The sequence below is a fragment of the Labrus bergylta genome, chromosome 16 (genome assembly GCF_963930695.1).
Source record: "Labrus bergylta chromosome 16, fLabBer1.1, whole genome shotgun sequence".
In the NCBI taxonomy this organism is placed as follows: domain Eukaryota; kingdom Metazoa; phylum Chordata; class Actinopteri; order Labriformes; family Labridae; genus Labrus; species Labrus bergylta.
This window is the reverse complement of record NC_089210.1, coordinates 8184476-8254061: the sequence shown is the minus strand read 5'-3', so window position 1 is coordinate 8254061 and position 69586 is coordinate 8184476. Positions and strand designations below refer to the sequence as shown.

The following is a 69586-nucleotide window of genomic DNA, read 5'->3' as shown; positions in this document are numbered from 1 at the left end:
TGCTCGGTTCCTAGAAAAGACAAACAAAGGCACGATGTTTTAGAAAGGATTTTTGATCGAGAAAATAAAGAAGTAAAAGCATGCGCAGTATATAGCAAACGCCTCCGCATTAAAAAAAAAAACACACAGAGGGAACCTCAAAACAAAATGCACACTGTAGAAAGGTTTTGCTTGGTTTGCCTAGATATTGCAAAAGTTCAATTCATTGTTACTCCTTCACGCCTGCTGGCTTCAGGCCAAACATGCGGGAAAACTTTACACACACCCCATTGACCATACTTCACAAGCAGCCATATTCTCTGTCAATAAACTGAAGGTGGGAAGTTCAAATGTCATGTTGTGTTTCAGTTACAAGTAATACAAGTGACAGGAATGTTAGGATCGTCACCATTTCCCTGTTTCCTGATTGATCAGTATCCAAAAAGCAATGGACTTTGAAAATCCAGTAGACATCAGGCCATATTTGATTTAGCCCACTACCATTAGTGCCTCCTAGCTAATTTGATTGGCAGCTGGGAAGGGGCGAAATCCTAACTTTACCATTTGTAGTGTTATCAAAGCGACAGGAAAAGCTAGAATTATGTTAGATGGTGTTTGACTGAAAACATTGGCAAAACAAAACAACTACTAACCTTACCATTTAATAGAGTTATACCACACAACGGCAAAAGCCAAAATATGGCATTCAGTCATCTCCTAGTAAACACTGTGGTTAGCTAGGAGGTGGCTGAATCCTACCATTAGCTCCTATCTAATGGTAGCTAGTAAGTCATCAAATCTACTGTTCAAATTTAGCCTGACGTTCAGATTTTCCCACCATTAGCATGACCTCAGGGAAAAATGGCCACTATGTGACTATGGTTAAATGTTGTACCTGTCACCACAGGCAAGCCTTGTACCACAGGCGCGACAGGGAGTGAGGGGCCAACTGGCATACTGGGGACATTGGTGACATGGGAAGCAATGCTAGCATCTCTATCAGTAGCACGGGCATGTATGGGTAATGGAGTTACAGCCACAGCAGGTGTGCTTGAAGAATTCTGTTGCTGGTAGGGTTGTTGGGGGAGGTTGTATTGGTGGTATTGTTGTTGTTGTTGTTGTTGAGGTTGCTGCTGTTGCTGTTGCTGTTCATGGTGATGGTGATGGGATGGGATTGGCATGGTTGGAATCGGTGGCATCATTCCCCCTGCTACAGGAAGCACTGGCACAGCTTTAAGGACCAACACGTAGGGAACATGATAACAGTTAGGGACAAGGAAGCTAACCGGACTTACCGGAAATTGGTATAGTCATACTTGGTGGGCAAAACAATTAATCACATTGAAGGTTAGAAAATCTTCAACAATCATGAAGAATTACAACTATTGTCACGATTGCCATCAGAAAGCACTTTTTAAATTATTCCTTTGCAGCCATGCTTGCAACAGGGCTCTACAGACGGCACTGTCAGTCTGTCTGTTGGTCCATCGTCAACCACTTTGGTCCAGACCAATATTGAGAAGTTCAATACAATGCACTGCATGATATCCAGATACAGGATAGAGAAAGACATTGAAAAGGCTAGACAAATTCAATTGCAAAACGACTTTTAGAATCTCACAGATATGGGAAACATATACAAAAGTAGCATACAGGGAGTATAGCAATGACTAAACAGACAGAAATGCTAGCATGAGTGGGTTTGTTGTGTGTGTAGCAGGCGGGAGAATGAGAGTGACAGCTCCCTATAGAGAGTAAAAGAGTCATCTGTGGTTACAGTGACTGACCCTCTTTGCATTATAGATGAGCTTTGACTGCTCATTACAGCCTCTAAGCGACACATTAACGTAGGTGAACTGTACACCTGAACCTTTACACTGTTCAGTGTTATCGAGACACTTTAGTCTTTCCTCTTGGACTAAAGGCATCAATTATTTGTGTTTTTCTACGTCTGTATTTTGACTTTTTTGCCTGTTTTTGCTTATTCCCAAAAATATTTATTTTACTATGGACCAAATATCAAAAGTGGTAAAGGATGGTTTGAAACAGAGTATCCTAAAACTTTTGGCAAAGCTTCGAGGACTTGAAAAAGCTTTTAAGGAAGAAAAGAGGTCAAACATATTCATTCACCTTGGTCTACAGCTGAGGATTTAGAACCAAACTTGAATTATTTATGTCTATCAAAGTTGTGAGAGAGAGGTTAAGAATAGCCCAAAAATGGAGAAAAGATGATAGTCTGTAATAATCTTGAGCGGATCACAGAGGACAGACACAAAAACAACAACGGAAAATCAGAAAAGATACGCACATCTGTCAGTGGATGATGGATCCAAAAACACAAATAGGTAAAGAAAAGCAAACAAGATATGCACGTTAAGAAGCTCCCGTTTGAAGGTTTTTTTTGATAAGTGACATTTCGAGCCAACATTCTTTTCCTCAGAAATCCTTCAAATGGGAGCTAATTGGAGTGCGGATCTTGTTTGCTTTTCTTTACAAAAACAACAACTAAAATATGTTTCTTATGAAAAAACAATGAAATAAAAACTGCTAACTCTAACGTATTACCTCCGGGATGTATTCCAGGTGGATAAGGCCGGCTGTGAGTTGTCTGACTCCCGCCCTCTCCTCCTCCTCCTGTAATGCCTACACCTCCTCCTCCCTTCATCCTCGCTGACAGGCTTCCAGTTTTTTCCATGTCCTAGCAGCCACGGGGAAGCAGGGCACAGAGATTCAATGGATGGAAAAGGCCGATTGTAGATGAGTTTGAGAAACATGAAGAGTCGGATAAGAAGTTTGGATGTAATGGCTGATTCAGACCCTCTGTGAGTGAGTCAGAGGAGGTGTAGGAACTGAATACTCTGCAGGGAGTACCATAAAGACTGGAGAGTAAGCTACAGCGCACACTTCATATACACTGTAATGAACACTGAAAATAGTTTGCAACAAACAAAAGTTTGACATACATGAACTTTAACATCAAGATAAAATCCAAATTAGATGGTTTGTTGATACTGCTACTGGCTCTTTCTCCCGATGAATTTTTGACTTTTGCCGTGAATACACATAATGTGAAGTTGTTAACAGGATGATCCAGTGCATCTAAGCAAGTGAGCTGCCTGCTGCTACTGTCAAATACGGTAGGCCGCTCAGTAACCTAATCATGCCTCCTGTCGACTCCATTCATACTCTTAACACAAGCAGAGGATCACATGTTCCACCCGTCCATCAACACTCCCTTCCCTTTACCGTCACACTGCAGATCAGTAGTATGAAGCATGATGAGGTGAGTTTTAGATGCATTTTTCTATCTATTGAGCAACTTCTAAAGTAAAACGAAATTGATTTAAAAAAAAAAAAAGAAGGTACTTCAACTATTTCCAGAGCAAAACAATGTCTCCTATCTGCTTGGGTATTAGTTACACCGCTGCCCTGAAACAATATCTCATGTCAACAGTAAGTTAAAGACCTTTGTTTTTCACTTAATGATTTTTCAGCTTATCCAACGAGGGCTTTGAATTTCTCTTTTAGCTAAGACGCCCTTTGAGAAGCTTTCATGTATTGCTGATTTTGGCGCCCCCTGTGGACAAAGTTGTACGCTTTGTACGGCTTTGTATGTAATGTCTTTTTTGTTTTTCTTGTTTTGTTTTGGTTTTTTTTTACAAAAAAATACTCTGTTTTCTTTTATCAGGAGAAAGGTTTCCTATATCAAGTACCTTTGCTACCAGAGCTTGTGAATTTGACTAATGTACAGAGGAGGAAGAAGAAGTGAAATTATACAGTATAAATGATAGAGCTGGTGTTTCTTGTAGATCAGTGTGAGTACTCACTATGCTGCTGTCTGACAACACAGGGTCAAACAGACTGTCCAGGTAGCGGTCCATCCCTCGCTGAGTCTGACTGTCACTGAATGCATCTGACTCGACTGGACAAACGAGAGGCAGAACAGATTTAAACATGGCTGTTTAACTTTATGTATTTTTTTAAAATCACAATACAGAACTATGTGACTTAAACAAGCAGATGTGGTGGAAAATGGATGGATGGATAAACAAGTTTTTTTTTCCTTTCTGAAGCAGAATAAATCTAGCAAAGGGTGCACCAAAACCAGACTTGCACCTTACAATTAACACTATGCATGGTTTAAAATGGGCCAACAAACGTGTTACTTATATTTTCTTGTTAAGATGTGTATGTAGTAAAGTTAAGGACATATTTGTGCATTTGTACCGTGACTGAAGTAACCGTCTGAATCGGGCAGACTGTAGGCTGGTCTGCTGCTGAGAGGAAGCTCCTCATCAGAGTCAAAGCCACTGCCAAACAGAGCACTGAGAGGGAGGAGAGAGAAAAACAGACATTTAATCGGACCTAAACTTCATTAATTTTGTGCATTATCATCATTTCAAATGTTGGCTTTACTAACAGGCTGGCGTTGGCTCGGACTCTAGCAGGGTCGTCGGAGCTGATGATGAAGTAGCTCTTCTGCTTTGGGAAGTCAGGAGGAAGCTCCAAGTCTGCGATCAGGTCCATCACATAGTCGTGACCAGCTAACTCCACCCACTGGCCGTGCTCCTTCATCAGAACTGAACTACCCCTCCACCAGTCCGACACTCCCCTAGAAACAAGAACCCACCTGTACCTGTCAGTGCTGCACTCAAAGCATCACTGTACACTGTAAGGAGTATATGTTTCATTTAATATGAGTTACAAATGCTAAACACAATGAGCTAAACTTTTGCATCTTGCACTTAAATCTTAGATAAGAGCACCTGTGGCGCAGTATGTTGCCTGCTAAATCCTCTCCACTGGTCCAGGAGTGAACAGGACACAGAAATGATCCGCCTACATAGACAGAGATGGGTGGATGAAAAAAACAAATCAATACTTTATATCATCAGCTGTCTCTTCTAATCAGGGTTTATGAATCACATTACTCATTTTACAGATAATAATAATGATACCCTGATCCTTATTGTCAATAAATAATCAGTAATCAAGGCCTGGATGTAGAGCCAGTGACATCACCCATTGGTTTCTTAACAGGCGTTATAAAGCCCAACGATTGCAGATGCCATGTTGGAAATGCTGACTCAGGCACAGAGGTAGAGTTAAGGCGAACAACATGCCTATCTAGTTAGTCAGCTAGCTGGCATATTCTGATGTTAAAAAAAACACGCACACAAAGCTGATAGTTAAAGGTCTGTAACAGGATTATGCTAAAATGAATGCCAGCCTCCTGGCTAACTACAACAAGCTCTTCTACTAGACAAATCATCCATGGCCCTAATTCAGCCTAACTATGCATAATTCTTAGCTTTCAATATGGTTGAAATCAAAAATTGCTGAAATTTTGAGCAATCAAAATGGTTAAATTGTAAAAAAACAACAACCCCATTGAGTCTTTACCAATAAATAAATGAACTATAGGGGATCAAAGCAGTTTTGTACCATCCAACATGTTTTTTTTCTGCTGTAAAAATGGACATTTTAATAGTGGCTCTATTGAGGATTGCTTGGTTTTCGGCCAACCCCAAGTGGTCACTCGAAGAACTGCAGATTTTGGCTTGGTCTAACACCGTTGGTAATTAAATCTCACCATCAAAACAGTGCACCTGCAACACCATGTTAGCCTTCTTTCTATTGGCCGTCCACTCCAGCAATGACAGAGGGTAGGTCCGAGCAGACTCTGGGGCGGCGCTTGAGCTGAGCTGTATCTTCTGATTGGCTTGGATGAGTCTATGTTGCAGCAGTGCCTGGCAACCAGCAGGGGCGTGGTCCGACACAAACCTAGACAGCAAAAGACGACTGTGGTTATGGAATTGGAATTTTTACACAAATGTATTTTTGAAGTAATGAAGCCATAAATAAGATGCAATTTTTTTTTAATTGCAAGGCTTCATTTAGGCCACCTGCCATTTTTAAAAGCCATTTTAAGACAGGTTTTCCACAAATTAAAAGTGATTAGTTTATTTATGTTGGCTGAAACCAGATGTCATATTAAACCCAAGCTCTATATCATTTTTTAAATTGTTTTTCATGTAAAAGGTTTGTTTTCCCATCAGTAGGATTCTAATATGTATCGAACACAATGTCTTACTTCAGCAGATATTTGTCCATCTTGGGAGACGGGGAGAAGCTGCAGACGCACGCCAGCAACAGCAGCCAGCCTCTCTCAGCATTTTCAGAGTTCATGTTCCTCCACACCTGGTTGACCACCTGAGCCAGGATCTCGTCCCGTAACCCTGGCGACGACAGGCCCCTTTGGATGATGTAATTCCCAAACATGTTCTCCTGTGCCCCGTTCAGGTGAGGGTCCCCCATGAAGCGCAAAACCTGTAATAAAATAAAGGCAAAAATAAAACCTCAGACAACATCTGAGAGACTCTAAACATGTTTCATATTGTTGAAACATCCTCGAAGTTAAGCTGGATTTGTTTTTTCTGGAAATAATTTGAATGCTTAACACTCATCTTGTCTTGAAAAAAAATATTTCTAATACATCAGGAGAAAAAAAGACAATATGAAAGGAGATGCCCCATGATCAGAATAAGAAACACTGTGACTCAAATACAGAGACTGGATAATTAATGTGAGCGGCGTTAGAATTCCAGATCAATGACTAAATGTAGTTTCTTTTATTTTAAAGTCTTCCTGCCATGTTGAAGAGCTCCAGAGCTTCCCCCCTCAGGTCCTCTTCTACACGGGTCAGAGGCGTTTCTAAAGGTGCCATCAACATTCCCAACTTTGGCTCCTACACAAACAAACAAACAAACAAACAAAAGAATTACAGCGATGAAGGAACTTGGGAAGCACATGTTGTGTTTTCAGTACATTTTTAAAAAGATAAAATGACAAGGGCTTGTTGTCATCACTTTTGGCCTGACATCCTCACCACTACTTCTTCTGCAGCTTTTTTTTTTACTTTCACCCGATATAACAGCCTTGAACCCTGACTGGTTAATTTATGAAATACTGTAGTCAGTGTATTAATTGAGCAATAATAGATTAATTCCTTGTCTTGACTGCTAATGTTTTTATTTATGTCCTCACTCTGGTACATGTCACTTTTTCACTAATACTTAATTGAACTGAACATATCAGACAAATTGGTATACTTCAATAAAACGGAAGGTGACAGATACATTTTACATGTTAAAGAATAAATAGTTAGGATATGTTTCCAAAATAACATATATTAAATCCTTATTGTGTAGTTAAAAAATCATAAATCTGTGATTAGGGGCATCATCAGGTTTAAACTGCAGTTTTAAAGAATATTTACTCCAATAGACGATTCAGATGATCTGAGCTGACAGCGAAACTGTAAACAAAAGTGATGCCCATCTCACCCTGAAGTGGATCTGAACGTAGCGGTAGAAAAGGTAGTTGTTGATGTCCAGAGGCAGAGTGAGCTGAGCCTCCTCTTGGATGTGAGGAGCTTGGAGCAGAGCCAAACAGTCTGAGTGTAACTCCCTCCTGACTAAAGAAGGAGACGAGGGAGAAGTCAGGCAGCAAACATATTCTCCTTAAAAGTTTGTTTGTGTTAATGGTTTATTAATGTGCTGATGATTTCACTCCCTGTCCTGGAGCTGACACGGTCATTGCTGATAAGGTGAGACACTGAGACAAAGTTCCACTGTTTGGTTCATCGATAATATGTGTAGACTTAAGATTGTTATTTACAGACCTCCTGCTGTCTGCAGTAATGCTCCCAGCTCAGCGGGAATCACCAAGTGTGTGACGTTCACAACCTCCCGCCTGGTCAGCTCCTGAAACAGTTATTTCTTTCTTGTCATTATCAGATTGACAGTGCCCTGGGAGGACTTTCAAAGGACAAAGCTTAGGTATGCAGATTTGGATGCAGAAGCTAAACGGAGAGGATGGAAAGTTAGGGTTTGTCCAGTAGAGGTGGGCTGTAGGAGGTTCATAGAAAATCCACTCTCAGTACTGGGAGCCCTGGGAGTGCGTGGACAGAGTTTGAGCAACAACAAAGAGCAACAACAATTCAAATGTGCAAATTGGTTCGCAGATGAAGTGCAGAGTCGAGATCACAGATTACAATTCAGAAACACAGGCCCTGTCCAATTGTCTCGCTTTCTTTTGTCTTTTAAGATCGAGCCCAAAGGCTTCAAGCTGCTAAGTGACAACAAGTTGATTGGTACGTTTTTTGTTGTTGTTGTAGAAAGCCCGCCCAAACCACAATCTTACCATTTCTCTCCTCTTCCTCTCCTCTTCAGCTTTCCTCTGGGCCTCAAACTTCATCTGCAGACAGACCAAAGAAATCAAACACTGAACAGATTTAACTTCAGCTCACAGCTGAAAGATGACAAAGAACTAAACTGGACAACAAGTGTGTCATTTCTTTACAGTCATGTACTGTATGTGAGCAAGAAAGGTTCCAATATCTAGATGTAAGGAAGGATGTTTTTGTCCTTCTCATTTATGGGCAGCAGACATCAGGTAGGCCCTACCTTGATGTATCGCCTGCGGTTGACATACATGTGGACCAGAGAGCGGAATCGAACCAGACTCTCCCTCATTTTTACATAGCGCCTCCTGGAGGGTAAAAGGAGAAATCAGAAAAACATGAAATAAAACAAAAACAAACAAAAAATGCTCTGTACCAAATGTCTTGATGCAACATTCTTTTGTAACATTGTAGGTTTTTTTTTTATAAGCGACATATGGTGCAGTAGATTCCTAAATGTTTTCCAATGAACTGTTTAATAGGTAACAGGCATCAAACGTTACAATGAAAAAGTTTCCCTCAAACTCTATGTATAGTTCTTAGTTGCTTTAAAATAACAACCTTAACATGCACAGTATAGTTGAATGGAAATGCAACCTGAGCCATATCTGGATTAGGTTGACTTCCATTGTGACCAAACTGAAGGTATGTTTTTTAAGGGAGTTTATAATTTTGCATTCTATTCTTTTTAAACTCAACTTCGAGATCAGTCTGTCTGTCAGTATTTATCTGTTTTTACTGCCATATGATGGGAAAACTATCAAAGTGTGCAGACTTTTTTTTAACTTTAAGAAGCTCAATTTATTCAAAACCAATCTCTTTAGTGACAGTTATGAAACCAGCAGCAGCAGCAGAGACCTTGCGAGGAAGCCTCGGCACTGCGCCTGCAGACGGATGATCCTGTTGCGGAAGGCCGTAAAGCGTCTTCGGACGAAGAACATGCGAATGTACCGCTGCAGGGTGAGGGCAGCGAGCTGACGGGTGCGCTCACGTTTGCACTCCAACAACTGGTAGATGTCCTCCTTTAGAAACAGCTGCCGTTCACACATGAATACGTCATTTTAAAAAAGGGAACTCCTTTAAAACTGTACAACACATTTGTAAAAGGGTACGCATCAAAAAATACATTTAAAAAAAAAAAGAAGAGGAGGAGGAGCGCACCTTTGTGACTCCAACATGGAAGGCTCCTGGTCTCAGAGGACACAGCTTACTGAGCATTATCACACAGTTCTCTCCATTCGCCGCTGGAGGCTCTCGTAACCCCACCAGGGATTTATACCTGGGATGACACAAATTCACATGCATGTTTACAAGCTCACAACGGACTCTGATAGTTTTGCATATTCACCTTTTGAATAATACCCAAAATCGGTTTTGGTCTCAAGATTGGTCTCGAGACTTATTTTTTAAGATCTCCGTCTCGTCTGGATTTTAAATCAAGACCACCACTGACAGGCTATTTTTCCCACCTCATTACTTTCATTCAAAGAAAAATGCCCCTTTGTAAAAGAACAATTCACTTTAATATACAGAGCAACCTTCCTGGTGTTATGGTATGTGAAATGCCCGATGCACACAGGATGATGATTTTTCAGTGATATTTATGGTCTCAGTCTCAGAGCACTCTGGCCTCGGGTATGTCTTGGTCTCAATTAGTGTGGTCTTGACTAAAACACTAGGATGAACATTTATTCTCCAAGGATAATCCCAGAGCTGCTGTATGTATGCTGGCTGCTGGTAAATGAACCCTACAGTAAACACTGTTGGTGTTACCTGAACAGGAAAACGTAGAATGGCATTCTGACAGGGTATCCCTCCCTACGGATCCTGATGGTCTCTAGGATCCCTGAGTGTCTCAGCTGGTTGCTGACCAGCTCGCCCTCAAACACTCCTGGTAGCTGAATGCAGATGGACATGTACGTGTCATAACCAACTGTAAAACCAGACTTAATTGCCAAAATGCAGAACGTTTAATAATTCACCTTCATGTTATTTGGCTTAATACAGCGCACAAAAAAGGGGTTGCACCTGAAATGGAAAGATCGAAGCAGTGATGTCAATAACAAGCTGTTTTTAATCTCTAACACAGGAAATGTTTTATCAGTAATAAATGCATAATACTACACTTCCCTCAGTTTTACCTCTCCATCTTCTCCACCAGCTCCAGCAGAGACTGTTGGAACTTGTTGCTGACGGTGGGCGCTTGGTATTTTCTTGTGACCGTGCTGCTCTTTCTCATGTGACCACCTCTCTGCTGACCTATGACCTCTGCTTGGACCAGGAATAGATTTGACACCATCTAGAGACATTCAAACACACACGTACATTCACATCACTTACTAATTTTATTATTATGATTATTTTTAATAATCACATATATTTTCTGATTGTGTAATTGTGTGAAGATATTCCTCTTTTCTCACGAGAGGTGCGCTGATCGACAGGTGAACAGTATTTGGTGCCGGTTCTATTAAAATGTATCAGATTCTGTGCTGGTCACACACACCAACCATTCACAGCCACACACCTAATCTAACATGTTGGCTTTGTGGACGGTTTCCTTGCACATGCGGGAAAGTACCTCTACCAGCTTTTGATTTGCATCTGCGCTGATCAAACTTATATGTGCACACACTCTCATGCTCCCCAAGGCTGGGGGAGCGCAGTATGTTATTCCTTCCGCTGTTATATTCCTTGGTTATGGTGGGACACATTATAGTAAAACCGCACCATGTTTGACCGCCTGTGAAGCATATTATTTTGCAGCTGCAGCTTTGAGGATGTATTTTAATAAACAGTAAGTTCAATTAACAGTCAGTGTTTTGTTATGAACATGAAATTGAGTTTCCATTAAAGAAGAAAAGTTACAAAAATGTTTGTTTGTGCAGTCAATTATTGTTCTTTAAAGAAAGAAAATCAGCAAAAACCAGAATTGACAGGTCCGAGTTTGAAAAGGAATAAATCAAGAGTTGGACAAAGAATATGTAATCTGTGTATCTCTACCCCTCACCTTGTTCTTGCTCTGCACAAACAGGTCCAGGACATCCTGGCGCACTTGGTCATAGTTCTTGTCCAGGAACTTGTAAACCTGCATTAGAGACATTGCAAATCTGCATTTTCTCAATTCATTGGCTCAGTTCAGGGATCACATGCCGTTTCCTGTGGTGCTACAATGAAGTTGAAACTGGTGTTTTTGATTTGAGAAAAGTACCAGAAACATTTTGTATGCATTGACAATAAATGTAGCTTTCCACTTAAAATACTGTTGTGCAAATTCTAGATGATGGAAGAATATCAAATACATTATCTTACAAACTAACAGACTAATAGTAAAATGTGTGTTTCTTCATTGTGTACCTGGTAGGTTACTCGGCCAGCAAAGTGCTTGATGGCGAACTCTGGAATGGGCATCTTTGGCTTCTGATACAGGGGGTTGTTGCCATGGTGATAGTGACACTTTTGGAGGAAAGTGTGGTCTGTCGCCTGGCAACAAAGCAGAAAACTCAAGTTGTCACGTACAAATATTTGCTCTGTGGGTTTGGGCTTATCTTACTCCTGCCTCACCTGTGGGAAACAGCTCTGATCATCCAGAATCCTCAGTATCCCATGAGGCTTTGCAGCAATGAGGTCAATGCAGGGCTGGTTGTCACTGAATGGGATGTCCTGCCAGGGGATCTGTTCCCTGCTGTACTCCTCCTGAATGGGGATCACACGCAATACAATTTCTTATAAATATACAAAGTTCACATGTCTTTCCGTCAATGAACTGTCGATTAGTTAAAGGAGCAATATGTGACTCTGACACCTAGCCTCATGAGGTGTAACATACCTGTTCCTCCCTGAAAACGATCTTGTTGAAGAAGAACTGAAGATACTCGTTGGCATAATTAATGCAAAGCTGCTCAAAGCTGTTGAAGGCCAGATCCTAACATACACACACACACACACATGTATAAAAATAATGTATATATACACACAGTTGGTGATTTTTTAAGTCTCATCTACATGTCTAAAGTGTAATTAACCTTTGACAAGCTGGTGAAAAGATGCTCTGTTGTTGTCATCATCTGTGGAGGTGGATTAACACACAGAGAAAAAAAACATGTTTACCTCAAATCCATAAATGTCCAGGATGGAGATGGAGACGGTGTGTTGGCGGGGGTACACCTGAGCGTTGATCCTCTCTGTTAACCAGTGGAAGAGCAGCGAATAAAGGATCTTGGCAACAGCATCTCTTAGGCACATTAGGAAAAGTGAAGAAACAATGGAAGAAAAAAATGAGCACACACTTGAACATCTACAGCAGTAAAAAAAAAAAAAATGCTCCATGCACAATAAAGAAGTTGGAACATAAATGTAACAACAGCAGAAACAATAAGGGCTGTTCTGCAAAAAAAATAATCTAAGGAGTTAAAAGCTTTATGATCAATATTTTTGTGTGAAGCATGAGGTTGGATTAATAAGTAATACTTATAATTTAGTCGTCCAATAATACACAAACTTCAGTGAAGTATCTGATTACTTGGTCCACAGTTGCAACATAATCAGTACTTTAATGGTATTCCATTTCAAACTTGCATGTTGGGTACGCCTTCCCTCACCTGGCATCAACTGCACTTTCCACAGTCAGTGGTGTGTAGATTTTGTCCCTCATCGTCTCCTGTAGAGAACACAGAACAGTTTAAATGCACAGTTATAGAGGGGAGCCCCTAACTCTGACCCACTTTGATACTGACTGTGACTTTGTAGGTGATGGCTTTCTGCAGTCCTTCTGGGGAGATCTGCAGCAGCTCTGCCACCACCCTGATCTCCTGAGCGCTCACCACTGACGCCACCTCCTGGCCATCAGCCTGTGGTGCAACACAGAGACATGAGGAGCGAAACATCTGAATGAGCTTCCAAATCTGCACAGCGTCTCATATCACAGTGCCCTGTTCTGTTTGCTCTCTTAATGTTGTGTGTCATTATGCTAAAAATTCATTGATTTAAAAAAAAATGTAATCAGGCAAAAAATGTCGATAAATACGTTACTGTGACATCCAAAGAATACAGGACTGTCTCCAAATAAGTAGCATGATAAACACATTTTTTTTTTATATAAGCTTAAAGTCACTACCTCATATCTCTGAAAGTAGACATTGCCCAGGTGTAGTATGGAAGAAAGAACTCTAAAGATGGCTGACTGGTCTTCAGGGGTGAAGTGAAGGATCTCCATGGCAGCACGCAGACGCAGGAAATCCTCTGCATCGTTTTTCCCTGTTATCCCACAATCTCCTCCCTGAGTGGAGGGAAAAAGACAAAGCATGATACCTCAGAGTGATCCACATGTAGACATGAGAATGATGATTGTGCTGCTCTTTGTCTCCTACCTGGTTGAGGTAATAGTAGGTCTCAGCTTCCTGCAGGTAGAAAGCCTGCCTCTGCTGTGCGGGAAGACCCGCCAACATCTCGTAGAAGATGTGATAGTTCCTCTCGTCTTTGGCCTGAATGGGCAGCCAAAAATGAAATCACTTTCAGATACAGAGGAGGATACGATGAAAGAGTTATCTCGTGTGTGTGTGTTTGCATGAGCGTCACCTGGAAGACAATCCGTGACTTTTCCAGCAGATACTGAGAGGTTATGGCACCACTGATCACACCACTGGACAAAGACAGAAGCAGCTGTGAGTGGAATTATACACAAAGACTATAATTATATGTATAAAGCACATTTTATTACATAATGAGAAATGACTAAACAATAAAGTATGAACACAGCAAACAGAAGAGGTGAAATATAAATAAAAAAAGCCTTGAATTGATACAAAATTACTAAAAATCCCTTCTGGGGAGTGTTAATGGGGCGATGAGGTCACAGTTTATGGAAGTTTTGTGCATTTATTATTCATACTTACTCCTCCAGATAGACCTCTATGTATTTCCCAAAGCGACTGGAATTGTCATTCCGAACTGTTTTGGCATTTCCAAAAGATTCCAGCAGGGGAGCTGCCTCAAGTATCTATTGAGCATCCAAGCACACAGTAATTGTTATTATTGCTAGAACCCGACCGATTAATCGGCCGGCTGATAATATCGGCTATATTAGCTTATCCAGTGATTATCGGTATAGGCTAATTTTATCACAGATATACGTCAATATTACTAGATTCACCCGTCAAATAGCATTTCATTCGAGTTCGAGTGGATCACACTAGCGGTTCTCTTTCACCAGCAGAGTGTGCTGTAAGGATTACAACAAGCACTCTCAGTGTCAAGCTGTGATGAACATACATTCACAGTTATTTTCCAGTTGAGTGACCATCTTGTCATTTCTATCTTTTCCACAAGTGTTGGGGAACTGCATTTGAGGGATCAACGCAATAAATAAATCTATATCTTTCTCTATTCATCTATCTCCACAGATCGAACATACATCCAAGAAAGAGCTGGCCGATATATTGGTATCGTTTTTTTTTTGTCTCCCGAATATCGATATCTGTATCTGGCCCCAAAAATCCCATATCGGTCGTACCTTAATTATTGAAAACATCCTTTAACATGTTGACAGCAATGGATATTTAAAAAAAAACATGCTTCTTAGTTTTCAAAACACCAAGCACAAAATATTCAATGCACACTTCAGATTATAAATGAGTTCAATTAAATCCTGAGCTATGAGGTGAAGTCCAAAAGACAATGCCACATATCTAATCAAATACTGTCACACAACACAGCAAAACACAGCACCCTGCTCATTTTCATGGCCACAAGTCATGCAGGAAACCCCACTACCTCAATCTGCACCAGAGAAAGCCAGCAGACACGCAAAGAAATGGAAAAAAAGACGCACAAGAGCATTAGTAAACTTTTAGGAAAGGAACACAAGTGTCTGAGTGTGTAGATGGTTATGCGTACCTGCTGTGAAATATTGCTTGTGTGGTGGATTGCTGCTAAGTAGCGAAGGACTAGTTTGGTGGCCTCTGTTTTTCCTGATCCGCTCTCCCCACTGAAACACAGAGAAACACAATCAATGACAGAACCTTATATAACTTGTTTATTATATTTTGTAGTATAAGGCAGGATGTACTCAAAGCTTAAACAGAAAATCCTCTTTCTTGCAAGCAAAGTGGAAGGTCACTAAAACCCAAGGACTGAACTTTATCGCCCTTTGAGCACCTTACACAGTACACACAGGTTTTTTTTTAATTACTTAGATTATCACAGGGAGGAAAGGGAGCACCTCCATTATTTGATCCTTCTCACCTTCCTCCTGGAGCTTGTGGAGTGTTTTCACTTAATTGACTAAGTGATTTAAGAGTAGTAAGGGTTCAGTTCTCGTACCACACACACTGTGCTTCAGCACTGCCAATATTCAGTGCTGAATACCCCCACTATCCAAGCATGTCCAAAGAGGGGCAAAGGCAGTGTGTGTGTATGTGTGTGTGTGTGTGTGTGTGTGTGTGTGTGTGTGTGTGTGTGTGTGTGTGCGTGTGTCTGTTGTGTTAATAAGGGGCAGCAGCACTTTGACCAAATTCCAGCCTAAAACCTAACCATTACTGGTCACAATACACCAGAACTGAATAACCTCCGTTTACATGCACTCAATGACTCACGCACCATGTGCACTTAAACACACTCACACACACACACACACACACACACACACACACACACACACACACACACACACACCAACACACACCTCTGAAACAGAATCTGCTTCTGGCCCAGACCTGGCTGGGCTTTCCTTTCAGGTGTCTCCTTCCAAATATGGCCTGAGTGGTCCAAGTGTGTGGGAGTGCGTGCATGTGTGGGAGCTTTTTTATGTATTTGATTTGTTTTATGCATACATACCCTCATAATGACGCATGCTCTATGTTCTGTTTAAAATTTTACGAGAGAGTTTAATGTTTCTTTCTTTCGACACAAATACAAATTCAATCTGAAGTGCGAAATAAAATTGTGCACAAGAACCAGATTTACTGAATTAAGTGTTGATAGTGACAGTTTGTTACAATGTATGTCAAGAGAAGCTTTTCTTTTAAATCCTGCTGTGGATATGAGATTTAAATCTGCTTTTCTCTGTGTGTTCTTCAGGAGATCAGTTTTGACCGAGTGAGGTGCTTGTGACAAATAGATGAAGCAAGAGGAGTGAAGGATGGCCCTGTCTCAAGAAAACCACAGACAGACAGACACTCATGAATTTACAAACACTAATGGTACTGGAATTGGAAACCTGACTGTCCAAGAAGCTTCATGGACACTGTGTTCACCAAGGTCAAACTCTTATAAAACGTTGGAACATTACAAATGATATGGAATGATCTTGCTGTACAATGCAAGTTTTAAAAAAAGTAGGTACACAGTATCAATAGATTAGACAGATTAAACGTCTTAAATCAGAGAGGATTTAAGAGATTTGTGAAGACTTAGCCCCCTACCTGATTATTATGACCTGGTTGTGTTTGGCATCCATCATTTTGGAATAAGCAGCGTTTGCTATGGCAAACAAGTGCCTGAAAGAGTAAGAGGAATTACATCAACTATTAGATATCTAGCCAACAAAAACAAAAAGGTTAAAAACATGGTTATAAGTTATGGTTTAAAGGCTAGTTGAAACTCAGTTTTACAACTTGATCTTTCCTTTTGTGTTTCAACAAATAATTTGAGGGTTCTAGTCTTTATTTTACATGTTTTCATTTTCTCGTTACCAACAGTTTAACACAACTTACGGAGGGTTCTCTCCCAGTGCACGACCCTTGTACAGCAGCACCATGTCCGTCCCGTAGATGTTGTACATCTTATAAGGGTTCACGGACACCAAAATGCTACCTATGTATGTCTGAAATATTAAATTAATTGAAAAAAAAAGATGATGAGAAGAACATCAGACAAACATAAAAATATTGATCCACTGCAAAATACCTCAGAATAAACTGATTTGTCAAGAACAATAATATGCTTCAAGATATTTTCAGTGGTATTGTGGTCGTGTGCAGTGTTTGTATGGGATCGCTGTTCAGATATTTACATAAATAAGCTCCCTCTCAGATCTCTTGTTCAGGTTCAGCAGAACAGCCCCTTCATCCATTTCCCTAGATGGAAGCAAATTGCCAAAAACATTCAATGACAGGGGTTTAATATTCTGACCTGAAGTTAAAAATAAAGGCAAAAAAACGGAATTGTGTTTGTTTCAATCATTACAGACCAATTAAAATGCATTTAAACTGACAAAGAGAAAAAACTGAGTCATCAGGGATTTTCTACTTACTCTAGCTGTGTCATATCTTCCACTCCGTTTTCTTCTCGTTGCTCCCGATGAGCTATGGTAGGCATGCTTCTGATTGAGTACATCTAAAATAAAATCACACACAAACACTCAGTAAAGAGGACTTTAAACTTTAACATAGATTGGAAGGCTACAACTATCCTGTTCATTAATGAATATATACTGACAATGATATTAAAATATAAATGATCTGCTGTGCAAGATTGATAGGACTGTATCCAGAGCCCCTTAACTCACAACAGATACATGCTTGAAGCGTTTAACTTTATCCGCTTATGTGCTCATCATTTATCTCATAAAATTGTATCCTATCAAAAACAATCAACAGTTTAGATAGAAAGCTGCCATCCCTTTATTTACCTTACCCTTATTCAACCAGACTTCCGTACTTCCATAACACTTGCTACTGCAAGCTTACACCGCAAACATGAAGACTTACAGCACTGCCAACATTAGCTATTGCGCCGTCTTGTAAGTCCTGTATTGAAATAATTTACCTTGTCATACCATTGCCCCTGTGGTTCCCCCTCCCTGCTGAGATTCCATCCCCCTGGTTCCTGCCCTCCTTGTCCCTGTCCAATCAGGCTGTGGGGTTCCAGCAGCTCCCCATCTCTATACATGGACCATTTATTAAGGTTCTGCACTGTCCCATGAGGCAGAACCCTTTCTGCACCCCACACATCCACATCTTGCTGCAGTCCCATGCCTTCAGTTCCGGGGCCCTGTGCCCAGTGCTGTTCAGGACCTGCTCCTTGAACCTGGGGTGACACAACAGCATAGGATGGTAGATGAAAAGAGGCCCCCCGGATGTTAGGGTTCTGGAGGGCACCAGAGAGATTAAGTGAACGTTGTGCTGGAGTGCTGGGGGCACCTAGCCTCATCATGACATCACTATTGGGGAGACGGTACTTTGCCTCACGAAGGTTTGGGTTTTTTGATAAAGCATTTGATAGGTCAAGTGTGCGGGGTGCTGTAGGAGGCTGAGGGCGGTTCATCAGAGTTCCATCTGGCAAACGATAGGTGGCAGAACGTAGGTTCTGGTTGCGTAGAGCATTGGAAAGGTCAAGGGAGCGTGACTCAGCGGTATCAGGGGCCCCAGGTTGCCTTAGAAGTGATGTGCCTGGGAGTTTGTAAGAGGCACCACGGAGGCCTGTGTTTAGCATGGCACCAGAAAGTAGAGGACCAGAAGGGGCAGAAGTGGCAGCTTGAGTTTGATTTTGTGAAAACAATGATGATCCTTTGGGGAGCTGAAACTTTGCCTTACGCAGGTTAGCATTCAGTAGGGCGCTTGATAGACCTGGGGATGAAACTGCACTCTCAGCTATTTGTGTCTCCTCTCTTGGATGTGTAATAAGTGAACCGTCTGGCAACCGGTAAGAGGCCTTACGCACATTAGCATTGAGAAGAGCAGAGGTGAGCATTGGTGAGGATGTGGTAACAGGCTCAGGTGTTGGCTCATTTCTTGTAACCAAAGTTCCATCTGGCAGCCTATATGTGGCTTTACGTACATTGGGGTTCATCAGTGCTGAGGAAAGCATAGGTGAGGAATGGGAGGGTGCAGGTGAGGCCTCTGTCCTGGTTATAAGAGTACCATCAGGCAAACGATAAGTGGCTTGTCGCAAACTAGGATTAAGCAATGCAGAAGATAGCATAGATGATGAATGCGGTGATTGACTAGAGGAGGGCTCAGCTGGTTCGGTTCTTGTGATGAATGAGCCATCGGGTAGTTGATAAGTAGCCTGACGTAGACTTGGATTTTGAAGGGCATTTGAAAGCAAAGAGGGTGATAGCCTCCCAACACCATTTATGCTCACTCCAACATCAGGGGTAGCTTGAGGCTCCAAAGTGCCTCTTGAGATCGTTAGAGTTCCATCTGGAAGCCTAAACATTGACCCTTGGATTTGGGAAGTCTGCAATCCACCAGCAAGAAATGGGGAGGCCCCTCTGACCATTTCTTGTTGAGGTGTGTTAGGTGGAGGGGACATGGGGGAAAGGTGTCGCTGAAGGGGCATGTTAAAGGACGCATTACGTAGCTGGGAATTAAGTATAGCGGATGACAAGTAAGGGGTGGAGGGGACAGGAGGAGGTGAGAGGACTGTTGTATAAAGGTTGGCATTGCGTTGTAGAGGAGATGAGAAGGAGGCAGTGCGCAGGCGGGAGTTCTGCATTAAAGCATTGGATAGAGCAGGAGTGGCATATGAGCTCATTTCCTGGTTCACCTGTCCTTCGGGTGATATATGCCCCTGCCAAGCAGGTATGGGGGAAGGGCTACTCTGTAAAGGTGTGGTGATGCTGGTATTCTGAATATAAGGGTTCTGGAGCACATGTTCTGGGAAAGGTGATGAGACTTCATATTGTGGGGAGGATGACCCTTGTCTAGGGAAAGAATTAACATTGTGGGGGTAAGGGATAGAGGAAGGAAGAGGAGAGTGAGGAAAGGGAGCCCCTACAATCTGAGGGTTTGGTAAAGCATTTGTAAGCATTGGGGAAGGACCTGGCTCTACCATTGTATAGCCATAATGGGTGACGGGATGAGGTGCTGAAGGCTGAAAAGATGTTGGCCCTAGACTCTGAGGACTAATAGCCCTGTTGGTTAAAGGTGACGGTGGGTGAGATAATTGATGCATGGGAGAGGCTGAACGGGGGGGAAGAGGAGATCGACGCTGCAGTGGTTGAGGAGATGAAGGTCTGCTCTGCAGCCTCCGCATTGATGGCTGGGGAGAAAGAGAGCCATTCTGCTTAAAAGACGGCTGTGGAGAGACTTGGGGAACAGGGGGAGGTGCCCTCATTGACTGCCTAGATTGAACAGAGGGCTGGTTTCTGGGCATACGTACTAGTGGCTGCCCCCTACCTACAGGTCTGTGAAAGCCCCCTTGGGAAGAACCTATTCGCTGAGACTCCCTTAAACCTGTAGGACGGGAACCTGTCCTGGCAATATTGGGTCTTCCAGCTACACCCCCTGTCTGACCGGAGGGAGGGACTGGGCCACTATGGATGGAGGATCTAAATGGGGCTACATGCTGAGTGACAGAAGGCCCATGTCTACTACGTCTCTGTAAGTAAGGGTTCCCTGGTGATGGTTTCACTGCCCCCATGGGCACATGACTTCGACCTACAGGTCCACCTCTCAACCTGCGAGTAGAGGACCGAGTGGGCAGAGGGCGACTGGAGATACGTGATGGGGAAGGTGAGGGTGGACGATGAGGGGAAGTGGGGCGAAAGGTTTGGGATGGAGACTGAGATCTCTCTTGTAGAGTGGGGCTTTGTCTTTGTGGAATTGGAAGGGCAGGAGAAGGTGAGCTTCTTAACCTCGAAATTGGTTTTCTGCCTTTGAGCAAATGTGGTCTGGTTGAAGGCAGAGAAACTGCCTCCGGGGGAGGTTGCTGTCTGAAAGAGAGTCTTGGGGAAGGAGGTGGGCTTGCTCTCCTCCTCATTGATTCTTGAGGTGAAGCCAAGGGGCTTGAAAAATGAGACTGGGGTCGGGCAGTTGAAGGATCCCTGTGCATCCCAAATCTGCCCTTTCCCCTTGTCATGGATTGTTGAGTTCTAATTAACTCCCCTCTCCTGTTCTGTGGTGGTGAAAAATGTGGGCTGGGTGGTCTCTTCCTTTCATGTTGCAAAGTTTGTCTCTGGCTTGTCCTTGAGGCCTGATGAGCAAGCCCTCTCCTATGAAAGCGAGGTGAGAGGTTGGTATCTGGGTGAATGCTTGTCTGGATATCCGAGTAATGTTGCGACAGGAGGGGTGAATGAGGTGCAACTGCCCTGGCTGATGCTGGCCTCAGTGACAGTGGTGGAGAATAATGGGGACTCATTCGCCGCGCTGGCCTTGGTGAAACTACAGGTGAATGCAACTGTGCTTGCATCAGTGGAGGCATCTGTGGCTGTATTGGTAGGACCATTGGTGGCATTTGCCCTGTCTGGAACATTTGTGGATCTTGGAGGAGATGCGGTTGGTACATTTGAGCCATTTGTAGTGGTAGGGAAGACTGAGACAAGTAGTTGTGAGAAGCAGAGGGGGGAGGGTGAGTAGGCTGAGGAAGAGGAAGGTTCTCCTGTTGAAAGACCATGGGTGTTTGAAAGGGGATTTGTCTATGATGAATTGGGGGTTGTTGTTGGATCATGACATTTGGATAATGGAGCTGTGCAGGAAGGCCTGTGTGAAAGCGCTGCTCGAATGGTATATCTGCTACAATTTCGGGACTGTTCTGCATAGGAGCTGGGGAGGGTGGAGGATTCACTGGGGAGGAGAGATACGAATGAGAAGTAGGAGGGGGTGGCAGGGTTTCAACTTCTAATCTGTCTTTTCCAAATAGTCTAACCTGGGGCCTGGGAACCCTGAACTGCTCAGCAGAAATTGGCTCATTGAGAGGGTAAGAAATCTGTTCCAGTCCATATTGCTGTCCTGTCTCAGCAATGTCTGGCACAGCATCCATGAACAAATGTTGCTGATAGGGGTAATAACTAGCAGAAGGGTCAGTATATCCAAGCATTGGGTCATTATATATGCCTGAAACAACATCAAGACCACCACTTATCACCCCATATGGATCCAATGTCCCATAGTTATAACCCATATTTTGGTTAAAATAATCACCATACAGCTCAGGGTCATAGGGTTCATTGAATCCATCCACAGTATTACCGTAGTACCCAAATGGCTCTGATTCTAATGCATACAGCATTCCATCTTCACCATAGTAATACTCCACCCCTTCATTGCTATAGTAATTTCCATAATAATCATCGTAAAAGTCATAGGGGTAACTGTAGTAATCCATGTCATCATAATAGTTCAATTCATCATCATAGTAAAAATTGTCCTCTTCATCATAATAACCATATTCATCTTCCCACTCATCATCATAGTAGTCCATTTCCTCGCCAAGAGGGTCGTACGGGTCATAAGTGTTCTGTTGTCTCTGTAAGCCTGTAGGTCTCCATCTGTCTTGATAATCTTCTTCATATCCATATTCATCATCACCATAATCATAAGCTCCGTTGTAATAATAAGCCTGACCCCCTCTAGTGTCTCTGTTAGCAAATGAAAGGTGCCTTTGTTGGCGTCCACCTGCTCTTGCCCCCATTCGACTTTGGCCCTTAGAGGTAAGGAACTTCCCTGTCAACCAGTTAGATGCAGCAGCTATCCTTCCTAACATCCAGCCCCTAGTCTTAAACGCAGGTTCTGTTTTCTTTTTACCAAACATGCCTTTGAATTTTCCTCCAAGTCCCTTAGCCTCTGTTGCCATTTTACCTTTGCCACCTAAACTGGATAGATTTATTGTCTTTGGAGTAGGTTTAGTTTCTTTTGGAGTATCATCTTTTTTATTAAACATGCTGAAGCCAGACAGACCTGGTTTTTTATCAGGACTTTGTTTACCCCCAAAGCCTGCAAAAAGCTTGCTGTTGCCCAGAAGGGGTTTACCATCAGCAGGGGGCTTTTTTTTCTTGGAGAGTCGTAGGAAGAGACGAGAGGTGCTTTTAAGGTTTCTCTTTGGTTTAGTTTTTTCTGTCTGCTGTTTAGAAGGCATGCTAAACAGAGAGGACTTCCCTGTTAAACCTGTTAGAGCTTTTGAGGCTCCTTTGAGTTGAAACCTGGAATCTGCTGTCTTCCCTGCTTTTGCTGCACCTGCATTTTTCTTCTGTCCCTCTGCAGCAAAACCCATCATGACCTTGGACGCTCCTTTGATGTTGACATCACTCATCTTTTTTAAGTTTATTGCACCCATCCCTTTCTTCATCTGAGGCTTCCCCATTTTTTCCGACTCCTCCTCATTAGACTTATGTGCATTTTTAGGAGGAGGCTTAAAACCCTTCACTGCCATGGCCTTTGATGCCCCTTTCAGAGCTGCTTTCCCTTTTCCCTTATCCTTCTTGGTAACCACCTCTTCCTCGCTGGCATCCCCCTCATCTTCCTCTGTCTGCATCTCCTCCTCTTCTTCATCTGACCCCTCCTCTGACTCACTGACAGGTTTTTTTCCCTTTCCCTTCTTCCCATCATCCTTCCCTTTTCCTTTAGCTGGTGGCTCCTCTGCTTTCTTTCCCCCTTTCTTGTCATCTTTGCCTCCCTTCTTATCATCCTTTCCTCCTTTCTTTGGCTCCTCTGACTTGCCTTTCTTGGCAGCTGATTTTGTGTCACCCTTTTTAGGTGGCATGATGTCTCCTAAATCAAATCATTTGAAACCAAAAAAATAGGGAGAAACTAGTGTCAACATTGATATGTAGCTACTCTTGAGCAAAAGGGTCCAGGTAGCGGTAACATCCTCTCAATCCCAAATCTCTTAATGTCTTGTCTCCTTTTTCCTCCATTTGATCTGTCCAAGTGAGACCCCAGAAACACAAACTGTGGAACTCTCTGTCCAAAGTAAGTTGTTCTATTATGCACACAGAGACAAACAGAAACCACAGTCCTCGCAAATACGATCTAGTAATGAAGTCAGAATCTCTGCCATCAGTGCTTCCTCTCATTACAATGCATCTTCAAGACTCAGCTAAGGCACTTGTGTCTCTGTGTGAGAAAAAAGAGACAGAAATCCGTTAAAGAGTGGTAGACTTAAAAAAGAGTTGCTTCCTGAATAAAAAATGTTACAAATGACAAAAAAATGAATCTTACTGGATACAGTCTCTCTCAGTTTTACCCATTTGTTGTACCTGGTTTACTGAGTTTGTTGCCGATGTTCATCCTCCATGGCAAAAATAATCATACATTCCTGTGCTTGTTCCCAGTAACTTTGCAGGGTCACCTAGTGAGTAAAATGCCCTGTTTTCCCAGTGACAGAGTCCTCATAGTCCTTTGTGTGTCTCCTTTTGTTAGTGCGTCCTTTGAGTCCGGCGGTGAATCCTCATCTTGGCCGCCACACCAACTTTGGCAGGTTCCCCGCAACCAGGAGAGCCGATGTGCACGGGTCTGTGCGAGTCTCGGCCTTCAGGGGTGTCCTCTTTGTCTAAGAGTAAGGGTGTGTGTGTTGCATTTGTGGTTGTATCCTCCCACATCCACGTCAGCCTGCCTTTGTGACCTCCTGCAACCTTTTGCAACGCTCCTGGTTACTGCGGCTTCATCCATCCCGTTTGCCTCAACTTGAGTCCTCTAAATATCCTCAGTGCATTTGCACGCACATATGAGTGTCTGCATTGTATATCCATGTGTATCATAGTGACTGTATTCCTGGTTTTAGATGCAAAGGGCACCTTAATGTACTGGCTGTAGTGCCTCAGGGTAACCTTATCTGCAGGCTTGCTCCAATATGAATAATGCAAGCTGGCTGAGCTGTTGCTAAACTGTGTCTGAGAGGCAAAGCCATGCAGAGCCAAAACACACACAGCAGCAGTAGCAGCATGGACTGTGGCTGAGAGTGATGCATGCTAAAGTTTCCACATAAGCATTCAACAGGATAAGCCCTGTCAAAGACTGTTAACTTGTCCAGGGTGTACCCCACCTCTTGACCAATGTCAGTTGGGATTGGCCCATTAACACTGAACGGGATAAGCGGTATAGATAATGGATGGATTCAACAGTATATGCACAAATAATCAATTAATATGTTCCCAAATGAAGCAAAAATGTTCAACTCGTGACTATACACCATGGGTTTACATTGGTTATCCAGATTTAAAAGCAATTCAAAATCAACAGTTATTAGCTGCTCATATTATTCCAGTAATTGTTCATACTCCAACTCATTGAAGCTGTTAATATAGAGCATCTTGCTTCTTAAACCACCATCCAAACCAATAACCAGCAATTACAATTCACAGATTAGAGCCTGCGGATATAACCACTAAATTATGGGAATTTATGTTGACACCGTCAAGATACCCTAAAAGCTCAGTCTGTTTCATGATCCTAAAGTGGCCTTTAGGCATCTGTTGTGTGATACTGGCTTACGAGTTATAAATGGCTGATATGAATTCATTGACAAAGGTCTGATGTCAGCTCATTGATGATGATGGTCTGATGTTAATTCATTGATGACGGACTGATATTCCAGGAGGTCATCTCAGTGGCAATTATGAATGTTTAATGATTGCCCTGTGTTCTGCCTACGCAGCATGGATAAAACATTAATCGCAGGCCGCTCTAAATATATCACAAAGGGTCAACCCCTCCCTGGCTCAGCTCAACAACCAATTCATTATACATATGGGTTAGTGTCAGGGGTTAACAGTCAAACACCACAGAGACGACAGAGGAGAGAACCACAATAAGTGGTTTATTTTTTATTAAAGAATAACAATCATTTTATAATTAACTAATAAGATTTTTTCCCTTTAAAGTACCTAATGTTGATTAATTATAAGCATTGATTGGTAAGTTCCAGTTTGAAGACCTCCCCTGAGTTTCATTTTACTGCTAATGCTAAAAGGTGTCTTGACCTAAGATAGAATCTAGATCACATATCCGTAGGGGCAGCGACCATGACAAAACTCTAAAATGTCTGCACGCTGCGCAGCAATAACAACAACGGCAGTAGTGGGTATCAGCTAACTACAGACCGAGATAAGGGAATTAAGACAGAGAGTGGGCACTGAGGAAAGTTCACGAGTTCCCCATCCTCACCTGTCTTGCTTGCTCGTTCACACACACACACACACACACACACACACACACACACACACACACACACACACTGTTGTTCACCTAACAGGTAAAAAGAAACACAAAGAGATCTATTCGATATGTGTGATATGTATCTGCTGTCTGGCTGTTGTGGTCTGTTGACTGGGTGAACTGGTAATGAATAGAGTGCAGATGACAGAGATGGAGGAGGTAGACAAATCAGAGAGGGAAGTCTGCTGAGTTAAGGATAAAAAAAAAAGAGAAAGAGGCATGTTAACAAAATGAAAACGGAAGAACTTTCAAATAACATAAATGGTTCAAAAAAAAAAAAAAAAAAAAAAGGGCCAAGAACATCGAATAGGGATTTACAAGAGGTGAAAGTGAAAAGACAGAAAGTCACTGTGAGGAAATAATAAGTATGTGATAGAAGAAAAAAACTTAAAAGGAAAGTGGACATAAGGAGAAAACAAGATGTAAAGAGAGGGAGGCATGATAGGGAGAGTGATGAAGAGAGTCTCTTCATCTACGTGCCAATCAATGACAACACCCTTTCAGCGAGCGCACTCAGCAACATACGACTAATAAAGGAGATCACCTGAGCATAGCAGCGCCAACAGGCTCACTCATTCGATGCAGGTGGGCAGGCGTGTGCACGTGTACACACACAGACACACACACACACACACACACACACACACACACACACACGTCTCACAGTGAAGATTGAATTCAACATGCAAACACTAAATGTAAGCTCAACTCTACATCGACATCTATATCTCTATATCTATTCTGTAGAGCTACACAACTACAAAACTGCACATTCACTGAGGATTTAAAGCAGGCCACAAACACACCCATGAGCTTCAACAGCAACACGTTTGCACGAGTATACATACTGGACAGCAGCACACACTTCCAGAAGATCAATGTCGAGAAAGCTAGTTGGTTAAAGTAATGTGTTTATGAGAAGTGGCTATGACATTTCTGGCTTCCTCTAGTTGTTGTTGTTTTTTTTAGCTTTAAGAACATTAGAGTTTTGCGCTCAACGGTTATATCAGCATTCCTAAAGTGAAAAAGCTAGGCTGGTGATTTTTGCAGGTGTAATGTTTATGGTGTACACCATTTCACCATCTATAATGAGGAAGCATGCTAAGATTAGCAAATTAGCACAAGAAATATTTCAGCTGACAGAACGCTCGTTTTTTTTTTTTTTTTTTGATAAACCAAAGTGTTGGACAAGGGACAGGTGATAAACCAAGCCAGAGAATACGTTGCCTGATTCAGGAACTGGGCACATAGAAATCTGTGGTAGTTGATGAAATATTACTGTCTGAACCGAAGTGATGGAGAAGACCAACAGGCATTGCAACTTGCATGGCTGAAAAGTGTGACTGCAACAACAATCATGTATCAACTCTACCCATGAAAACACTATTGGAATATGAATAACTTGTGGAAAATATGAGGAGGAAAATGACGACTGGAATACAAGACTGAGTGACAGCGCGTAAGAGAGCGTCTTTTCAGAGAGAGTAGGTGAGACAGGGGGATGAGGAGTCTGGACTCCGGTTTCCTGTAAGCCTTTAAGCCCCATTCAGGTCTTAACCTTCGCTGGCAGATTACGCTACGCCTTGATAATAGAGACGCCTGCAGCTTCAAACACACTGAAGACCTGCCACTGAGGATCAAACGCCAACGCTTGGATGAGCAAACATGCTTTGTATCGATGTGAAAATTAGATGATTTCTTTGTCCTAACTGAATTTGTGGACAATTTGCTGTTGCCATAATAAAAGATACAACAAATACAAAACATGCATGTAAACCTTTACAATTTTAGTCATTTAAACTTATCATGTTCTCTTCCACAGTTAACGCAGATTCTTCTTTCAATCCAAAAGTAACAAGATATATTGGTACAGTGATGTGACAGCTGGATGGCAGGCTGACACTAAGGACTTTAAACACAGGATATTTGGGCCTTCATTCCCATGTGAGTCACACTATTTTATAGAAGTGCAATACGCTTATCGCTGCAATCCCTCACTAAAAACACATTCATTTAGAACTCTCCATAATCAACTCCAAAAATGTAAACGCAAAAGGCATGTAATACCTTCTGTCAGGTGTTGTGCAGTTTGACTTTAAGACTGCAACAGCAGCAACAAATACATCATTCACTGCTTCGCACCCAATTTAATTTAGTGTATTAAAAAGCAAGAAAAACTCCTGTATGATATAATATATAATATATGAAGCAACGTGATGTGTGAACACGACATGACTTAATATACTTAATGTCCCCTTAAGTAGATTTGTCTTAAGCGCTTCACACATAAAGCTGCCTCCACATTAAAACCCATTCATAATCATTTTTCTGTTGTCAGTCCTATATTCTCTTTTGGTCACGATTCTGACGGACTGTACCACATACGTCAGGAAGCACAAATACAGCCTGTTTCAACCAGTAGAGGGCAGTCACTATATATATTTCTAACACAATATTTCAGATTTCAATACAATTACAATGTACTCAGATGTCGAGATTTGGAACTGAATTGATACACAACACTATGTAATACTCATACAGAGGTTTACAGCAAAAACAAAAAGTGTTCTGGGGGTTAAGTTACTTTTTAAAAACAAAACAAATTACCATGACATTTGAACCCACCTGAGATACAAGCATCAGACTAAACAGAAGCTGTGTGAAGCTGTACTATAAAGACCTGGCGGCATTTTTATTAATTCTTCATTGTAAAAAAATGTAATTATTTTAAAAAAATGCAATCAGTGATTGGTTGTGGTGCAGCTTACCTTATTTGTGCTTTTGAGTGACAAATGTTGGTTTATAGGATATCCACAAATTTAAACAGAATAGCAGATGAACCGATTCGCTTTCTCAATCCCAGTCCTCCTCTGGACCTCCCTTAACGTTTTATATCCCTGACTCAGCCCAATCACAATCACACACACACACACACACACACACACACACACACACGCACAAACACAAACACACACTCCTTTCCTTGAATTACACAGCCCATCCACAAACACAATGGGCCTTCAGGGGTAAACATACCCTGTGTTGCTTCAGTGATTACCTTCAGTGATCACATGTGCATCTACAGTTCAAATGTACGACGGTGAGAAGAGAGCGAAAGCACCGTCAGGTATAAGACTTCTCTTTACATCAGTTTATGCATGAGTAGAGCAGCTATTAGGTTTCCTTGTAAACAAGCTATACTTGTACATGTATCTGTGTGCGTGTGTGTGTGCGCGCTATCTTGTCCCCGTCGATGTCTAAGTAAACAAAGGTGCAGGTCCTTTGTTCCTTAATGGCAGGATTATACAAATAACACATAATGTTATTTTATCATCCGCCCACACTGGCGTCCATTAACGTCAGAGCTTTTAGAACAATTTGCACTAAAAGCCAGCTTGGTGAAAATAGGTTGTGAGACATGCGTGTTAGGGAACCTTATCAGACCTTCTCACGCACACACACACACACACACACACAAAAAGAATCTCTGTCACTCACACACACGGCATGTGGGTAAGTGCTACCCTGAAAGTGCAGCATGCATTAATGTGTTTCAAGCTTTAATTGTTTGTGTAGGAGCCGCTCATTTAAGTTTGTTTTATTTGCACCGTTTGTCATTTCTGCTTTTTATTTGTTCATTTTTCATGTGCGCCCTCCACAGGTGGTGAGGTGAGACTAGGCTGTGTCCAAAATCACTCCCTGTCCACTTTATAGTGGATAGGGAGTAGGGAATGAGTGAGTGATTTCGGACACAGCCTATAAGTTAGGGTTCAGAGCTCACTTGGGAGGAAGACGGGTCAGAGTTCATAAAGTCATTGACCGCAGACTGAGAAGTCAAGTTAATGATATGCGTTACAGGTTTTTAAGGTCATTAGAGCCAGGACATATATATATTTTTTGGTTTACATTTATTTTCAATAAAACTACCAGCAACTTTAAACATCAACTCTCACTGGATTTTCATATAACAAATTAGCTGCAGTCAGAAAACAGCTAACTTCCACTACTATAATATGTGTTGTTGGAAACAAAGTCGTTTCTAATATTTCCGTTTGTTAGTTTCACACAATACAATAAACATGGTTCAACTCTAGCTGACATTGTGCTCGCTTAAAACAAATAACGAGCTAACATGTTCAAAGGGTAGCATAATGTTATGTCTCTTCCATACAGTCAAAATTCAGAAGGTAAAGAAATTATGATTTGCTTCTTTTTCTTTGAACATGTTCCTGTTTTGTGAGTCAGACCTGAATATCCCTGATTTTTCTGTCTTGGAGGGTTTGCTGTATAATCATGTAATCCCTGTCTTTCCAGGGAGAAATGTAAGTTGCGTGTGAATCTATGAGTGAGTGAGTGGCAGGTCATTGTTTTTCTGTCTCGCCGTGCCTCCTATTGTACATCAGTGAGCTGTTTGTCCCGTAGACAAACAAACATCGCCGCTCAAGAGGAAGGGACAACAAACATTTGAGGAAAGCCTTTCAGAGAGACTGGAAATACAAATAAAGGCAATTTTGTTAGCCTATAATGTCTGTTAGCTTTTAACTTGTGTAAAATAAAGAACATGGACTATGCTAAGCCAAAACACACTCAAAAACAAGGCTATTTATTCAGGAAATGTTTGTTTACTTACAGTAAGGAACATACTAGAAGCTCAGGCTCTTTTGTGAACAGTCTACCAAAAAAGGCACTTAGGATTAAATATGCATTTTGTTTATGAGAATGGACTGTATAAAAGAAGTGCAATGAGCATCCTGGCCTGACAAATTGTGATTGTTTATGTGGACTATAGTGTTTAATCATGTTTTCAAATGTAAATGTTGATAATCCTGTTAATGTTTTTTTTTTCTTTTATGTGGACCCCAGGAAGAACATCTGATCTCTCGGGAACAGCTAATGGGGATCCTAACAAATAAACACTTGAACCAAAATATGTAGATTTATAGAAGTCTATAAGAAAGTGGGTCTAATTCATATATAATGAGCATGTTTGTGAAGCATTTTGGACGAGCCTAAAAACTGTGCTCCATTGATTTGGAGTGATTCTATTGCCTTAAGTCAAAGTTGTTGTTTTTTTTCCTAGCCTAATTCTTTTTTTCTTTTTTTAAACTCACTTTTATTCATTCATTTATTAATGCCGTTTTAATTTTTATCAATTGTTTTAATTTTTTTGTCTTAAATCTGTTTGTTGCATGTCAAGAACTCGGGCATGTTTGTACAAAAAGTGTCATTTAAATAAAGTTGATTTAAATCTTTACAAATCACTGCTGAATATCCCTCCACACTGAAACAAAGTATTGTATTAGGACACAACGATGTCTGTTTGGCAACAAAACAGACGCAAACTTTTGTTTTCGCTTTAAAAGGGTTTACATTTTTTAATCATACTGTAGTGTGATGATGGCATTTTTATACTGTTTTTATTTTTAGAGCCAGCAGTGAGGAATCTATGAAGGCAGTAGTGATTCACTCAAGAAAACTGGTATATATCTAGGCTTTTATCTATCTCATTTCAAGGACGTAAAATTGATTTGTGTCCGTTTATTTAACTTTAAACTCATTTCATTACCGGCCAGTTTGAGTTGTTGAACAGTCACCCCATCAAGAGCCTATAATAGGTTAAGTTCAGACAGTTCCCTCTGGTATGTAGCGGGGTCGGCAGTAGCTCAGCTTGTAGGGACTATGGTTGGAAACCAGAGGGTCCTGGTGTGGAGCGCCTGCTGTGGGCAGCCCCCTCACTCTGACATGTCTCCATTAGTCCATATGATCCTGTTTGCATGTGTATTTCAGCCTGTGTGTGTGTGTGTATCATGTCTCAATAACAGAGTGTAAAATTGAATTTCCCCTGGTGGGATTAATAAAGTACATCTTCTTCAAAAAGGCGACTTACTGCCTCACAGGATTCTGAGCACAGTTGAACTGCTACATGTAATGTGTGCACTGAAGCAGAAGAGGGCAGAAGAGACTCAGAAATCAGGGTTCTCACACACCAAGTAGTTTCTGTCAGTGGCTGGTAGCTCTTCTTTTCTGTAGGCCAGAAATGGTAGAAGTAAACATATTAACTAAATAGGTTCTTATAATTAAAGGTTGGCTTTAAGCCTGGTATCATACAGAACATATCCTGTACACTTTAACATGTATGACTGTGTGTCAGCTGCTTTAAACTCACTTCTATCTTTAACACTGAAACATCTCTTCTTAATCTGTTCTTAAAGAATCATCGTGTGCATTGAGTAAAAGTATGAATTGAAAACAAATCAAAGCCCACTGGATAAAAAAAAAAGAAGGCCCACTGTGACGTCATGATTTACTCTTGTTTAGTTTGTTTATTCCTTCTTGTTGTTTTATTTTGTAAGTTGTATCCTTGTGCTTCTCTGTTTCCTGTGTATTTTTAAATTGATAATCCTGAGTTTTTCTTTTCCCCTAACATATCTGGCATACTATGATTAGATATTAGAGGGAACAGTAGAACATATGGATGTTTAACAGACTGAAAACGTGTTTGATGCTTTGTATATTGTGATACGACTCGTATCTTTTTGCTTTTTTTCTTGAGCATTTTTAACTAAACGATCACTGGTTGTTTTTCATTCTATCAATTTCAATTCATTGACAATCACTGCTACTCTAATGCAAATTTTTAAAAAAGGACATAATTATTGTACATACAGTATTGGACTTGTTGATACTACACATAAACGTAGCTTGAAGTTTAACATAAAACCAGGCGATACAAAACAACAAGCCTAATGGGAACACTTCTTACAAAAGGAGCTCAATTAAACACCCAGTGCTCTCTCATTAGCAGTGGTACGACACACACACTCACTCACTCACACTAAGCTATGCCATATGGAGCCAAGCAGCATCAAGTGTCATGCCTGCTCCACACAATGCACACACGCCACAGTCCACCGTACCTTTGTCTGCCTCTCTCTTTCCACAGTATTATCCCTCCTTCATCCCTCTCTTCTTCAGGTAATCCCAAAGCAAAACCTCTCCATCTCAGGGTCCCTCTGACTGGACATCTTTAAGCCATCTTTTGGTCCAGTGGTGTCACGGCCCCTCTCTCTCTTTCTCTCTCTCTCTCTGGCATAAAGCGTCCCACTCCGCCCCCCCCCCCTCTTCTACACCGAAGAGATGCTTGTGAATTATTAATGTTGGTATTGTGCTTGTGTTTGCACGAGTGAATGGGGAGCATTTGGCAGGGAGTCCATACTCTCTGGTCAGCCTACTTTGGGGCACGGGCGACAGCAACTAAAACAGCTGGGCAGCAGGGATGGAACAGGTGGGGGAGGAGTCAGAGGTGGGCGACCCTGACCTGCTGATGTACAGCCGAGGGTGTTCACCTGAGGGACTCCTGTGACAAAAACAATTTAATATTACAATAAAGCCAAACAGTGTGCTTATTTATACCTTTTGGTCATAGTTATCTCCATTTAAACTTAAATTTAATTAAAAAATGTTTTTTTCAATTAAAGACAGGAAGGAAGTACCCAAAGTGCAAGTAAAGAAAAAGTACAAACGCCATTATTAGAACAAAATTAAAGTCACTCACTGTGAAAAGTTAGCAAAAGTTACTCCAATATTTAGGAGAAAAATCACAACTTTTGGTTTGTAAACTCACTAAGCCTGATGCAAATGTAAACAACTATAGCAAATATGTTAGCAGCGAGCTGGTGAACAAAGTGTATTATTATTATTATTATTATTATTATTATGAGGAAGATATTACCCTCAGAGATGTTGGAGACGTAAAACTACAGCCAATGAAGAGCAAAAATAACAGATATACATTCTCCTGGTGGCCAAACCGGACGTACAGTATCACCTAAACAGGGAACTGACTTACAGTGTGCAAAGTCTACCTGCACAGGTACCTGACTGAATTGCATTAGGCTACAGTATGTGTTATATTACTGTGTCATTTTTTTCACATTTAAATCGTAACACACATTGGTTACATTTAAATCCTCAGTGCTTACTTTTGTGAAGACTTAACATGTATAACTACAGCAACAACTAAGTATTTAAAACAGAAAAGTACAGCATTGAAATACAAATGTCTACTTTAACCGCTTATACGACGAACATTTATCGTCAAAGAATCTTATAATACTAGTTAAACATAAAACTATAAATAAAATTGGAATAAGCCTGAATGACGTCACCCATCTGTTGCTGCAGGGGTGCTTTGGATGCCAGTCGGTGGCGGCCACCATGCTGGAAATGCTGTTTCAACTTAACTTACAGTCAACCTACAGGATGAGAGCTGGCGCTGAGGCAAACCATTACAGCGCTCCCGCTCGTTCTTCAGGCCAGCCTTACTATAAATAACTTGTATACGTCATGAAATCTAATCAAGAGGAGGTATTGCCATGGCTGATAAGTTCTTGCTCATTGGTGATATGTTTGGCAGGGATAAATATTACAGGGTTTATAATCTAGACCCACTCTTTAAATATATTTGATATGGTCATGTGATAACTGTGTAACGTGTGCTAGAAGTGTGTAACACTTTGCGAACTGTGGGAACAGATTTGTAAATGACCTTTAATATTTTCCTTACCTTCCTTCGCTTTAAGCAGAAAACATTTAGTTTCTGTCAGTCTCCAAAACTCGACAGCTTTCTAAATAAAAAAAGTTGGAAAAAATATCCAGTGCTCACAGTTGAAATCGTGTGACTCAATCGCATGAAGCTGAGATGTCGTGGACGAGGGAAAGTTTTACATATAAATGAACACTTTGAAATAAAGAAAAACAAAAGGCTTCATCTGACATACAGTATGACAGACTTTATTTTTTTTTCTCCCATTACTCTCAGGATCAATTTAGCTTCTTTATCTTAATCAAAAGATAAAATACACATTTCATGTCCACAACCAACTCAAATCTGGTCCTTTATGTGTTTTGTTAATTTTCATATACAAAATAAGAATGGCTGCTATTTTTTTTTATCATTGCTGAATATCTATTGTACAGGTGATTTCTTTCCATTTTAACTGAGACAACTCCTGTTGTGTCTCTTCTTTGTCCCATCAGAAGCTTCTTTTTACTTCTTTACGATCTGGATGACGTCCTCGTGCTCCATGATGTGCGTCAGGCCGACCCTCTGGGGACTGTACTTGGTACTGGTTCCCTGAAAGACCAAGAGAAAACACATCTCAGACCCTTCCACTTGTTGTCATGATTGTTTTAATGTTAGGATGTTGATTTTTAGAATAAGAAGCTGAAGACTGAGCAGCGACAAGACTCTGAATCAGTGGTGTCATCGAGCTTCTCATTTATCACAGTAGTATGTAAAGTGTTAGCTTGGTTCACCGTTATTGATTTGATTATATGGACATTTGATTAAACTGACGTAAAATATTCACATGTTGATAACTGTGTCTAGATATCAGCCAATATATCAGATTTGTCTTAAAAATCGGTCAGGTCCTAATATTTCAAACTTCTTTTTGTTGGTTAGAAGCATTTCTAGGAAATATAACAGGTGAAGTGCTGGTGTTTAGTATTGTTAAATAAAAATAAATACACCTCAAGATGAAGGCAACCAGTAAAATTCAGCAGCGGCTGTTTGTCTAAAAAAAAGGCCGTTCATGACATAAATAAAAGAACCCCAACATCAGAGAGTTGGATCATAGGCTTCTGAGGGTCACTGCCCCTGAAATCTTGAGCTTACTCACCCAAACCAGGGCGTATTTGAACTGGCTGGCTAAGGTTCTGTGGATTCGATGGCACTGCGGATGGAAAACAAAATGATTAGCAAACTTAAATACTGTGAGGATACAGCAGGTGCGATTACTGTGGTTGTACTTTTCTTGATATCAATGAGTGTGATTTCATAACATCTTATAACGCTGCTGTCGAACCCAAGTTATAGTGCAGTACGCTACCAGTCATACCTTTGGAGACATTGGCATAAGTGCCTTTTATAAGAGGCGGGAATGTTTTTATTCTAATGTATATGTGTGTTGTCTATTTTTTTGTATTGTATGTCTTTTAAAATGGACCTCGAGTCTAATAATAAAAGTTGATGATGATGATAACTTACCACATGTTCAACACTCGCTCCTCTCCTCATGATGATGGCATCGTTAAAGTCCGGGCGCTCTGATGAAAAAGTGAAAGGAATTAAGTATTTAGGTTTATAATATACTGTATGTCTTCATGTGAAAGTCTAAAGAATGAATGATAACAACAACAAAAAGTGTGCATGCACCTCCTCTTTTTTTAGTATAAATGCAAATCAGAGATAGGTACTCCCACAACGTCTCCAGGAGGTAATCCAGGTTCAACTTCATCCCACAACTGAAACGAACAAGCGGAGAGAATGAGGACGAAGCAGTTATCTTCCAAAAATGTACACACACACACACACACACTCGAATCTAACCTGATGACGACACTGTTAGGTCTGTGAGCCAGGCGGTCAACTTCCTCGATGGAGATTTGATCCACCTTATTGTACACCTGTAAGCACCATAAAGAAAGAAAGTGGATAAGCTTCAAACATCCAAAATAGAAATAGAGACTTGCCGAAAGCTTTTACCTCTCAATTGAAATAATTGTCATGCTTTTTATTTACATATGACTGTATGTTTTGAATGTGTTGAATAACTCAAAGGTCACATATTATCCTCTTCTTCAACAAGTTCAAATAAGTCTCAGAGCTCCTCAAAACATGTCTGTGAAATTCTCTGGAAGGGGCGTGGGTGGCTTTGGCTTACTCGCCGCCTGCCCAATTGCTGTGGTAGTGTATCCCACCTGGGGGAGGGTTTACTGCCCTTTGTGGGGGGGGGGGGGGGGGGGGGGGGATCTCAAAACGGCCTGAGCACACATTGTCTGAAAAGGGGAGCAGGCAAAAGACAGAGAGGAGGGGGGGGCTTGCAGACACACTAGGGACACATATTAGTGTTTTAAAAAACTTTTTTAAAGTGGATTTTGCATAATATGTGACCTTTAAGAAATGTCTCTGCAGACATAAGACGTAAGACGATGTAGCTAAAACGCAGATAATGACTGCTGCCGTACATATAGACAAGGCATGTAGACTCTGTTCCCCACGATGACATCGATGAACTCGTCTGGTGTGCTGTCCTCCCTGAAGAGAACTTCTGCATTAAAGATTTCTGAGAAGAGCAAGTTAAAGAAGTCGACAAAACAACCACTGTGCACTTTTAACAAGTCAAACAAAATGAAAAGGAACAGCCACAAATGTGACCTTGAGGGAGAATCATTATAATCATTCTACTCACTGAACATATTCTCATGTTTATCCCATTAAAAGCACGGCATTGTTAGGGTTATTTATGCTGGTGAAGTGTCCAGTGATTCCCTACTGTAATATTTCCCACATAGAATAATACATTTTGTGATGTCCAGTTACATGCTTTGGTTCATGACGTCTAAAAAACGTCATCAAGGCTGAAGGATACTGTATTCGTGAAGAATGAGCTGGACGAGTTTCTCGGAACAATGGGTGAGAGGAACTGTGGAGTTGTAAGAGAGGCCGCCACCTTTCTTTGGCTACATGGGGGGGGGGGGGAAGGTTAATCTTTTTGGGTGTCTTTGAAATGACCTGCAGTTATTCATGTTATGCTCAAACTGAAAACAGAAAAACAAACCTTGAAATAAATATTTGGTTTCGCCATGTTCAGCCGGATGCCAACTGACTCCAACTCTTTCTCTAGAAGCTCTCTGAAAATAAAAATAATGATGTTAAGAGACAAAAACACGTTCATGAAAATATTTATGACCCACAAGCCCTTCCACACACACACACACACACACACCTCTGAACATCTCCTTTGGTGGCATCCAACATCATGATGACAACGTCTGCTGTCCTGGCAACAGCAATGACCTGCCGACCTCTACCCTTACCTAGAAAAGGTTAAAGAAAGTGTGTATGAATAGGAAGTTTAAGATTTAAATAATCCATCCCGTCAATATCTGAAGATGTATTTTGAAGAGTGTAGGGAATCCTAATGTTGCCATCATCTGCGAGAGACGACAGATGGAAATGAGCGAGTTACCTAAATCTGGTACAAAGCATCTTTTTCTCTTCAGAGACGAATGATTATTTATGCACACTGTCCCTGACTCAAATAAACCAAGACACTAAACTAAACTACTCCCAGGTTAACTCACGATACGACTCACAATATGTGGCCCGCAATAAAAACAATGCATTTGGCACATCAGCGTCACATTATCATAAGTATCAGGACCCTGAAAAGAAACTGGGGCTTTTCCCAAGAAAGAACCAAACTGACTTGGAGGAACATAGATGAAAAAGCTTTAGAGGGTTCTCCTTTCGTCATTTTCGCACAGGCGGATGGCTGCTCTTCTGAAACAACTATTCTATAAACGAACTCCCAGAAAAACTGCAGGTCTGCTGAAACTCTCAGCTCTTTTAAATCGAGGTTGAAGACTCACCTGTTTACGGCTGCTTTTCATTAAACAGCTTTAATAAGATTTTAAATTTTAACTCTGCACTGTAACTTTTAACTCTCTTTAAAATTGTACTTTATTTATTTCAATTAATTTCATTTGAATTATTTTTATTTGAACATATATTCTGATTTAATAATTCCAGTGATTTTCTTATGTTCTATTTTAATGTTTCTTTTGATGTCTTGTGTGAAGCACTTTGAATTGCCTTGTTGTTGAAATGTGCTATATAAATAAACTTGCCTTGCTTGTGTATAGGTTTTGTGTTTCCTTCTGTTTCCAGGCTTTATAAAAAAAATAATTAGATATAATACCATTCCCTGTCTCACAATACACAAAGACATAAAGGCTAAGCTTACCTTGGGCAGCACCCTCAATGATTCCCGGCAGATCTAACAACTGGATGTTGGCCCCTTTGTACTGAACAGCAACAGACAACAGGGGTTAGTTTGCAGAATGCCCTCGCAATTTTAAAAAAAACCTGCAAGCGTTCATGTAGTCACTGCTGGGAGTGCACGCGTACCTCTATGACACCAGGTATGCAGGTGAGGGTGGTGAACTCGTAGGAAGCAGCTTCACTGGCCGTTGACGTCATCAAACTAAGGAAGGTGGACTGCAGGGTGCAAAGACTTGTGTAAATCAGCATAGTGATGAAAGATACAACAGAAAACTCAAAGTACTTCGCCTTTTTCGATTCTCTTCTTTTTTTTTTTGAAATTTTCAAAATCCAAAACAAAAAAAAACGCCAAACAGAATTTACAATTTTTAGACACTTCAAATCCATTATTACCCCTTTACCTTTTCTGAAGATTATTTCCTTTTTTTAATATAGATGGAAATGGAAATAACAGGAGCAGAATGTACTGTTTCACACTGAAAAATGTAGAAGTGACACAAAATACAGCAACCGGTATTCCCAGGATAAAGTGCAATAAAAAAAAGGAGACCAAATTATTACACAGTGATGTACAACGCAGAGATCTGGTGCTTGAATAAAGATAAACAGCATCAGTGCAGCTCAATCAGTGACCAATCATGTCTACATCTAGTATTGTACTTGAGTTTTATGTTGTTGTAATGGAAGTGTTATGAATAAAGAAAATAAACAATATTGGAACATTAGTAACATTTCTTTGTAATATCTAAGATTCACTGCAGTAGGGGAACAAAAACCTCATCATGTTGTTTACATACCTTACCCACAGAGGGGAAACCAATCAGAGCAACTCGAGCATCTCCTGACTTCATCACATCGAAACCTTCTCCTTTGGCCCCAGCTGACTTTGAGGGCTCCAGGAGCTGAGCTCTGTATTTGGCGAGCTTCGCTTTCAGCAAACCCAGATGGTACTCAGTGGCTGGAGGAATGAATGTAACACATGCATGCTTTTTTAACCATGTCTCATTCTGTAAAGTTTGATATCTAGAAAGTGTATGACTCTTAAAAAGCAGAGGGGGGGAAAAACTGCTTTGCAACTGTGACACCAGCACGTTTGCGTTGATTTAAACTCTTATTTAAAACAGAATTAACAAATGAAGACTGTTTCTGTGATCGCAGCCATGACTGGAATCTATCTTACTTATGTAAGTTAGCATATTTCTTCTCAAGTTACACAGAGTTCACTGAGTAATGCAGTAACACTGACGGGTGTCACACAGCTGCCTGTAAGTTTGAAGATGAAAGCTAACAGCTAGCCCTGCAGCTATTCCTCTCCTACCTTTGTTTTTCTGCGTCCGAGCGATTTCTCTCTCTATTTCCGCGATTTTTTCCAGGATCCCCATTGTGGCAGAAGAAGCGACGCGACAGCTACACTGTCAACAAGAGTGAATAAAATCAGACACGTGTCCCACTACAGTTGTTAGCACCCGGCTAGACAGCTAACCCAATACATCCATGCAGCTAGCAAGCAGCTGAGCAGCCTGCTGCTTCTTCTTCTTCTTCTTCTGCGGGGTTTCCCGGTAGCCCGTGTCCAAGCTGTTGCATTACTGCCACCTTGCGTATTTAGTAAAACCCCGTTTTCCTTTGTGATAATACATTTTTTTTACTCTTCTCCTTTAGATAATGCATTTTATATACCTCTCAATTGTTCTTGCCACCATTTCATGTCTTAAGTGTTTTTTGTGTGTGTTTTTTTATTTATTATCCAAGGACATGGTTTATTGTAGCTTATTATTGCACTTTACACAAAAGCTGAACTCATTTTATGATGTGTACAGTTCGATTCTGTCGCCAGGACTCTGTCTTCGTTTTATGATTTATTCTAGGGGTCAACTTTATGTCTAGGGGGTCAACTTTATGAGATTGATAACCAGGAATTTGAACAGGTAAGCATTTACACTAAAGATGAAAATCCTTTTGTCAAATTTGGAATATTACAAACTCAGACAGCAGATTATTTTTAAAAATGCTCAACTGGAGAAAATCTACTCCGGGAGTCAGAACTGGAGCACGGCATAATACAGGAACACAGTCAAGGTCTACCACCAGACCCCGTGACAAAAAACGGTGCTGATGTTCCTGTGGTACACGGCCAACCAAAACAGCTTTAGGGAGTTCATCTCCTGGCCAAATAGGTGTAGGCTGCTACTTTCCAACGCCTCAGTGGTGTCATTGGTGCAATTGATGGGTGCCACATCAGGGTGCAGAGGCCACCCATAAGAGGAGGAGAATACATGAACAGAAAATCATTCTACTCCATTCTCCTTCAGGGGGATTGTACATGAGAGGGGGGCGATTCCTTATTTCATTTTTGCTGGACCACCAGGCAGGGTTCATGATGCCAGGATGTTAAGGTCCGCCAACTTCTACACAACATGGCAGGAGAAGATGGTGAATGAGACAGCGCATACATAGGACAGGCCTTCCCATGTCGTCATCACTCTGAAACGTGACAATGGGGCTCTAACTGAAGTAGACCAGCAGCAGAACGCCAACATCAACCGCGGGAGGGGGATTGTTGAAAATGGATGAAGTGCAAGTGAAGGCGTCTTCGCGATCTGCAGAACACCCGTATTGATGCTATAGTGATGATAGTAATGGCAGCCTGTTTTGTAACACAATATGTGCATTAGTACCTCAGAGATGTGTCAGGAACAAAATGAGTAGATCATTATCTTCTGTTCAGTGCTTATGGTAGTTTTCAGAAAATGCAATGAAATGTTGTACCTTGCTCTTTCAGAAATTGAAACAATGCTCACCTCTACCACTGTAACGCCAGCCAAAAGTATAGCTTGGTCATTTTAGGATTTCTTAATTGTTATTGTGTTTTTCTTCTGTGTACCAGTAAAGAATTGTTTTCCTCAGTTAACTGCTCCACCATCTATTCTTTCATCCAATTTTGCTTATTTAACGTATTAATTGCAAGTATGTACCGATAAGTTTTCAAATTCAATCATTGAATAATTGTTTTTGTACCAAAGGCTTCGTAGTTAAATGAATATCTTAAATCTACAACAGCTCATGTGTTACTTTCTAATCTAACACATCTATAACTCTTAGAATCTAATGCATTTCTTTTGTTTTTTTTCATATAACTAAGAATATAGATGTGTAAAAAAATATGTCAAAATATGAGGGGGTCCCCAATCTTGCAAGGGGTCCTTGGTTGAAAAAAGATTGAGCACCTCTGACCGAAATATAAGTTATTAAGTGTTATCCAAACAATCCTTTATTACCAAAAGACAAACAATCTAATGCAATATGCAAAGAAATAACAGTTGTGCCAAATATTTTAAGTTATAACGATATACAAAAAAACTTGAAGGCACAGTCAAAATTGTGCAGCAACAACCTTAGTTATGTAACATATTGCATTAAAAAAATATATATATTGAAATTTTCAGAAGCAACAGATCACAGCTTTTCTAAAAACTTAGTCATTATTGCCTCAAAGCCCTGCTGAGCAGACTTGAGTTGAGCGAGAGTCTCCTCATGGCGCTGCTGACTGGCTACCTCTGAGTCTCGCAGGAACTGCAAGACGTCGTCATCCACCCTTCCTCTTTTGAGAGGAGGCGTCGGTGTGGCAGTAGGCCTCGGTGTGTTTTCTCTTTTTAGTTTTCTAACCCTCCTGGATGAAGCGCCGGCTGTGAGACTGCTGCGGTGTCCTACGACCTCTTGTTCGCGCACCTCTAGCCCATCCGATGTCCCAACAACAGGGAAGACCACACCGTGTTGCCCTCCCATAAGTTCGTCCATTTCAGCATAAAACTGGAAACGCATAGCACTCGTCCCGGGACTTCTGTTATCTTCCTTGACTTTTTTGTAACCATCAACCAGTGTGTTCCATTTCCTGGCCACCTTCTTCGGGCAGAACAACTGTTTAAAATGGTTGCCCAACTTGTCTGCTGTGTCCTTCCAGAGTTGCCTTTTATTGACCTTTTCAGATTTTAGCCGTTTATTGAAGTCATTCAGGGTTTTGGGGAGACCATCGACTAATGTCTCGAGGTGCTGCTGCATCAGGTCAATAAGAAACAAAGTTTGGTACTTGCTGAACCCCATATTTGCTGGCACAGGTGATGGGCTGGGCACTGGATATGTGTTGTCTGTGTCTAAAACACATAAAAGTAGCAGGTCAGCATGCACAACATTAGAGAGATTATTGCTATTATTATTATTATTTGTTTTAATCATAATGATTATTATGATTAACTGACCTGTAATGGTGCTGAACTCTCGCAATGAAACGTTCTTCTGGGGATCCACAGACAAGTTCATGTTCAGGTCAAGACGTACTGAAAAACAAAAAACAAACATTGTTAACACAGCCGTGATGAAGCTCTCTACTGTTCACATATTACACTGTGGTCAAGTGAGCCGTCTTTTGCAAAACCCCGGTCAAGCCAGCCGCCACTCGAAAAATGACACGCATCTATAGAAGTATTTAAGGTATGGGTGCTTCGAGCGACCAAAAAGGAGGAATGTGGCGGCATAGTTCGAAAACTTGTTATTTAAAATGAAATGAAAATAAAATAAAAATGTAATTACAACATTTGTAATAGTCATTTACATTTTAAGATTGTTTTATTGAATCGTTTTTGGGATAATTCAAGTTGAATTCTGCTCAAATTTCAATGACAGCTTTGATATTTTGGTCCTAGTCAATATTTTATTTTGGAAAATCTGACAGGTGACAAAGATCTTTCTTTTAATGGATTCTTGTTCTCCATGTCCCTGACTGTAATCCTGAGAATTTTCAGGAGATTTTACTGCACAGTTTTTTGTTTTTTTTAAATAATTAAAGGTAAATTCTTCTCAAATTGATATTTTAGTCATATTCAATATTTCATTTTGAAAAAGTCTGTAACAGGTGACAAATATCATTCAATGGATTCTTGTTCCTCATGTAGGCTGACTTCATGAGAATTTTCAGCAGATTTTACTGTATAGATTTTGAGAAAACTAAAGGTAAGTTTTGCTCAAATTTCAGAGAGAGCTTTGATATTTTGGTCATATTCAATATTGTATTTTTAACAAATCTGACAGGTGACAAACACTTTCAATGGATTCTTGTTCCTCATGTGTTCAGCATATTTTACTGTGTAGTTTTTGAGATAATTAACGGTAAAGTAATTCTTATTTTATTTTCATTTAATCATTTAATCAGCTCCAGTGTTAGTCATTGTCTTGTAAAAACAATACCAGCTGATAACAACGCATTACACGGTATTTTTTCGTAGGCCGCAGCAACATGGGAAGATGGGCAGTAGCCTACTGTGTGTACGACTGATGTAATTACACACAAATAAGACAGAATTGCCAATAAACTGTGTATTACTACTACAGCTTCACTTACTGCGGACACACGGTGCTGCAAACTTATATTGTTGATCTCGCGGTTGTGCGCTTCTTCTTCCGACTTTCCGAGTAATGCCACGTTCAATTTACCTCGGAAGTAACTGCTCCGACTTCAGGGGGCGTTCCAGTTGACACTTCCGACTGGTGCTGGTAACACGGAAATCCAATATAGCTGACTACGTGCATCGACAGGGATGTTTAAGCTGTAAATGTGTTTATTAGCAGCTTAGTCGTCTTTTTTGTTTAATTAAATCAGTCACACCGATGGTATTGTGCAAGTTCTCAATGTGGGGGTGTTGTCATGTTACTTTCGGTCAGAAACAATCACGCAGTGTGTTGTTATCGTTTGGGAGTACCTAGTAAAACAAAGGTATTCCCGGAGACGTCCATGTTGCTTGTCCGACTTGCAACTGGAACGTGGTGTGTCGTAATTCCCAGTTCCGAGATACGAGTTCCGAGGAAAAATGGAACACAGCAGACAGACTGGTGATTGAAAACAGACCCAGAGGGGAAAAAAGACACACCTGCAGGGCAGACAAATTACTTTTAAATGCATTAGTTTTTTATCATCGATCTGTAAAATACAATGCAGATACAGATCAAATTAATTGCTGCATTCATCAAAGGTCAAATGCCAAATATCGGTCCCCAACCCTTCATTTATTCTCTTTTTTTCGCTCCCTTACTTGTTTTGTAGGCTAATGAGGCGTTTTTAATTTCTTTCAGCTTACATCTGGCTTTTAATGTTTATGTTATTTATTTATTTAAAGTGGGGACAGTGCACATGAATTAAAATAAACATGTAGACCTAAATATGTCATAAATTAGGCATATAGGCTCATTTCCATCAGTAGGCCCATGGCAAACTTGTTTTAGGCTACACACGTCTACAAAATTACTTAGAATCACAATGACAAGAAAATACCAACACTACAAATATTGACCAAAGAACAACCCTGACTTTACATTAGTTAACAGAGACACATTTATACAAGCATAAAGAGTGGCTGTGCAATTTTGTTTACAGTAAACCAGGATAAAGTGACCTTCAGAGTTAAAGTGCTGCTATGGGATGTCAAGTGCTGGACTATTAAAGTGCAAAAGTGCTTGAGTATTGCACAAGATTATGAGCTACTGTAGGCTACTGATGAAAATTGCACATTTAACCCGGAGCCTGTAATTTAAAAGTGCTGGAGTGATTATATGTAATCTAGACACTATAATCTATAATATAATCTATAAACCTACCACGGTTGATCTTTATCCACGCTATGGCTTAACCTTTGTGTTTGATAGGCTACTTTAATGCACTTTTTTTTTTTGTTATTTTCCCCGTGTCATTTTATTTACCAGGATCCCTATGCCCCTATTCTTTTGATCAATTTGTGTGGCATAATATCTACGTTCCATTTAATTGTAGACTGTCATTTGATAATTATTCTTTTTACCCGGATTGATCTCAATTAGTTTCAGGTGAGTTAATGGATTTCCTATTCCCACAAGTCTAACAGTCCAAACGGCAATTGGACAAAATTGTTTTATTACTCTCTGCTCAGTCCCACTAACTAATCATTTAAATTAATTATGATAAAAAAATATTAAGAGACTGTAACCTATAAGTTAAACATTTTAACATTTCACATAAGTGAAGAATAATACTCTAAATAAAGAAATATAGAGTTATGATATTATCATTATTATAGTGATAGTTATTAATAAAGTAACACCACAAACACAATACATTACATTAAAATGTATCAGCCCCGTCAGCATTAAATACATACACCAACATAAAGACCTATACATGTTTTAATTGACAAAATCATCAACACAGCTTTCAAACATTTGCATAGTTTATATGTTTTCACTCACAATACAATAGTGGAATAGTATTAATAAGCTAAAAATATGGTTCTCCACTACTCGAAAAAACATTTTCTATAAAGAAAAACACAAGAATCCAGCATACAGTTTAAAGTTTATAAAGTGCTAAATGCTTCCACATGTCTCCACTCTAAACTAAGACTTTAGACTTAACACATCCTACTTGTTTCACTGATAAGATCGCAGAAAGGCTGGGTAATACTGAGCTGAATTAACACAATGATTGTGTTAGCCAGTTCCCACAAACAACTATAGTAACGACTCCTAATCCTCTATCAACAGTGCAACATAGAGACCTGAAGACCAGCCCGTGATCTGAAATGTGTTAATACTGTATAAAGTGCATCATGTGTCTGTTCTACAAGCTTTTGAGGAATGTGCAACTTCTGTTTATGGTTTTGGTGTTGGCAGGAAAGAAATAAACCCCAAAAACAGAACCCTTATTTTCTACTTAGTGGTATAAAAGGTGGAGGTGGTATTTTTTTCATGAATGAATAATCACAATGTACTCCATGGAATTAATTAAAAACAGTTTTTATCAACCCTGTGGCACATAGTTACATATCTTTTTTTCTACGCTAACTAGGTAACTGGCAAACTGGTTGGCTGTTTGTGTGCTGCCCAATACAGCTTTCCTCGACTCTTAATAGTGAAGAAGCACCAGGTTACTTTATAAAGGTCTTCCTGTATGATATTTGTAAAACAGTCCAACAGTTATGGGAAACTTGCCTGTTTCTAGTAAAATGAGCTAGAGCAGTGGTGTACAATCCTTTATTAATGTGCGCTGTAACCATACATGCTACTATACCCTTCACAGACTATACCTGTCATATACCAATTGTGCTTAATTAGATTTTAAGCTAAATTTTAACTTTAAATTTAACTGTAAACTTAGAAAAATGAGATATTCTATCAATATAATCAAACTGTTGGTTGTTAGGTAGGTATAATTAAGTGTTTTCTTCTAGCGGCAAGCTAACGTGAGCCATTTCTCCACTACTTTCAGCTAAATAGTTAAAATGTTTTTCCATAGCTTTAAGCTTACTTTTTATTTTACAGTTTAATTTTAGAAAACGGTTTCTGACGTGTATCCATTAGGCTTTCTCTTCATTTAAGCTCTTCCAACTAATCATACACAACTTATAGATCGTGATTTCAGCTGATTATCCATAACTTTCGCGAACAATTTCAACTGTATCTAGCTAACGATTTCAATTCTGTTCAATTCTGCTTATCCCTAACTTTAAGCTCACCGTTTCTGCTGTTTATCAAGCCTTTTAATCTTACTCTCATCTTGTCGCATCCTATTTTTTTGAATGTTGTCCATTGAATTTCCATAAATTTGAACAATCTTTGTTAACTGCGTATCCCCGATCTTAATGCTAACAAATGTTGATCAAAAATGTAATCTAACTGTTCCAATTATTTATATCTTTTAGCTAAACGTTTCAACTAACATTCCACCTCTTTAGGCCTACGAGTTCAACTATCTTTCCATATCCATAAGCGAACAATCTCAATAGTGTATCCATTTTGTTTATGCTAACTTACCTTTTCAACTCTTGAACTCTCTACTGCAGCTAACAGCCATTTCTTTCATCTTTTTCCAACTATACATCTACTACTCTTGACTAACAATTTATTTCCCAGTCAATTCGTCAATTCCTTTTACTGATGACATTTCTTTTCATTAGCCTATATGGAGAAGTGTTTGAACATCACCGGCCTGCTCACTAGATTTTACATAATTACATGGGCAGTGTTTAAGCGTTGCAGTCTATTCGTTAGTGGTTTTTCTTTTTATATAAATATATTTAATTTCCTTTACTTTTTTCAAACAAGGTAAACTAAAATCTTCCCATGTACCCACTGGAGGTAACAGAGTTGACCCCCAGGTTACAGGTACCTCTTGGTCGGGAATCACAAAGGTACAAAAAGAGAAATCATTAAACTGGTAGACTGTTCCTCGAAAGAAGTTGCCTCCATGCTGGGACCTCATGTCTAGTGAATGAAACAGATCAACTATCTCCTAGTTTCTTCAATGATTGTGTCACTCTCCCAGTCAGCCATCATAGAGGCCGAGGCTGATGTAGACCTGCTGTTCCCGGGCTCAGTGCAGGACTATGTGTTGCCTTTGAGGGACTCCAGTTCCCCAGAGAAGCCTGGACGGCCTTACGATGAGTCAGTCTGTGTGTGATGGAAAATCCGGCATTTCCCTCCAGCTGAGACAAAACCACAAGCACCTGTCTGAGAGAGAGAAAGATGAAGCCTCATTCAAATGTACAAAGAGGTATAAAATGTACTGCTGCTGTATGATGGTCTTTGCAATTTCCTATTTTTTTATTTAAACATTTTTCTTACTGTCAACAAAGCCAACCCTTAATGTATCTACTGACAAGTATTTTGTGTGTTGTAAGTGCCTGATAAAATGTGTTCTTCTTTACCATATAGCTCAATTGTTATACGATAGAGCTAGAAACACACAGTATACTGAACTTGTATGGTGGAGATTGCTTTTGTAATTTGGTTATGTTGGGTAGTTTTCTTTTACTGAATTTTGGGGCCTGTTTTCTTAACCCTGCATGTATTCTCAAATTGATTAAGATCTCTTTCCTCTGGTAAGAATCACACATTTTTAGTAAACTGTTGTTTTATTTTCTGTTTTGTTCATATCTTAAACCATTATTGATTATTCATTAGTTGTTTTTCTTTTTAGTCTGATTGATTAATGAGATGTTGTGAGCAGTGAGGTGTTCTTGCAGTAAACCTGTGCAGAGGAGGGATGCTGTCAATGGCTTTGAGGCTGCTGCGTGTCGACACCACATTGAAGCTGTCGCTACAGTCGCAGGACACATGGAGGTGATGTCTGGGGTGTCTGTTTTCCACCATGACAATGAGCCCTGCCCAGCCGTGTGTCAGATAGTAACAGGTCATTCCTTCACGACCCTGAAACGAGAAAATTCAAAAAGTCGTTATACCAAACTCTTTTTTTTCTTTAGGATAAGTATGCATGGTTTAACAAATTATTAACTGAAGGCAGAATTACCTCATGCCTTTCTCCTTTGGTTTCTGTCAGCTGGATGATGGCGTCGGCGATGGTGGTGTTGGAGGCCGTTATCTGCTCCACCATCACCAGTCTGGAGCTGTAGACTGCCAGCATGTAGCCGGGCTCCTCTGATCTGCTGCAGCTCGCTGTAAACAGGGAAACAGTTATTGGCTCATTAACAGATGAACATAATGGACTGCAAATTAATTTTAGCATAGGGTCAGTTTAACAAAAAGAAACAAAGGAAAAAAAAAAATAAAAGTAAACAATGTTGTGCCAAAAAAAAAACACTGCACACAGTTTTTCAATGCTAGCAAAGCAGGGCAAATTTTGTGAGAGGACATCCAGGTAAACATAAGTCTGAGAATGACACCAGTCATCACACATTTTGTTGTTTCATGTTGTGGTGTCACTTTTAATTGCTTCCTCTTTCAAAGTGGCTTGTTAGTTTGTTGTCACACACTGAAGTTGCTATTCTGTACTTTTTGCAACCAATTTTAGAGATAAACTCTAAAAACATAGGAATTTGTTAGTAAAGAGTGTTACATGTTGATATGTATGGTGCAGGCTGGGGGGGGGGGGATACTTTCATTTGCCAAAGAAGGGCCAGGCAGAAAAAGTTTGGGAACAACTGCCCTCAATTACAAATGCTTTCGATCTCTTGCGTTGTTTAACTTGCAGCTTTTTGTGGCTGAATAATTATAGACAGTTAATGCTGGGTAAGTCTTTGTAAATAAGACAGTTAAAGTTAGATTCAAGTCATCCTTCGACACAAAGGAATTGGTCTTATAAACACAGAACTTTCATTGCAAGATGGGTGTTAATGATATGTAGAAACCAAAAGTAAACTTAATGAAACGAGACATTTAAGTTACACGATGTAACTCATAAAGTTTGAGTCGGATTGTTTAAAAATTTTTTTTTTTACTTAATTCTTTCTGCTCTTTCTGCCTAACTAGCGATCCTCAAAGTATTCAACACTGCATGATATTTAGAAGCACTTGTTGTTCACAGACGTTTACAGTAGGGTTTTCACTTACATTTAAATGTGGCCTAGAGTGTACACTGCAGACAGCTTTAAAAGTTTGAAGTTGAATTATTTTGATGCAGATTCTTTAAACAAAGTAAAAAGTTGAGAAAAAGTCTGCTGTTTGAGTTCTTACTTGTCTCCTCGGTGTCCTCTGTGTGCCAGTGGTTAAAAGCGCAGCAGAGCACAGCGTACTCGCCTGGCTCCAGCATGACATCGCAGCCAACAAACCTCCTAACAGAGCGCCGGCTGTGAGCCAGCAGACGACCAAGCGACACGACACCAGAGCTGTCATAGGAGACTCGAAACACTAACACGCACAAATCCAAGAGGTGGCTCTCTGCTGTGTCCCACCGCCTGAGGAACAGATAAGGATGTTTTACATGGATCAGCCTGCACACATTACTTTCTAATTCATATATTTTGCAAGTTGAATTACAAAGAATAAATGTGACAGCAAATAAGATCAAATGTCAAGTGAAATTGAATGGTGAATAAGATCATGCGTTTTTTTTGCTTGTGATTTCAGTTAACATGGAGAGAGAAAGATGGGTAACTGTTGTGGTCTGAATGATATGACTTGAGATATATTGACATTCAGCCAGTGAAAGTAAATGTGCAGCAAGAGGTTATTTGGGCGACGTTGTTGGCTGTTGTTAAAAGGATTTATCAGAGGGCGGTACATCAGGGTGTCATCAGCATAACAGTGAAATAAGTATAAATGAAGGAAGATCACTCAGCCAAGTAAAGAGCCTTGTTGGACACCACATAAGATGGGAGGTTGAAATTTGCATTGAGTTGTTGCAATCAAAAATTTGTGTTTTGTTTAATTCATTTGCTGAGATTTCTCTAAGGCAGAATGATAAGTTGAAGAAAAACATCTCTAAACTATCTCCACCAACATCAGAGATGTTCAGGAGCAGCACAACAAGCAGTCCAAACTGTCCACACATTTATTTAAAGATTCACAGACTAGGACTATGGGAGTGTTCCTACCTGCTACCCTGCTGGAAGAGAGCCAGCTCCACCGCCGTTCTCTCCAGCACTGTGATGGAAACAACTGTCACCGGGACGTCAGCTCCACGGGGAAAAACCCCCGGCACTCGAACCTCCTGCCAGTCTGAGTGAATCTTACAGATATCCACTGAGTCAAAGTACCTGCCATGGTCAAAGACACACTCAAAGACACTCAACATGTGACTACAGTAGCCTACGATTATTTTTATCCTCGTAAAGTTAATGCATGTTTTTCTTCTGTTTGATTATTTTCATTATAAGATAAATCCTTTTTTTGGTTGTAGAAGTTAGTGTTCAAAGTAAATAATGATCATTTTTGCCACAGTTTTAACCGTAAATTTAAAATAAATGAATAAAAAGATCACAGTCGGGGTGCTGGTGGCGCAGTGGTTGGTGCGCACGCCCCATGTATGGAGGCTGTCGTCTCAAGCGGGCGGCCCGGGTTCACTTCCCACCCATGGCTTCTTTCCCGCATGTCATTCCCCTCTCTCTCCCTGATTTCCGACTCTATCCACTGTCCTATCTATCCATTAAAAGGCACAAAAAGCCCAAAAATAAATCTTTAAAAAAAAAGAAGAAAATATCAAAGTCCAGCCTACAACCACATAAGCTTGCCGCTACGAGCTGATGTACCTGATGAAGTCCCAAAAGTCCATCCAGAAGAGGCCATCTTCTGCCCGCTGGGCGCATAGCTCCCTCTTCAGATGTGGAGGCCAATTTGGCCAGTCGTCTGCCCAGGGCCCAGTCCAGGAGAAGCGACCCCACGGGTTTCTCAGCTGCAGTAACCTGAAACAGGAAGCAGATCTAAGATGCTTCAAGTTCAGTTTTACATGTGGTGCCTGTGGCAACACTCCCAAACTGGTAGTGATGGATTTTCTGTTTTCCAGCAGTTGGATTGGTTTAAACGAGCTGGACTGTAAGCAACCAGAGAAACCAAGTAGCCTACTGCCACCAGAAGTATGGTGGAGATTTGAGTTGGAAATGTCTCATATGCCCAAGCTCCAAACAGACATTTGGCAAAAGCTTTGAGCTTTGGCTATTCAAAGCCATAACAGACTAAAAGCTCAAAAGAAATGCAAGCTGGCAAACTAGCCCAGTTTAATCGTCAACTAAAAGTGCTTCCTTTGCCACAGACTCTCAGATTGTAATTATGTCTGACGTTCATCAAGAGCAAGAGACCTTATTTAACCACACACAGCAATCCCACTGTTCTCTTTACACAAACCAGACTGCACTGACATTAATTATTACTAGCAAAACAAAAGTGAATTTCTGTACGTTGCAGACCACTCAGATCAAAATCGGAGTCTTTTAGTGGAAAAAAGAGCCGTTTAAGTGTGCATACTTAGATTGAGCGCACTTGCCCCCAAGGATTATGTTGAAGCCATTGCATTAGTCTAAATAGGCTGAAGCTTTAAAAATACAGAGGTAAGTAATTCTTTAACATGCATTAATCAATTTAGTTCCACTATGTAAAAAGAGCATTTCACAGATTTTAAAATAGGGAGGACAGAGCAGAGAATCGGGCCGGCAGGAGAAACTCCAGGTGAAGTCTGAGTGAAACATTCGGCTGTTTGTGTTCCCACATACATCTCCTGCTTAAAATATCAGGAGTTCTTTAGAAGTTTTGTGCAAGTGTGAAAGCCCTATATGTCAAAACCTACTTCTTCAGTGCCTGTTCTTAGCTGTGTCTTTGAACAGTATAATAAATCAGGAACAAACTACCAGCAAGTGTACGGACGCTGAATTTGGATGAAGAATTACTTAATCGGAAATGTGCTTACCTGTGACCATCTACATCTCTCACATCAAGGACGGAATAAGCATGTCTCGGTCGTAAACCCAGTGACTCATATTCTGAGTCATCCACCTTCATGTTACCACCTCCACAAGATGCCCCCATCAGAAAACTAGGAACGCACACACACACACACACACACACACACACACACACACACACACACACACACACACACACACACACACACACACACACACACACACACACACACAGAAAAACTCCATTAAGAATTCATTCTTGCAAGTTAGTCACAGATTTAAATTTAAGATTGCATCCTTTCACTCACCCTGCTTCCTTTGAGCTTAGCATTTTAGCCCAGATGAGGTCTGTGTCGATGGGTTCTTCTTTGGGGTTGGTGGCACTAACCTGGAGGGCCAGCGACTCGCAGGGGGCCCCTGTCAGCGTGGACAGGCCCTCAATGGCTCGACCTGCCTGCAAAGCAAAGTAGGAACCATGCAGCTTTGCCAAAGCTTTTTCAATCAGGGCCACCCACAGCTGCTTCCGCTGGGCCTGAGGAATTACGTGAGAAAAGATAAGAGGAATTTATAGTCGAGTAATTATCTCCTTTAGCACAGCTTTAAAATCCTGTCAGGGGATGGCAGGGAAACACCAGCCTGCAGATTGAATATTAATACTTGTCTCTACACAAGATTCTGCTGAAAAATAGATGTATCTACTTGATTCATTAGCTCAATAAACATTTCTCCAATGAGTTTATGTTTCTATTGCTAATTTTAGCAAACATCCACCTCTGACTCCAAAAAACAACAAAAATGGTCACAGCCAAAGTAGTTACCAAACAATTTTTAAAGGTTTTATTCAAATGTTGGGGGTTTTTATGCCTCAGAGTCATGGTTCTCAACTGGTGTGTTGGGACCCCAAAGTAGGTTGCAAAGTGGTTTTTAGTGGGCCCATTCTTCATGATGTCTCACAGGACTAAAAAAAAGTTGTGTCAAAAAGTCTATGATGCACTTTTAAAGAATATGTTTGGTAGGGTTTCTTCATATTAAGGAGGGGACACTTGGTGGGGGTAATGCACCTTGATGCTGGTCATCTGACAATAAACAACAAAAGTACAAACAAGCATACAAACATTTCGTTTAGAGCCTTTTTTCACTCGTCAAATGTGGCTATACCCACACAATATCTTAAAACTGAATGTTTGCAGTTGAACGTTTGACCTGAGAGAAGAGGAGGTGTCCATTCTCGTCGCAGGGCAGCATGTCGTCCACCAGCACGGTCGTCCACGAGCCGTCTTTGCACAGACGTACCTGATAGGCTCCTTCGGCACACAGCCAGCGAGTCACCATCACCTTCTCCACCAGCTCGGGACGTTCAGCCAAGACTGCCAAGGCACTCAGGAACCTGCTCTCCAAAACAGCCAGCCAGGAAGGTATTTGAACTTAAAAGATATGTTCATTCAACATTTTAGGTATAACTCATTAAACATATGAATGAACACATATGATCTCAACCTCTCTGAAAACATTTTGTGGGGATCAATTACTCAAATCAAAAGAAACAGATTGCAGTGTGTCTGATAATGATTTAAATTTCTAGAGGCGTCCTTAAAACTACATAAGCATAAAGGTGTAATATGTAGAATTTTACACTAAAAAATCTAATGGGAAAACTGCACCTACACTGCAGAAAAGTTGAGTTTTTGCATGTTAAACATAAAGAATATTCTGAGTGTGACACAATTTTAAATTTTATTTTGGTCATCACTTATTTGTTTTGGGGTATTTTAAAACTTTTTTTTAACACTGTTTTGCTCTCTAATAGGTCAGGTTGGAGTGGACTTACCAGCAATTACCCAGAAGTCCCTGAAGGATGTCGGAGGGGCGAAGCGTGCGGAATACAGACCATTTAACGGCACGGTCTTTCAGGTGGCAGCAGTTGATTTCTTGAGGTCGAAGCCACTTTTTGACACGATGTTGGACGCTATCGTCCGCTGGGAAGCCGACGGACTTTGAACCAGGCGGGAAGCTGTCATCCACAAATGTCACAGAGTTCTGGGAATATGACAGAGACAAGTAAACCTCAAGGGCAGAGGACTGTGGAAGTATGACAGATAGCTGCCAAGCCTCAAAACAATGGACAATCACTTGTGTGCATACAGCCTCATGTAGCTGTGTTTTTAAGGGAATTTTACAGTCAAGCTAAAGTTTATGACAGTTTTTTTTTATTTTCAGGCTTTTATGCTTTAGAGCATAGTTTCTCAACTGGTGGATTGCTACCCAAAAGTGGGTCACAAAGTGGTTTATAGTGGGTCCATCCTCTATGATGTCTGCCGGGGACAATGTTGTGGATGTTTTATCTTCACATCACACTTGTTTAAGTGACATAAAAGGACCCTAATTGTTTCAAAAACATTAATGATGTCATAAATCCTGCAGGTATGTTGAGGTGTTAAACTCTTTAGACTTTACTTTATTGTCCCCAAGGGGAAATTCTTTTCCACTTCACAGTACAGTTATGGACAGCACGCCGACAGATAATCACAGATGGACAGACACAACAAGATAACATGCAGACAAATATATAGACAGAGTGGGACTGGGGTGTTTTCATTTTGGCCTTTTGTTGAGGGCTGCTATGGCTGCAGGCACCAGGCTGAGTGCTCGCAGAGACTTCCTTTGTCAGCAGACATGAGGTGAAGTCAAACTACAGGTTTATGTCAGTTAGAAGCTGTAACTTATCATAAGTTGTGGACAAACCTCTCTGCAGAAGCTGACAATGTTCTCCCACAGCTCCTTGGCCTCTCCTTCATCACTCTGCCGCAGCGCCTCCACAAGCATGCTCTCTTTCCTCTTAGTGGACGGAGCTGGTCTGAGCTGCTGAGGGGTGTGGCAGGCCAGGCAGTGCTTGGCTTTCACCTTGTTAATGAGAGTGCACGCTGGACACGCCCACTCCTCTGTCCTGTTAATATCAGGGACCGCACATGGTGGGAACACCGCAGAGGCGTCTGACGCGGGCGACATCTCCTCCGTCAGGACGCTGAGCCGCCTCCCAGGCTGCAGCTCCGGTGGTGCAGAGAGATGGGAAACAGCGAGGGATGACGGAGAGGGACTTATGTTGGTGAGGCTGACCTCAGAGGGTGGAACCTCTCTGCGGCTGCAGGGAACAGGATTGTTATGACCTGAAGATGCTGCACTGAGCTCTGAGGAGCCTGAAGCCTCCACAGGTAAACACTCTCCTCGGGTAGAGATGGAGAGGGAGAGTGCCCCCGCTAAAGGTTCTGGTTGTTGTACTCCTGTTTTCTCGCTGACTTCAGGGATGAGCAAGGCGTCTGCAGGGATCTGGGGGAGAGAAAGTTTGCGTGGTCCACCACAGGCAGAGCAGGACATGGAGGCCGGGGTGTTCTGCAGAGTGCACCTCCGACAGTCCCACACAAGGCTGGTTTTAACGTCATCATCGGTGGACGGAGGTCTCAGGGGGCCAGAGCAGCTACTGGAGCGTTGAGGTCGAGGGGGCAGGTCTTCAGACGAGCCCCGTTGTCTGTTTTGGGGTTCTGTGTAGCCGCATAGTGAGCAGGCCAGAGTACCGGGGGGATTTGTGAGCGTGCAGCCTGGGCAGGACCAGCGTCTGTCCTGCTTGCTGGTCGTCTGCCACATCCAGCGGGTGTCTTCTTTCCGACGGGGGGCTTCACAGATGGAGCAGCGTGGGGCACCAGCTGCATTGAGGAAAGTGCAGCAACCACAGGCCCACTGGCTCCTCTGCAGGGGCATGGAACCAGAGGAGAAACTGGAGGGAAAACAAGGGAGCTCAAAATCACAATTTGGATTCAAAATACTTCTTATTACCGTATGTGATATTTGATCATATTCCCTCATTTCTGTTTCCAGTGTTATTATTTTAAACAACCAATTTCTTATTTTTAACATCGAAGATAAGCAGATAATTAAAGAATAAATAAAAATGTACCAGTAAACAAACAGACAAACTAATTGAGGTAATAGAAGAGAATCAACTCCAAAGATCTGCAAGTAAAATTTCAATTTTGTCAAAGGAGTCTGGTGCCTTTAAAGGAACACTTTACACATAAATACAGCAAAAACAAGTATATCCTCTGTAAATGTCTCTCTGAGTCATGACTGTCTACAATGAGTGAGAAGCCTGAGTCCCAGCTGTACCGTTGTCAGAGCTGAGTTTACATCATGTTTACATGGACGGGACGGCCTTGTGTATAAAGCTGTTTTAGTCAAGGACTAGAGAAAAGACGAATAACACTACTCACTGCTTATTTGGATGTCATGTAAGTTGCTAAAGCAACTCAATGGTTTCATTCCAAAACTTTCTGTACCTGTTTTTTTATTGTATTTGGATCATACAACATTTAAAAATATGTTAAAATATACTGAAATCACCCATTCAGAAAGAACAATTAAAGGATGCTTTCTCCCTTTTTGTTTTTTAAGTCTGTTTTAAGTCTGTCACATTGACTGACAAAACATCTCTCACAAACATTTCCAGTAACATAAAACAGTCACGTTATAACATCAGAACTATCTTCAGCTGGTCTGGTGGAGCTCTGGAATCCCAGTGGAAGAATGGGAGGAAAAATGCTGAGAAGACGAGGGAAAAATCCAAATATAAACGGTGCATTTGCAGTTCTTGCATTGTTCCATACCCTGAGGTGGCTGCGAGAAGGAAATTAAAATGCATGAATATGGAAATGAAAGAAAAGCTGCACCAACATAGAGTGATCTTCTGCTGATCCCTCAGAAACAGATCATACAATATTGATGATTTTGTTCCATCTGCGGGTATTAATCATCTTGGCCTTTTCAGTCAGATTATTTAACAGTGATTGCAGGGTTCAGTCCCGCCTTACACTCTGAATGTGGTTGATAAACACTGTTAAAGCGCCAACACTCGCGTACCGCATTGTGCTCTGAGGCCTGGACTGGAAGACAGACCTAGATTATCTATGTGTTGGCATCCAGGGAGAAATTTAGACTCCGGGAGCCAGTGGGACATCTGTGCTGAGGCTGTCCCACATTCTCTAAGTAGCTTTGGCTCGAAGCCTGAAACTTCCAGCCGAGCACAACCTGGACGGGTTACTGCAGAGCAAACTCTACAAGAGCTCACCGACAACTTCTATCCCAAACTAATAAAGCAGAAATACTCTTTTTTTTTTTTCCCTCCGGTTTTTGCTCCCCAGTAAAATGTTCTTGTAACGTGGCCTCTTAATTGTAGGGCCAAAACAATCCACCAGAGGCAGCCCGGCCCCCCTCCAACTTTTTTTAGGGTCCTTCTCAAAGCAGCAGAGCCTGGGTTGAATGACAACACCAAAGTGGAAGTGCAAAAAACTGCAGTTCCTCTAGAGGCCACATGGGGCTGGCTCTAAAAGCGAGTCGATCCACAATAGGCTCCAAATAAAAAGGAGAAAAAAAACATCTTTAAAGTAGAAATAAACATGTTTACAGTAAGAAAAAAGAAAAAGAGTACGATCTCTACAACTTATTGTTCTGTTCATGACAACTGTACAGTGTCTACATTTTTAGATATAACATCAAGTGAAGCCTAAAGTTATGCATAATTAGAATCATGGTTGCTTTGAGTGACAGGGTGATATTGATGGCTGAGGAGCATGATTACAGCGATAGAGGAGGAGGGAGGGGCAGGGATTGCACATCTGGGGGCACCATTGGCCTAGTGGTTAGTTAGTGCAGAAGCTGCAGTCCTCGATGTGGATGGACCGCATTCAGATCCAACATGTGGCTCCTTTCCTCTGTGTAGTTCCCCATTCTCTCTCTCTCTCTCTCTCTCTCTCACCAGCTTCCGCCTCTATCCACTGTCCTGTCTCTCCAATGAAGTCAGAAAAGCCCCCAAAACAAATCTTGAAAAAAAGGGCCTGTTGGTTTTTTCTCTTTATTCACACATTTATGATAGAAACACCTCTTTGATGATTTTGTACACATGTGGTTAAAGCAGCACAGATGCTACTGAATGATCAAAAAGTACCGCAGGAATATTTTGAAATAATACAGAATCTTTGTGTCTATAATTCTCTCTGATCTTCCACGTCCCCTTGTTTCTACGTGTTGTTTCCCCTCCTCCTTTTCGACAACCGTAAGTGTAGTATAGAACTGAGTATTTCAGGTATCCAATATAGAGAATATTAAAGATTCAAAACTGACTGAAGGGCAGTACAGCAGTACAGAGAGAAGGAGGTGCCAGGACAAAGCTGCCTGCTACTTCAGCACCACGGACAGCGCCATGTTTAATATAAAGCCTTGTGGCACTCGGCTTTGAAGGCATTAGTTCTGAGTGCAGTGATGTTTTTCTAACCTGTTCAAGATTCAGAAATCAAGCACTCATTTACCATCCTGCTGTCACTTTTGTGGCTTTTCCTCCACCTGGATGATGTTTTGAAGATATAGTTTTGATTTGTAAAGTGCTGTGGATTCATCGGGAAAAAAAAAGCTCCAAAATCACAGTTGACCTTTGAAGTTTTCTTTTCCAGAAGTTCAAAGCTTGTTATATCCGACTTTCTCTAACTTTCTGATCTTATACTTAAGTCGCACTTTCATTTCTCCTCCTTTTAGATGTTACTGCAGCTCTAATACGCATCAACTAAATACAATCAACGTCTTCTGTAGACCCAAATTCCCTCTTGTGAGTTTCCAGACAGTCGTCTATGTTTCAGTCATTAGGGGTTTCCCTCCTGGTTGTGTTACACTTCCTGTTAGGGAGTAACTCGACTCTGGTGGAGTTTGGGACGGTGGAGCAGGCAGAGGAGAATCTCACTGCACAGACTGAACGCAGCACATTAGACAGAGATACAGTAATAATTCATAAGTGGAGATTTATACCAAACTGGAGAGGCTGTGGTTGACTTTATATCGACCAATTCATGAAAAATTCATGAGCACATAGTCCAGGCTGGGAAGTGTAGGATATCAATTAAACAACTGCCCCATCCAGTCATCACTTTTAAGGAGCAATGTGTGGAGCAATGTGTGGTGTTAAAACTATAATGAATCAGCATCATGTAAACTGTGTTAGTGGAACAAGACCAAAGAAGGGGGAGGCGGAGACCAAGACCATAATTATGACAGAAAAATGATCCTCTTGTGTTTAGCAGGAGTGTCCCTCACCTAGACCGTAACACCATCTACACTCATACACTTCTCTCTCCAGGGTGATATTCTAAACTGTGAGTTTCAGAACTGGATTAGAAGTGTTTCATTTCTTTACTGCTCGCTGCTGATTGGTCGTCAGGTGTATCTCGGCTCTCACCTGCGTTCTCTGTGTCTGCCCGGTCTGGGAAGCTGCCGAGGCAGAGAGATGCTCTGGCTGCTCCTCAGACATCCCATGACGGGTGAGGGGGGCAGGGCTGCACCCCGGGGCGCGTCACCTTCAGTCTCCTCAACGAGCGAGGAGGTGGAACCTCCCATGATGCTGCTGGCTCAGGTGGAACGATCCCTGGAAGAGGACATTTGGACTTTTATCTCAAAATGTGACTTTATTTCCTCAAAATGTCAACTTTGGTCTAAAGAATTTATCAGTTTGGTCTTGACATTTTCACATTCCAGACATTTCTAATATATTCTGCAAATTTTAATCTTATTCTTGACACTAAACCATTAATCTTAATATTTCAGCTCTCCTCTGAACAGTGATCATAATCATAATTTGACTTTATTTCAGACAGTTACTCTTCCATCCTTCGGGAATATACAGAGAATTCAACTTTATTCTCGATCATCTGACATTTCAAGACTTCAACTTCATTTCCAACATTTGGACTTTAATGGTAACAGTTGGGACTTCATCTTGACACTTACTGTGTAATCTTTACATTCCAACTTTGCTCTTTACCGTTGATATCTCCTCCATATAGAATACATCTTCCTTTCTGGTCTGATATTTATACTGAAGGTTTGAGATGATTCTCTGCATAAAAACAACAATAAAAAAAATCCCCCCCCCTCATTTCTCTCCGTATACCTTGCAGTAAGTCTCTTCTGTGGTGTCAGACCCTGCACAGACTGTTAAACTGACTCAGAGAGGGTTCACTCAGATGTCATCTACTGCTTTGTTCGGTGTCTGCCTGCTTCAGCTCCCTACCGGCTCTCTCCACAGTTATGTCCTTGAACAAGGACTTCAAATCTATGTGAGCTCCATCCTTACATACAGACACAGAGCACATTGTGGTGAGATGTCCTTGAGCTGAAACAAAACACTTCTTGTGTCCTTTAAATCAAAATGATATATCTGACAATTCGTCTCCTTCTTTGTCTGGTTTGTCTGGCTGTCTTTCATCAGCATCTAAACTTAGAAATAATCAATTAATAACACAATTAAACTTAAAGCATTAAAACTGAATCACTGCACTGTGTTTAGTTTGCATTCTGGAGGAAAGCGTGCATCCTCCGTTTCATACTGCAGATTCCTCCCTGCTGGTATACTGAAGTTGACATAGACTTAGGGTAACCTGGTGCACCTGCAGTGTACAGCTGGTGGCTGACTCACAAACTGCAGAGCAGCACGAGGACACCGACGCAGACAGCACGTGTTAACGGCCGCACTCACCTAACTGCGGAGCGGACGCGCAGTGCGAGAAGCCGGGGCGGACTGTTCCTGGCAGCCGTCTCAGAGCTCCATGCATCCTCTTTCATTGAAGCCCCGATGTGCACCGTCACCAGCACGAGCTTCCCCCCCCCCCCCCACCAGCCCCCCCTCCCTCACAAAACTGTCAAGGTGCAGTGAATACAAACACACTTCCGGTAGGGACATTCAAAATAAAACTGCTTTTGGTTGATATGCGTCTAATGGGAAACCAATTTGAAAACAATGAACTCTTTCACACTGAGCAAATAAGTTGTTCCAAAAAGCGGTTTTAAAATCAATCAACTCAAAAAAAACAAGACTGTTACAAGACTCTTCTGACTGCTGCTGGTTCAACAAAACAAGGAAATCGAAGCCACCACCCAGAGAAACTGTGAATAACACTTTTTATCAACTCATTTTGCAGACTTAAGCGTCTTTTACACTTTTCATTAAGGACTGTTGACAATATCTTGTTCACGGGGTTTCCCCATCTGACATTTTATCATCTTGTAGGTGCTTTAAGATAATTCAAAACGATTTTGAAATAGATGATTAAAATAGTCTTGTGATTTAAGATGAAGTCCTCAGGCAGTTTATGAAAACCTATAGAAATAGTTGTACAGGTCAATGAAATGAAGGAAGTTGTTGATTGTAAGAAACCTCAGGATGTGGCAAAATAGAACTTTTCTATTTGTCAAGAGAGATTATCTACTATAACTTTCAGGGCTAAAAAATAAAAAGAGTGAATAAAGAACTTGGGGGAATTAGTCTAATTGTAATGTGAGGTACGCCTAGCTGAAGCTGATTCAGTTATTTTTATTGTAAAATAATTATTGATGTCAGTTGAATTTTTCAATCATAGATTTAACAAAAAAACTTAGACAATAAAAGATGGCTGGAACATTTCTTACAGGGGATATTAGTTTCATTACAGTACTGTACAGCAGGAGCACAGCTGCCACACAGGGCAGTTAACTCTGGGTTTAAACCCCAGAAGGGAAGGGGCTTCTCCCCATGAAGGGCGTTCTGCACATTTCCCCCTGGAGTGTCAGTCATGATTCTAAACGTCCTTAATGTACCAGAAAGTACATTTACCCATGAAGGCTAACACCGCTGCACAGACAGTTCTGGCTTTGAATCCCATCTGGGGCCTCACGATGTGGAGATAGGGTGTTACAGCTTTCTCCCACTGGAGAATCAACTCCTATTATGTAGAGGAAAGTTAAAAAAAAAACCAAAAAAAACCTTTACAGGCAAACAATGCAAGGTGGCATGTCAGTTTGGGGGTTAGCACTGACGCCTCTCAGCTAGTGGGTTTAGGATTTGAACTCCAGTAGGTGTTTTCCTATGTGGAGCTAGGTTGTTTTACGGCTTTCTTCCACTTCAGCCTGGACCGCCTGACTTTCTCTACTATTATATAATGGAAAAAACATTAACCCTAAAAAAAGCACAGTGAGAAAGGGGGTTGGGACTTCCGCCTTACAATGTAAAGGTTTAGGGTTTGAATCCCGGGGCGAGAAAGGGTTAAGTGCAAGGAATAATTTAAGGGAGAATATACAGTATATGTTTGCTTGGTCACAAAGTATTTTGTTTTAGTATGATTTCATCCCAGCCTCTTTTATTAACAATGTAAAGTAGGCATTCATTGACCAGTGGTGAATGTTCTGTGCCTTTCTGTCACTTTTCAGAAATCACTTCGAGTAAATGGGATTTGTTCATGTTCATCGAGAAAAGAAAAGGAACAATCACGTTATAGTAACACTGAAAGTTTCTCTTTAATGTAATTATAAACTTGACTGTAAAGCATCCGGATACAAGCTTAGAAAAACAGACTCTTCCAGCAAGAGCATGCTCATTCATAAAAACATTTCTATTTCATACTCATGAATTTATAAAGAGAGTACTATGAGTCCAAGTTTGAATTAGCAACTGATTCTTGGTTTAAAAATACCTACATAAGAAAAGTGTCCAGAGAAAATAGAAATACTGGCTTTTTAGCAAGATCATCGATCAGATTCTAACTGTAAGACAGGTTTCCATCTGCAGGCCTCCACATCTTCATCTTCTTCTTTCTTCTATGGTCCTTTCCTCCAAACCTCCTCTCCAGAAATGTATGTGGCTTTGACAATGAGGCCGTCATCCAGCAATACGAGATCTGCACATGCATTACACAAGTTATTAACATGGGACAGCAGTAATGGCAGAAACACTGCAGGGATGATGCTTCTATCGGTTATAAATCCTGACCTGCGTCTGAACCGTAGTCCAGGTTTCCCTTCTTATTGTTGATACCCAAAAGTTGAGCCGGGTGGAGCGAGGCAGCTTCCAGAGCTTCCTCTACACTGCAGCCTGTTAAAACATTCACACACACACACACGCACACACACAGACCACCGCACAATGATGATCGAGACAAAAAAATGTGGAGCTGTTGCAGAACGCTGTGTATGAGCTCCGGATGATTATATAGAATGTCCTCAGGGATTCTGGGATTTTATTACCTGTGCGTACATGATGTGTGAGATACACAGCCAACTTCCAGGGCTCAAAGACTCAGCCAGCATTGAAATACCACAGCAGCAGTTTATCAAATAGCCAAGTTACCAATAAGAAGGGGGCGTGGCTACTGAGGCTGCAGCTACTTATTTCTAAACTAGTGTTTCAAAGCCATATTGCCACTGATTTTGGACAGACAATTTGTTTGATTGTGGCTCATCATCGGGAGTGAGGAAGGAGAGAGTCACTTTTATGCCACGGCTGGCATCAGTATACTAAGGTGTGAGAATGCACAAACTCACCTGAAGCCTGTTTAAAGTGTCGTATACACATATCCATTGTGGCTATGCTGCCACTGAGTGTTTTTGTTCCTAAAAGATGGAAAGAATGAGGCGAGGAACACAACTTAATACACAGAAAAAAAGCCAGGCCTCTGTGTTTATCTTAAAGGTTTAAATGTATAGCAGATGTTTAGATGTATATTAGAACACAGACCTGCAACATAAGCGTGCAGACCCTGGATCTCTATGACCTGCTGGCCCAGAGTGTGGCGACCTGGAGGTAGACCCATCGCTGTGATCGCATCTGTCACCAACACCAAACCTGGAAACACAGGAGACACACATGGGGACCAGTTGATAAAGTTTTTAGTCTTCAAATCACATCACTTCATTTCACTTATGTCTTCCTAAACTGTTGAGGAAAGAAAAGTGTCTGCAGTCAGCTGAAATTCTGCTTCATCATGTTTTTTATCCAGCAGGGAGAGACACTGAAGGAGGGTGTGGGGAGAGCGGGAGAAACAAGCTGTTCTATTTTTACGGACTCCCTTAACAACCCAGAGAAAAACCTGAAGAGAGAAAATACCAGCTGTTACTCTTCCCGATGATGGTTAACTGGGTGTACTGGGCTGTACAACGTGCAAGTCTTTAGCTGGGAACATCAGCTGCAAACACAACAAAACAAACTCAAATGAAGAGTGGATAATTGCTCTATTACAGTCTAGTGACATAGACACAAGGGAAAAAACATGTAGATATGTTGCTGTTAATTTGATTAAACCTGAAATATCCTCTGACAACAGAGATAACCTGCTGGAGGTTAATACATCAAATAAAAAACACTTTTTATTTTACACAAAAACACTCACATCCTATTTGTTTCATTCATATCTCTGCAGAGTTCTTGGTTTCTTCATGAACATCAATTCTTCGTCTGTGCAACATGAGCACTTTTCCTTTGGTATTCATCAGCGTTCAAGTGCTTTTATTCTGATATTCTAATCCACTTTCACTGACCTGCAGGGTGAGCTCTGTGAGCGATGCGTAATGCTGCAGGATTGGTGTGGATCCCATCAGCTATCATTCCATAGTAGACCGTCCTGCCTGCAGGGACCTGATCGCTGGTCAGCAGGCCCACTATGCCGGGGTCACGATGGTGAAACTAGATCACATCGCAGGGAGAAATATAAGAAAATTCCTTCATTTAAAATAATAACCAACACTACAAGGAGAATGTAACTGCTGGGCTTGCAGTTATCGGAGACAAGAAGCAGCTCGGTGTGCTTTGAAATGTTGCACAATTCGTATCTGAGTGCTGTGCAAACATGATCATTAGATACAGGGTCTAAAAGAGAACCAGTTGGCTACTCACAGGCAGCATGGCGTTAAAGAGGTGAGTGATGAAGGATGCTCCTTGCTGTACGGCTTCCTCAGCCTGGGACAGGTTGGCCACAGAGTGACCTGCATGATAAGAACAAGAAGGAGCAAAAAAAAGATCCTGAGAGTCAGATCATGAAGTATCAGCCGTCTCATCTGGGTCTGTTTGGAGTAAAACTATGCTCACCTAAGGACACAGTGACACCTCGCTGAGAGAGCTCCCTCACCACTGACTGGCTGCTGGCCAGCTCAGGAGCCAGCGTCACCATGGCAACGTTGTCCAGGCTGCCGTAGGCCTCCATCAGGTCCTGTAGTCCACCTGAGCGGAAGGTACGGAGAAACTGCTCTGGGTGAGCTCCTTTCTTCTCCGCACTGATGAACGGACCCTCCAGATGGACCCCTGCACAGAGATAACAATATGCCCACGGATCGCAAAGCTGTAGTCAATAAACCAATCTATGACGTCTTGTTGAAAAGTCTCTTCCAAACAAGTGACACCTTCAGCGATGACGTTCAGTATTATCAGGGGCCCTTAGCTGTACTAAGACATTTGAATTTAATCGTACCGAGAACTCCAGCTCCATGTTTTCCTCCATTGTGAACTTTGACTTGAGGCAGAACCTGTAACACACAGTTTGATGGTTAGTGAGCTCGACATTATTAGAGGTAGACAAACACAAGAAAATACAGTTTAAACAGCCCGTGATTTATCATCATTAAGAATCATCAAATAAACGTCTCTGAAGTTCGTTGTTGTTGCTTTAAGGAAATGCTTGCTAACATGTAATGACACCAGTGTAGCTGGTGGTTAAAGGCTTTGCTGGCTGTTTTCTTTTTTTAATGTTATTGAAAACAGATTGCTATTCTTTACTAGTATCTATTTGCACAATGCTAATACAACTTTATGAAAACCTTAGGTTGAATTTGAACCCATGACCACTGCGACGAACACTACAGCCTCCGTACATGGGGCGCGCAACATAACCACTAGACTATCCAGCGCCTCGGTCTGGTTTGTTTTTGATGGTCATATGAAGTCATCAGTCCTAAAATAAGTGTTTTTAACACTTATTAAAGATACATTTTTTTATACTAGAAGTTTTTGTGTGCTCTTTAGACATAATTTGAACCTGCACATAATTATCTTTGCAAAAAACTTGGAACATATTTGACATATTACAACATATTTGGAGTCTCAATAAAGGTCAAAGGTCACCTTGTGGTAGATAGCCGGGGGAGAGGTAACCAGGGTGGGGCAGAAGGATGTCACGCCGTGCTCTATGATCTTTTTGGCCACAAAAGAAACTCCACTTCCCACGTCGTCAGAGGCCTGAGAGAAGTCGATGCCATATCCTCCTGGAGGGGATCAGAATGGTGAGAAGATGTCGAACGTCACGGTCCAAAAAACACAGACAGTGGTAAGATGCTAAACTAAACTAGACGACAACAAAAACCATTAATTTGTTTTGCCCAAAGCATATGCTTGGATGTAATAAAAAAACATAGTGTGAGAATGACTTAGAGGTTCATGTTCACAACAGGATGAACTATTTCCTTTAGACAGAATAAAATCTCATTCACAATAGTGCCCTGCAAAAACACAACCAAAATACATTATACAAGTGCAGAAGAAGCAAAAAATAATCACAACACAAGACACAGTGTTTAAGGCGCTGTATAAATAACAATTGATTGATTGATTGAAAGTTTGCTGCAGCCATAAATCAAAAGCACTAAATGACTTAGTGTTTCAGATCTGGGCAGATGAAGGCAGCAAAATATGATGGTATTAGACAGTGTGTGTGTGTGTGTGTGTGTGTGTGTGTGTGTGTGTGTGTGTGTGTGTGTGTGTGTGTGTGTTACCGTTGATCTGGGTGTCTATGAACCCCGGGGCGATGATGCTGCCTTCACAGTCCACACGTTTGTCAGCGTATCCCTGCTCATCAAAGAACAGCTTCTCGGGGTCTAAAATCCTCCCGTCACGCACCCACAGGTCCTCTCTACACACGCACACACACACACCAACACCTTAGCCTGAACTGTGACAGCATTGAGAGTGTGTCTGTGTGTAATTGTGTGTGTGTCTGTGTGTGTGTCTGTGTGAGTGTGTGTGTTGTACCTCTGCAGCCGGTGGTCTCTTAGGATTCTGCAGTTGACGAACTGAGTGATGGGAGCGTCAGACACCGACTTGTTAGACGGCATGTTTCTCTCTCGGAGACCAACTCTTTCTGCTCTGTTTCAGATCATTGGAGGAAGCCTCAGCAGAATAAATCAAACGCTCCTATTCGATACAGAAAAAGCGAAAAATCACACTCAGCACATCCTTCACAATCATCATCATCATCAACTTTTATTATTAGACTCAAGGTCCCAAAAGTGTCCCAAAACCTACAGTGACAGCCTGAAATCTGGAGATATAAAGTTTACTCTCATACACACACCTTTAACTTTATTTATTTTCCTAGCCGGACCTACATGGTTTCCCCAAAATTTACACCATTTTTATATTAATAAGAAATAACAAAAACTACTGTGATTTGAATTCTATCATCTAAGTTGCAATACATTCAAAATATATTACAGGCCTTGAGAGGAACATTATGGAGAAGTACGGTATGTCTACTTTCTTTTCTATTTACAACCAGCACTGTGTATCTGATCAAAGATGCATGAGAATCAAATGATAATGTGATATCTTATCTTTAAGGGTGCAGCAGCTGACTTCGACCTTTGCTTCATTCAGCTCTCAGCACGTTTAAACAAAGAGTAAAATAAGTTGAATTTAGCTGTAATACGTCAACATTTCCGTCGTCTATCAATTCCTTTTCACGTACAATATCACCAGTCTGTCTTACTTTCTGGCTGTTGTTTGCACCAGGGTGAAAATGCACAACGCCAAAGTCCATTAAGAAAACAGACAACTTAAGTTGTCCCTCGCTCTAATCTACTTTACCTACCTTTGAAATGGAAAAGGAAAGTAGTCAGAGCTTTGTTAGAGTCCCGTTTTCACTTCGGCATACACAAAATGCACAATACGAGTCCTATTTAAGTAAGCCTTTACCGTTCCCAACAATCATCATGTCGCTTCCTACATACAACCTCCCATTAAAGTACGATACTTTTCAACCGAGTTCTGTGACCGTACATTCCCCTTTTCCTGATAGGTCTACATTTTTTTTGTTGCATAAAAAGCAAACAAATACTAACTAAATAACAAAAGGCAATTTTTTTTTTGCTGAGGTAATGTACTTCTATAGAGTTGGAACTAGATCCAGTTGTAAGTTCAGCAGAATCTGTCGGAGAGCAACATGGGAAACGGATGTCATGTGACAGAAGCGGAGCTGCAAAGTCAGCTGATCATAACAACCAAAAAACACTTCTGTTTACTGACCGCAAAAGATGAGTTGCCTGCTGTCAGACTAAACATGGAAGTATTCAGATCATATACTTTCTTTAAGATGGATATATATGTATAATAATGTAAAAAAAAAAAAGGTTACTTATTGACATTAAAAAGTCTACTTCTGAAATGTGTTTGTCAAATTACAGCAGTATTCCCCAGTAAATGTAAAAGTAAAGCAGTATTCTGAACTTGATGTTGTCAAAGTATTACGGTAAAGTACGGCAGTATCCTCAGCTTCACAGAGTTCAATTATCAGTGTGGAAGAGACGATTTAAATTGTCTTCAGTAATTAAAGGCTTGGGCCAGTAGAGGGCGCTAACGCACAACATTTATTTAAAGGAAAATCAAAAACCA

The 69586-nt window shown here is 41.1% G+C and overlaps 5 protein-coding genes across 7 annotated transcripts in view; all 5 read right to left on the bottom strand.

Annotated features, from left to right (window-relative positions):
• myo15aa (myosin XVAa) overlaps positions 1-17557 on the bottom strand; it is a 30274-nt gene extending 12717 nt beyond the window's left edge. The window contains exons 1-35 of the mRNA XM_065965157.1: positions 17475-17557; positions 17235-17298; positions 16936-17045; positions 16645-16719; positions 15119-15209; positions 14996-15001; positions 14119-14222; positions 13802-13865; positions 13594-13707; positions 13341-13502; positions 12961-13074; positions 12826-12884; positions 12335-12458; positions 12054-12149; positions 11789-11920; positions 11582-11707; positions 11235-11312; positions 10366-10523; positions 10207-10252; positions 9998-10122; positions 9386-9503; positions 9083-9258; positions 8448-8532; positions 8185-8238; positions 7664-7745; positions 7326-7456; positions 6632-6727; positions 6074-6309; positions 5573-5763; positions 4746-4818; positions 4400-4591; positions 4207-4304; positions 3807-3901; positions 2545-2677; positions 1-10 (exon numbers count right to left, since the gene is read on the bottom strand). The exon at positions 1-10 is cut by the window's left edge and continues 55 nt beyond it. Coding sequence (XP_065821229.1) covers positions 1-10; positions 2545-2677; positions 3807-3901; positions 4207-4304; positions 4400-4591; positions 4746-4818; positions 5573-5763; positions 6074-6309; positions 6632-6727; positions 7326-7456; positions 7664-7745; positions 8185-8238; positions 8448-8532; positions 9083-9258; positions 9386-9503; positions 9998-10122; positions 10207-10252; positions 10366-10523; positions 11235-11312; positions 11582-11707; positions 11789-11920; positions 12054-12149; positions 12335-12458; positions 12826-12884; positions 12961-13074; positions 13341-13502; positions 13594-13707; positions 13802-13865; positions 14119-14222; positions 14996-15001; positions 15119-15209; positions 16645-16719; positions 16936-17045; positions 17235-17298; positions 17475-17557 — 3701 coding nt within the window. The remainder of the gene's footprint in view (positions 11-2544; positions 2678-3806; positions 3902-4206; positions 4305-4399; positions 4592-4745; positions 4819-5572; positions 5764-6073; positions 6310-6631; positions 6728-7325; positions 7457-7663; positions 7746-8184; positions 8239-8447; positions 8533-9082; positions 9259-9385; positions 9504-9997; positions 10123-10206; positions 10253-10365; positions 10524-11234; positions 11313-11581; positions 11708-11788; positions 11921-12053; positions 12150-12334; positions 12459-12825; positions 12885-12960; positions 13075-13340; positions 13503-13593; positions 13708-13801; positions 13866-14118; positions 14223-14995; positions 15002-15118; positions 15210-16644; positions 16720-16935; positions 17046-17234; positions 17299-17474) is intronic.
• A 17317-nt stretch (positions 17558-34874) lies between these two features.
• Positions 34875-40485, bottom strand: drg2 (developmentally regulated GTP binding protein 2). The gene is made up of 13 exons (XM_020650672.3): positions 40266-40485; positions 39745-39905; positions 39074-39163; positions 38910-38970; positions 37890-37980; positions 37722-37794; positions 37533-37623; positions 37129-37226; positions 36491-36567; positions 36317-36405; positions 36149-36207; positions 35781-35834; positions 34875-35233 (listed from the first exon to the last, which is right to left on the bottom strand). Exons 1-13 carry the CDS (start codon positions 40327-40329, stop codon positions 35147-35149), a joined length of 1095 nt encoding a protein of 364 aa, XP_020506328.1. The 5' UTR covers positions 40330-40485; the 3' UTR covers positions 34875-35146.
• Positions 40486-42185: 1700 nt separating this feature from the next.
• Positions 42186-44700, bottom strand: LOC109996495 (uncharacterized). The gene is made up of 3 exons (XM_020650652.3): positions 44340-44700; positions 43201-43278; positions 42186-43095 (listed from the first exon to the last, which is right to left on the bottom strand). Exons 2-3 carry the CDS (start codon positions 43259-43261, stop codon positions 42401-42403), a joined length of 756 nt encoding a protein of 251 aa, XP_020506308.2. The 5' UTR covers positions 43262-43278; positions 44340-44700; the 3' UTR covers positions 42186-42400.
• A 1432-nt stretch (positions 44701-46132) lies between these two features.
• LOC109996507 (calpain-15) lies at positions 46133-61792 on the bottom strand. Of its 2 annotated transcripts, none has more exons than XM_065965063.1 (13): positions 61661-61792; positions 60365-60550; positions 55837-56863; positions 54923-55131; positions 54298-54481; positions 53403-53626; positions 53100-53225; positions 51949-52101; positions 51295-51456; positions 50435-50655; positions 49272-49417; positions 48993-49171; positions 46133-48472 (listed from the first exon to the last, which is right to left on the bottom strand). In XM_065965063.1, the coding sequence occupies exons 2-13, from the start codon at positions 60520-60522 to the stop codon at positions 48295-48297; spliced, it is 2967 nt and encodes a 988-aa protein (XP_065821135.1). In that variant the 5' UTR covers positions 60523-60550; positions 61661-61792; the 3' UTR covers positions 46133-48294. The 2 variants fall into 2 exon arrangements, with proteins under 2 accessions (XP_065821135.1, XP_065821136.1); XM_065965064.1 differs by having other exon boundaries at positions 46133-48468.
• A 1642-nt stretch (positions 61793-63434) lies between these two features.
• Positions 63435-69165, bottom strand: amdhd2 (amidohydrolase domain containing 2). Of its 2 annotated transcripts, none has more exons than XM_065964972.1 (12): positions 69079-69165; positions 67949-68110; positions 67693-67829; positions 67046-67185; positions 66396-66450; positions 66017-66229; positions 65825-65913; positions 65470-65614; positions 64670-64777; positions 64477-64545; positions 63926-64027; positions 63435-63833 (listed from the first exon to the last, which is right to left on the bottom strand). In XM_065964972.1, exons 2-12 carry the CDS (start codon positions 68029-68031, stop codon positions 63754-63756), a joined length of 1221 nt encoding a protein of 406 aa, XP_065821044.1. In that variant the 5' UTR covers positions 68032-68110; positions 69079-69165; the 3' UTR covers positions 63435-63753. The 2 variants fall into 2 exon arrangements, with proteins under 2 accessions (XP_065821044.1, XP_065821043.1); XM_065964971.1 differs by having other exon boundaries at positions 68787-69155.
• Positions 69166-69586: the final 421 nt, after the last annotated feature.

Bases quoted from the DNA above. Each gene is read 5' to 3' on its own strand.
- drg2 (XM_020650672.3), bottom strand. From the start codon at position 40,329: ATGGGGATCCTGGAAAAAATCGCGGAAATAGAGAGAGAAATCGCTCGG. The intron at 39,164-39,744 runs GTATGTAAACAA...TGCACCCTGCAG, and splicing joins GTTTCCCCTCTGTGGGTAAG to TCCACCTTCCTTAGTTTGAT. The intron at 37,981-38,909 runs GTAAGCTTAGCC...AACCTTTTCTAG, and splicing joins CATTGAGGGTGCTGCCCAAG to GTAAGGGTAGAGGTCGGCAG.
- amdhd2 (XM_065964972.1), bottom strand. From the start codon at position 68,031: ATGCCGTCTAACAAGTCGGTGTCTGACGCTCCCATCACTCAGTTCGTC. The intron at 67,186-67,692 runs GTAACACACACA...GATCCCCTCCAG, and splicing joins CATAGACACCCAGATCAACG to GAGGATATGGCATCGACTTC. The intron at 64,546-64,669 runs GTCTGTGTTCTA...TCCATCTTTTAG, and splicing joins TCTGCACGCTTATGTTGCAG to GAACAAAAACACTCAGTGGC.
- LOC109996495 (XM_020650652.3), bottom strand. From the start codon at position 43,261: ATGAACTTGTCTGTGGATCCCCAGAAGAACGTTTCATTGCGAGAGTTC. The intron at 43,096-43,200 runs GTCAGTTAATCA...TATGTGTTTTAG, and splicing joins AGAGTTCAGCACCATTACAG to ACACAGACAACACATATCCA.
- LOC109996507 (XM_065965063.1), bottom strand. From the start codon at position 60,522: ATGGGAGGTTCCACCTCCTCGCTCGTTGAGGAGACTGAAGGTGACGCG. The intron at 55,132-55,836 runs GTTTGTCCACAA...TCATATTCCCAG, and splicing joins TTGTCAGCTTCTGCAGAGAG to AACTCTGTGACATTTGTGGA. The intron at 54,482-54,922 runs GTAAGTCCACTC...TTTGGAGAGCAG, and splicing joins GGACTTCTGGGTAATTGCTG to GTTCCTGAGTGCCTTGGCAG.